The 72,089-nt window shown below is 41.5% G+C and overlaps 1 protein-coding gene across 1 annotated transcript; it reads right to left on the bottom strand.

Moving 5' to 3' along the window:
* Nucleotides 1-18,037: 18,037 nt before the first annotated feature.
* LOC149273801 (connector enhancer of kinase suppressor of ras 1-like) lies at nucleotides 18,038-53,681 on the bottom strand. Its single transcript, XM_089505994.1, has 20 exons — nucleotides 53,630-53,681; nucleotides 53,125-53,282; nucleotides 51,509-51,711; nucleotides 51,025-51,109; nucleotides 50,084-50,125; nucleotides 49,747-49,866; nucleotides 49,541-49,600; nucleotides 47,656-47,724; nucleotides 47,046-47,237; nucleotides 45,323-45,378; nucleotides 45,097-45,209; nucleotides 43,945-44,117; nucleotides 43,140-43,219; nucleotides 42,977-43,048; nucleotides 42,691-42,758; nucleotides 42,517-42,578; nucleotides 42,262-42,421; nucleotides 41,402-41,574; nucleotides 41,093-41,190; nucleotides 18,038-18,116 (listed from the first exon to the last, which is right to left on the bottom strand). The coding sequence occupies exons 1-20, from the start codon at nucleotides 53,679-53,681 to the stop codon at nucleotides 18,038-18,040; spliced, it is 2,115 nt and encodes a 704-aa protein (XP_089362120.1).
* Nucleotides 53,682-72,089: the final 18,408 nt, after the last annotated feature.

The following is a 72,089-nucleotide window of genomic DNA, read 5'->3' as shown; positions in this document are numbered from 1 at the left end:
ATAACAAGCTTCCTTTGCTAGGACCCCAGGTGTTCTGTTATCTTTTGATACGGAAAAAGCATTTGACCGCCTACATTGGCAATTCTTAACATTGGTTCTTTCTAAATTTCCTTTTCACCCCCCCTGATTCGTTCGATAATGGCATTATATTCCTCTGCCTCGGTCTCCTATTCAGGCTTTATCTCTTCCCCCTTTTTGATTTCCATTGGGACGCGCCAGGGCTGTCCGCTCTCTCCACTTCTCTACACCATAGCATTGGAGCCCCTAGCTCAACGTATTCGTTCCGATCGTCAGATTACAGGCTTTCCTTCTAAACACGGTGCAGATACTACTTTGGGGCTATTTGCTGACGATATTTTGGCTTCCATCACAAACCCTTCCACCTCGCTACCGTCGCTGCTCCAGCAATTCCAGCAATATGCTGAAATCTCTTATCACAAGATCAATGTGCATAAAACTCAAGCGATGTCTCTTAACTTACCTAACCAAATGTCCACCTCACTCCAAACATTTTATGCTTTTGATTGGAGGAAAGATTATCTTTCCTATCTCGGTATTAAGTTGCCTCGCAATCTCACTAAAATACATGACTTTAATGTTCGTTCTCTCTGGAAGCAAATTCTCAATGACATTCAGAGGTGGCGTTCCTTTGATCTTTCATGGCTTGGCCGCATCTCTTCTATAAAAATGATGGTCTTGCCGAGGTTGCTGTACACCTTTTAGAGCAGTTCCGACCAGTATTCCCTGTTCATTTTTATTACATATACAGAAGACACTCACCAATTGCAACGTTAAGGGTAGATCACGCATTTCTAGAAGTGCCTTTTATTCTCCCAGGTTCAAAGGAGGCTTAGGAGCCCCTGATATTCTAACTTACCATCGGGCCACTATCCTCTCTCAAACACTTTTGTTTCATTATCGCGGCGATCTTCCTCAATGGGTCAAACAGGAAAATCTCCAGGTCACACCATATTCGATCCCCCAATTATTATGGCTTCCACCACGACACCGACCTACACTGCCTACTCTACCTCCCACCACGCTTTGTGCATTTCAAATATGGGGTGCATTAGCTAAACACAGACCTCCCTTATTTCAAGTCACTAAAGCCACTCCACTTAGTTCTTTGGAACTTCTCGTTCCGGACCTGCGATTGAATCGCTGGGGCAGCGGACTTTCCCTACGGGTGGGGGGATCTTTTTAATAAAGGCTCACTCCGTTCGTTTTCTGAAATCAGCTCTGCCTATGTACTACCTACCTCTGAATTTTACAAATTCTTACAACTTAGACATCTGTTGCAGTCAGGATCCTCCTCTTCTACAATTAACATTTTCTCTGATGACCCTATAGTTCGTATGTGCAGCAAACCTTCTTCTTTTAAGGGAATGATTTCGCACTTATATTTCCCTGCTACAGCATCATTGGGACAATAAACTTCCTCATATGCTGGCATGGGAACGAGATTTATAATCCTCCTTTGAACTTGAGACATGGCTTGACTCAGAGGAATCCATGAGAGGTGTTTCACATTGTTTAAACCATATTGAGCTACAAAAGAAATTGGCCTGTCGATGGTATCTCACCCCACAACGATTGGCACATATGTTCCCCTCTATGTTGGAAGGGATGTTTGGAGGTTGGTTCTATGCTTCATGTATGGTGGTCGTGTCCTCTAATATATGAACTGTGGGGGAAGGTATTTCATTTGCATATTCCTCTCCCCCGTACCCCGCAATTAGCGCTACTCCATATGTTCCCAGATGATACCCCCTCGGCCACCCGGAAGTTAGTTATTCATTTTTTCTTAACTGTGAAGTTACTGATTGCTCGTAATTGAAAATCGTCCGTGATTCCTCGCCTCCCTGACATTCTCCTTCATCTTGAACGTACGCATATTTTTGAAAAGCTATCTTTTCAAAATGATCAAATGCTCCCTATGTTTACAAAGATTTGAGCTCCCTGGTCCCAACTTCGGCTCTCGCCACTATGGCACGCTTGACGTGTTGAGGGGTATTGGTATGTCGCGTCCGGTCTCTTGCTTTCCCTTATTGTATACTATTGCATTGGGTTACTCAATATCTGTATACTGCCACTGATCCTGGCTGCTTCTGATATGCTATTGTGTCTGACCTGATCCATGTGAGTTGTTTTATGATTGTTTTGATTACACTTTGCCTTATTCCCGATGACGTCTTTCACCGTTTACACTTTCCAGTGCTGTGATGCTCTCTCCACATTGTGGGGCTCTCAGGGCTGTTTTGTCTTAAGTGGATTGTTGTTGATTTCCTATATATTAGATGTCGCTGTGATTCATTTTATTTTGACCATTTTTGTACTTCCACTTCTACCTATTGTACTATTGTACTATTTTTCATGCACACTTTGCTGTGAAAGTATGTTCTCCTAATGTTACACAATGTATTGGAAGCGTCTAAAATGTTGAAAATACAATTAAAAAACTTTAAATTTAAAAAAAATAATTAGTGCCTAACTCCAGTGCCTATTTAAGAGACTCTGAAACATACAGCCATTGCCTTCTGATGGTCGTGCCTATCCTGGTAGTGCCTATCTCACTACGCGTTCCGTTTGTTCTCCTGTTACTTACCTCGGCTTATCCCACGACGTTCCTGTTCTCTGGCATCCTGATATTTGCTTATCCCACAAAGTTTCTGTTCTTTGGTATCCTGACCTCGGCTTATCCCACAACGTTCCTGTTCTCTGGTATCCTGACCTCCGGCTTCCTGACCTCGGCTCTCTGGACTATCCCTTTCCAGTCCTACCTGACTTCAGTATGTCCTTCCTACGCTGTGTCGTGACAATATATACTGTTACAGGCCTCAGTAGACGTTAAGGTTAATGACTGTTACAGGTCTTAGTAGAAGTTAAGGTTAAGGATTTAACTACGCAGTACTAGATTTTTTTATGTTTTAAGATTAGAATGTTTTTGCTATTCTGTAAAAATGATCAACAGTTTGGCCTTGGTGATTTTTCTTTCCTGATTCTCTTCTGAGTTTTTTGTGACCGTTAGTACTCTTTTTGAGGTAGCGATACGCAGGTCTAGTTACAAAATCTAATATATATGTAGACCTTTGTTTATACTCTAAGGCAGACCGAGAGACTGAAGCTAGATTTTATATTGAGACTGACTGGTACGTTTATTTTTATTTTTTATGCATATAAGCTTTAACAGGCATTCTTTGTTATACTCTGTTTTAATTTTGGATTCCTGTAATTTTTATTATTTTTAAATAAATAATTACTATTTTGAATTCTCAGTCCTTTGTTATAATTGTGCTCACGATTTCATCTATTGAATGTGAGACCTATCCACATGTATAAAATTGAAATTTGGTAACTTATCACTTAGGGTGGAGAATAACCTCTTTTTAAGACATTACATGGGAGGAAAGGTCTGAACCTATCACAATATATATATATATATATATATATATATCGGAGGCAGGATCTAAAATGTGTGTGTGTGTGTATATATATTATATATATATCGGTAGCTGTGCTGTCCTCTGGACTGTATTTATTTAATGTCCACCATATTGTCACTTCTTCCATCACCATGTTGTTTATATGTATTGTTGTTTTGCTGCCACCTGCTGGCCAGAATTCGTATGCTGCACGCCTCTGTTCTTGTTAATAAAGTTGGGCGTGTTTTCAGGAGCCTGGGTCCATGTCACTTCCTGCAACCCTGATGTGAGGGATCTGCTTTCTGTGTGACTGGACATTCATCTCTCGGGCACGTAAGGCATCAGTTTTTTGACCAGCAGATAGCTTTAGGAAAGATATTAACAGACAACACCAAGGTTTCAGTATCATTGTTTGTGTTTGACTTGGGTCAAATAAACCCACATTGATTCAAATCTCCGTGTCTACGTGTATCCGTCTAACCTGAGCTTTTGCCGGTCCTGTCTGCTCCACTGCTTGGACACGAAGGTAGGAAAGTCACACAGCCACTACCAGTTACACCTTCATTCGCCTTCATGTGGGGACAGAACAGTCAAAAAACTGCCTTAGTGACCAGTACCACACTCAGGAATCTCCCTAGCAACAGGCTCACGTGCAGCAAATCTGCCCAGCCACTGAACATGTCTGGACAAGCCTAGGGGAATCAACGTGCATCTGCAGTATCTACTCCCTCGCCTGGAAGTCCTCCACAACTCCAAAACCCCAGCAATTCACTCAAAACACCTTAGGAAGCTTATCAGGTGCCCTATAGGAACCGTGCAGCGATTTTCAGCCCCCAATTCAAAAGTTTATTTTCTTAAAGAGATAGCGCACCTTAAATCAAAATGGCCGAAAAGGACCTTGCTGAGTTCCCCAGTGATAAAACAAAGCAAATGCAACCTGATAATGGTAATTATGAAGAGCAGGAAGCAGAGCCCACGCTTCCAGCAGATCAAGACGCACGACCGAAACGCTCTCTTAAACCGACGATAAAGGTCATTGAAAACTATCACACCATGAAAGATGAGCTATGTGATAACCTGGAAGAGCAATGGGAACGGGTTTCCTCCCTCATGTCAGGACTTAAATCCTCCTCAGGTGGTGCTGCCAGGTTACAAGTCGCCATTGGACGGCTGAACACAGCTTATGAAAGATACAAGGGACTATCTACAAGGTATATAACCTTTCTAAAAGACTCTAATATCGATGAAGCCTCATCAGAACTGAGCAAGGCAGAATCATTAGACAGAGAAAGAGACGCCATGGTGCAGGATGTTAAAGATAAAGCGGAACTCCATATCTCTCATATGCAGGAAACTAGATCACACAGATCAAATTCATCTAAACATTCCTCTCGGTCATCGCGCTCTAGAAGCTCAGCCATGAGTGACAGAATACTAGAGGCCCGCATAAATGCAGAACAATCCAAGGCGAGACGTACCTTCATTGAGAAAACAGCTCTTGCAAAGGCAGAAGCAGAGGCCAAGAGAGCTGGGGCAGAAGCAGAGGCCAAGAGGGTAGAAGCAGAAGCAGAGGCTCGGATAAAGATTTTTGAATCAGAGATGGATGAGGAAATTGCGTTAGCCGAAGTAAGAATACTTGAGCAAGCATTGAGCCAAGGTCTTGATCCAGTCTGCTCACTACCACAGGAAATGGACGATCCAGTTGATCGCACCAGTGACTATGTGCTGAAACAGTTACCCGTGTCACCCCCTATTTCCAGTACTGTACAAGCCGACAACACTGAAACCTCTCTCCACCAAATGTATCGGTTTGTCTTAGTCTGTCAATTCTTGTCTTGTCATATCCCTTGAATTTATGTATTGTATTAAGCGCTGCGTAAACTGTTGGCGCTATATAAATAAAGGATAATAATAATAATAAATAATAATAACCTCCGAACCAGCTTTACCTACGGTGCTAGTGCCACCCACAGCACCCGAGCAAGCTAATAACCGTCACCCGGATGTGCCCACTCAAGGACAGTTATTACAGCAAGATCAGGTGTTTTCTGGCCTACCTCCACAGCTCAAGCAGCAGTCATCAGAATCTACAGAGGCTAAACCACAGCTCAACCCTGCAGCAACATCATTTTACCCGGTAGCATCTCACCCTTTCACGCCAAGCAGCCCATACGCCCCAGGGGCATCACAAGTTGTCATGGCAACAAGCAGTGAGAAATCAGATATGTCTGAGTTCGCTAGGTTTATGGTGAGCAGAGAGCTAATCAACACCAGTCTTTCAAAGTTCGATGACCGTGCAGAGAGCTATAGAGCCTGGAAAGCAACCTTCAAAGCCGCCATTGCCAACCTCAACCTAACCGTAGAGCAAGAACTTGACCTCATGATCAGATGGTTGGGCCCAGGCTCTACAAATCGTATCAAGAGCCTCAGAACTGTCTATGTGGGACAAGCAGAAGCAGGTCTCGCTGCCGCCTGGCAGAGACTTGAACGTACCTTTGGTAGTGCAGAAGCGATAGAGAAGGCCCTATTCCAGAGACTGCAAAACATCCCAAAGATCAATCTCAAGGAAGTCCATAAGCTTCAGGACTTAAGTGATCTGCTCATGGAACTGGAGCTAGCCAAAAAAGACCCTCGTTTGACTGGGCTGTGCTACTTGGATACAGCGCATGGAGTGAACCCAATTGTTGTGAAGCTACCATACAGTCTGCAAGAGAAGTGGGCAGCGTCAGTCTCAAGGTACAAAAGAGCGCATGATGTCACCTTTCCCCCATTTATTCATTTCTGTAAGTTCATCGATGAACAGTCCCAAATGAGGAATGATCCCAGCCTTGACTTCCTGGAGTCCAACACTATAGCCTCAGCGACGTCATCATCAAGGTATGAAAGTGTCATGCATAAACACAGAGACTTTAAGAGCAGCGTGAGCGTTAGAAAGACTAACCTACCATCACCTGCAGTACCCATGGGAAAACAGTACACTACCTCATTAGGAGACAAGTCCTTCAATCGTGAATGTCCCATTCATAAAAAACCACACTCATTGAACAAATGCAGAGGGTTTAGATCCAAAACCATACAGGAGCGCAAGAAAGTCCTCACCGAGCTTGGGGTATGTTTCAGATGCTGCGCTTCAGTGGAGCACATGGCTAAGGACTGTAAATCTGCCATCAAGTGTGAAGAGTGTCATAGCGAAAGACATACCTCAGCTATGCATCCAACCCCACTCGCCAGAGACTCACCGGCTGCAGTCGCCATTAGTCCCGCTCCAAGTCATGGCGGGGAGCCCCAGAATCACGCCAACACCACCACAGCTGTTTCCTGCTCATGCTTGGAAGTATGTGGGGAGAGTCAGAGAGAGAAATGTTGTGCCCGACTATGCCTAATCAAGGTTTACCCAGATGGACAACCAGAAAAGGCAGTAAGAATGTATGCCATCATCGACGACCAAAGTAACCGGTCCCTAGCGGGACCTAAATTCTTTGAAGCGTTTGGAATCAAAGGACCATCAGAACCCTACACCTTAAACACCTGCTCGGGCCGCATAGAGACTAGCGGCAGAAGGGCACAAGGATTCATTGCTTCTCCTATCAATGGGGATACCGAAATACCCCTACCGACGCTGATCGAATGCGACCAAATACCCAACCATAGGGATGAGATTCCTACCCCAGAAGCTGCATTTCACCAACCACACCTAAGGCACATAGCCAGCCTTATCCCACCTATGGACATCAACGCCGAGATTCTACTCCTGCTCGGCAGAGACAATCTAAGGGTACACAAGGTACGTCAACAATGTAATGGTCCCGACTATGCGCCATACGCCCAGAGACTGGACTTGGGATGGGTAGTCATAGGGAACGTATGCTTAGATCAACCAGGAATTGACTCCTTCAAGACTTACGTGCGTGTAGATGGACGCGCAACTAGCATTAAGCCGTGTCCTCATCACTATGAAGTTAAAGAGAAGTCTCCAGACCTCATACAGCAACCTGACATCATTTCTCCCTTCTTTGCCGACGACTTGGGGAGATCAGTTTTCCACACAACCAAGAACGACGATAAAGTAGCCTTGTCAGTAGAGGACAGAGAATTTGTCAAGATAATGGACAGCGAGTCCTTTAAAGACGAAACCAATCACTGGGTTTCTCCATTACCCTTCCGAGCTACCAGGCTAAGACTCCCTAACAATCTGGAACAAGCTCTGTCTAGATTTAACTCTCTTCAGCGTACCATGAACAGCAAGCCTGAAATGAGAAAACACATTGTCGCCTTTATGGATAAAATATTCCGTAACAACCACGCAGAAATAGCTCCATCCTTAAGGAAGAACGAAGAGTGCTGGTACTTGCCTTCATTCGGAGTGTATCATCCACGGAAACCTAATCAAATTAGGGTCGTTTTTGATTCAAGCGCCAAACATCAAGGTGTATCTCTAAAGCGCTGCGTAAATTGTTGGCGCTATATAAATAAAAGATAATAATAATAATAATGATGTTCTTCTCACAGGTCCCAATCTGACAAATAACTTAGTAGGAGTGCTGATGAGGTTCAGGAAAGAGCCTGTTGCCATCACTGCCGACATTGAACAGATGTTCCACTGTTTCGTAGTCAGAGAGGATCACCGTAATTTCCTCAGGTTTCTGTGGTACAAGGACAACGACACCAACGCAAAGATGGTGGAGTATCGAATGAGGGTGCATGTATTTGGAAACAGCCCTTCACCTGCAGTAGCAACTTACGGCCTTCGGAGAACTGCGTTAGAAGGAGAGTCCGAGTATGGTGCAGACGCGAGAGACTTTGTAGAAAAGGACTTCTACGTAGATGACGGACTCAAATCACTACCGACTGAAGAAGCGGCTATCAGTCTGCTCAAGAGGACTCAAAAAATGTTGTACCAAGCTAAACTTAGACTACACAAAATTGCTTCAAACAGCCTGGCCGTAATGAGAGCCTTCGAGTCAGGTGATCATGCACCTGGATTCAAGGACATTAACCTGGGACTGGACAGTCCACCTGTGCAGAGGAGCTTGGGCCTCAGGTGGGATCTCTCGGCCGACTCCTTCGGTTTTCAAATAAGTTGTACAGACAAGCCATTCACAAAACGTGGTGTCCTATCAGTGGTGAACAGCCTATTTGATCCGCTGGGATTTGTAGCGCCCATCACCATACAAGGTAGATCCCTACTGAGACAGCTTTCTGAAACCGTCAAGGATTGGGATACCCCACTTCCTTCTGATAAAGAGCAAAAATGGGAAGCCTGGAAACAATGTTTGTGTGCCTTGGATGAGATCCACATCCCGAGATGCTATGTCAAAACCTCATCTACCTCTAGCATAAAGAAAGAACTCCACGTGTTCTCAGACGCCTCCACGGAAGCCATAGCAGCGGTTGCCTATCTGAAGGTGACAGAACCCAACAATCAAAGCCACATTGGATTCGTCTTTGGTAAGGCTAAATTGGCTCCCAAGCCTGATCATACTATTCCCAGACTTGAACTCTGTGGGACTGTGTTAGCAGTGGAGATTGCAGACTTCATACAACAAGAACTGGGTGTCGACATAGAAGAGGTCCAGTATTACACGGACAGTAAGGTCGTTTTAGGTTACATTTATAATCGGACTAAACGATTTTATGTGTACGTCAGTAACCGCATAGAGAGAATCAGGAGGTCTTCAAAACCTGAACAATGGCACTATGTGCCATCCAACTTTAATCCAGAAGACCACGCCACTAGGCCGATGTCTATAGGTTCCTTTATTAACTCTTCTTGGCTTACAGGTCCGGAGTTTCTGTTGAGACAGAGGGACGAATGTGTACAGGAAGTTTTCAGCATCCAGGATCCGGATAATGATCCAGAAATCCGCGCTGAAGTTAGTGCATTAGTTACTGGAATAAAGCAAACCTCCAGCCTCGGTTGTCAGCGCTTCAAGCGTTTCTCCCGTTGGATGAGACTCGTTAGAACTATCGCTCGGTTAGTGCACATTGCGAGATGTTATCACAGTACTCAAGGAGATAAAGATTGTCATGGTTGGCATGTCTGTCATAAACCCCTCTCTGCTGAAGATATCTCTCATAGTGAGTCCCTCATAATACGCCATGTCCAGCAGGAAGAATTCAACGTAGAATGGAAGTGCTTGTACAACAAACAGCGGATTCCAATAAAAGGCCCTCTTGCCAATTTAAATCCAGTTATGGACGGTTCTGGCTTGCTGAGAGTCGGTGGTCGTTTGAATCAAGCCCACCTAGGAGTTGCAGAACAAAATCCTCTCATCATTCCCAGCAAACATCATATCACTGTCTTGCTGATCCGACACCATCACGAAAAGGCTGAACACCAAGGCAGACAAATCTCTGAGGGCAGGTTACGGTCTGCAGGCCTTTGGATTATAGGTATGAAAAAACGTGTGGCCCAAATACTGCACGACTGTGTGCACTGTCGTAAAGCAAGAGGAAAACAACTACACCAACAAATGGCTGACTTACCTGTGAATAGACTATGTACAGAGCCACCATTCACCTACGTTGGGCCATGGATGGTGTCTGCACGCAGGACCCGCGGCGGTCACGCAAACAGTAAACGTTGGGCTGTACTATTCACTTGCATGAGTGTGCGGGCCGTTCACATAGAGGTAATAGAATCCATGGACACATCCAGCCTTATTAATGCCTTAAGACGGTTCTTCGCAATCAGAGGACCAGCGAAACAGTTGAGGTCTGACCACGGAAGCAACTTCATCGGAGCAAGTAAAGAACTGAACATCGATACCAAGCCCATTCAAGATCAGTTAGCAGAGAAAGGTTGCACTTGGATTTTCAATCCTCCTCATAGTTCCCACATGGGGGGCTCCTGGGAGAGGATGATCGGGATCTCACGCAGCATCTTGAATTCCATGTTAATGGATGTAAACTCTTCAAGGCTCACACATGAGACCCTAGTCACCCTTCTCGCTGAAGTTTCAGCCATAATCAATTCAAGACCACTTGTGCCAGTGTCTATGGATCCTGAAACACCAACTATACTGACTCCGGCTATTCTCCTTACCCAAAAAACGGAGAATACGCTAATACCTAGTAAAGAATTTACCCATGCGAACATCTACCAGAAACAATGGAAACGTGTACAATACCTAGCGGATTACTTCTGGAACAGGTGGCGAAAGGAGTATCTTGTGATTCTTCAAGGAAGAAGAAAATGGCAACACCACAAACCAAACTTGAAAGAAGGAGACCTCGTGTTGATGAAGGAGCAACAAACCGAACGGATTCACTGGCCTATGGGACTTATTACAAAGGTTTTTCCTAGCAAAGATGGCAGGGTCCGGAAGGTGGAATTGAATATCTTCAGAAAGGGTGAGCATAAGACGTTTGCAAGGCCAATTAACGAACTTATTCTGATACTACCCATCGAGAACATCCCTGCAGGATAAACAGAACTGAACTTGAATTTTGTGGATCTTCTCCATTCCAAGTTTGAAACAGGACTATCTTGTAATGTTTTATTCTAACATGTTTGTTACAGGTTTGTTCCATATATTTTTTGGACATTAGTCATAGTGAAATTCCCTCGGGAATTTCAGACGGGGAGTGTGCTGTCCTCTGGACTGTATTTATTTAACCCCTTCGCGACCTTTGCCGGTTCAGGGCCGTCATAACAAGAAGGTCACTAAATGACCTTTGACGGTCCTGAACCGTCAAAAAATTAAATAAGCTTAGAAAGTGATCAAGGATCACTTTCTTCGCTTAAACAGCCTTGCTGCAATGCCTCGATGTCGAGGCATTCAGCAAGGCCGAGATCGGCATCGGGGGCCATGTCTGGCCCCTCCCCGGGGCGTCAACAGCCGCCATACATTGTATGTGTTTTAAAAGCGTTTAGGAGGCGATCAACGATCGCCTCCTAAACTTAAATGGTGTCGCTGGAATGCCTCGATCAGGAGGCATCCAGCGACACCAAACACTTACCTCTGGGTGGGCTGTGACCGCTCCGGAGAGCGGTCACAGCTGCCGCTGCCGGTGATCTTCGCCATCAAGCAAGATGGCGGCGGCCCGGGAAATAAAACAATAAAGACGAAAAAGTTCGCTAGAGGGTCTCCAGACCCTCTAGAGAACTGGCTCCACTTGCTGGTTGAATACAGGTACTGCATTCAACCATGCAAGTCAATGGAGCCCAGCTTTCTAATCACTATGTGATTAGTAAAATATTCAAAAAAAAATAAAAATAAATAAAAAATGGAAAAAAAAAATAAAAAAATGTGCTAACATTTAAAAATAATTATGCAGTGATGTCACTAGATGAACCATCCAGTACCAGCAAAATGTGTAAAAAAAAAATATAAAAAAAGTATTAAAAAAATAAAATAAAATTAAAAAATAAAGTTTATTATTTTGAGCAAGTGCTAAAATTTCTAAAAAATCTCAACAAAGAGTTAAAATAAAAGCACTTCAAATACCCAAGGGGTGTCTAATATATAAAAAAAATGGCTGATGGGGTAAATTGGAGTGGCCTAGCTCAAAGATAGGGCATAGGTACAGACTGACCAAAATGGAGAAAAAAAGCGCACTTCCCAAATGTGGCATTTTAAATCTGAAACAACCCGACAAACCCATGCATGTCGGGTATCACTGCACTCAGGAGATGTTCCTGAACACACATTGGGGTGTTGTTTGACAGTGGCATATACCAGGACCTGTATATCTATAACTAAAGTACAATTTGTGTGAAAAAAAATAAAAAAAAATTACTATTACAAAGTTTGACAAAATGTAGTTGTATAATTGGTGCATGGAAAGGGTTAAAATAACAGCATTTGGAATACCCTGGGGTGTCTAGTTTTCAAAAATATATGGTTTGAATGGGTTAAATTGAGTTAACCGGCTTCAAAGATATTCCAAAGAGGAGAGGGAGGCACAATGACCAAATGACCACCTGAATTATGCATGCCCCAAAAGTAGCCTTTTACCAGCCAAACAATCTGACAAACCCATGCATGTGGGGTATCGCTGTACTCAGGAGATGTTGCTGAACACATATTGGGGTGTTGTTTGAAAGTGACATATACCAGCACCTGTATATCTATAACTAAAGTACAATTTGTGTGGAAAAAAAAATAAAAAAAATTACTATGACAAAGTTTGACAAAGTGTAGTTGTATAATTGGTGCATGGAAAGGGTTAAAATAACAGCATTTGGAATACCCTGGGGTGTCTAGTTTTCAAAAATATATGGTTTGAATGGGTTAAATTGAGTTAACCGGCTTCAAAGATGTTCCAAAGAGGAGATGGAGGCAGACTGACCAGATTTGTTAAAAAAGATTTGGAAATCATAAAACGCTGCTTGTACTTATTGCCCTATAACTTACAAAAAACAGCAAAAAAACATAAAAACATTGGGTATTTCTAAACTCAGGACAAGTAGTAGAATCTATTTAGCTAGTTTTTTTACTTGCTTTTTTAGGTGAGTAAAAGATTTTTCAAGTAAAAGTCATAAAATGTGTTTTTTTTTCAATTTTTCACCATGTTTTTTTAATTTTTTTATAGTAAATAAGATGATACGATCAAAATAATGGTATCTGAAGAAAGCCCATCTTGTCCTGAAAAAAACAATATATAACTTATGTGGGTACACTAAATGGGTGAGGAGAACATTACAGCTGAACACAAGCACCACAAAAGTGTCAAAACAGCCTCGGTCCCACAGGGTACAAAACGAAAAATGAGCCCGGTCCTTAAGGGGTTAATGTCCACCATATTGTCACTTCTTCCATCACCATGTTGTTTATATGTATTGTTGTTTTGCTGCCACCTGCTGGCCAGAATTCGTATGCTGCACGCCTCTGTTCTTGTTAATAAAGTTGGGCGTGTTTTCAGGAGCCTGGGTCCATGTCACTTCCTGCAACCCTGATGTGAGGGATCTGCTTTCTGTGTGACTGGACATTCATCTCTCGGGCACGTAAGGCATCAGTTTTTTGACCAGCAGATAGCTTTAGGAAAGATATTAACAGACAACACCAAGGTTTCAGTATCATTGTTTGTGTTTGACTTGGGTCAAATAAACCCACATTGATTCAAATCTCCGTGTCTACGTGTATCCGTCTAACCTGAGCTTTTGCCGGTCCTGTCTGCTCCACTGCTTGGACACGAAGGTAGGAAAGTCACACAGCCACTACCAGTTACACCTTCATTCGCCTTCATGTGGGGACAGAACAGTAGCAGGGTCTAATATAAATATCTATCAGCAGCAGGGTCTAATATTCACATATATATATATATATATAGTGGCAGCAGGATCTAATATTTATATACCGTATTTGCTCGATTATAAGACGACCCCCCAAAATCAAAATATTAATTTAGGAGAAAAACAAAAAGCCTGAATACTACCCTATAGGAAAAGTTTTACTAGTAAATATTAATTCCTGTAAACTATTTTTTCATATTTAATAAAAGCTATGATTGAGAAAAATATATTTTTTTTTATTTCTTTTTATTTGCCAACCTGCCCCCCCCCCGTTATGCACATCTGCCCCCAGGCTTGCCACTCTGCCCTCAGAAATGCCTTATACCCCCCTATTTGCCACTCTGTCCCATGATATGCCTTTTAACCCCCTATATGCCCCTCTGCCCCATGATATGCCTTATACCCCTATATGCCACTCTGGCATATAGGGGGTTAAAAGGCATATCATGGGGCTGAGTGGCATATAGGGGGTTAAAATGTATTTCTGGAGGTATATATATATATATATATATATATAACTGCTAACAGCAATCACACTCATATCAAGCCAAGGCAGACAGTACATGCTGGAACCTAGGGATGATAGTAGTGGGATTACAACCTCCCTATGCCATGCTACCACCACCACCCCCCTTACACATCCATGCTATCACACACTCATTCACAAACATTTAAATACTCATTCATTCCATTAATCACACATACTTCACACATTAATCACAAAAACCCTCCCCCACCCCCTTACCTGAACTGCAGATCTCTCACTCGAAGACTTCTGCAGGGGCCCGGCTGTGCGAGCAACTTCTCTGGCACCGCCCCCAGAGGAAGGAGGGGGGAGGTAGAGTTATGTGAGGACTGTGCTAGCTTCCTGTTCTCCTGCTACTAGTAGCAGAGACGCTGCTCGCGACCAAAGCTCGGTAAGCAGCATGGCCCCAGCAGAATTTTTTTGGAGGTCTGATTAGAAGACGACCTCGATTATAAGACGAGGGGTATTTTTCAGAGCATTTGCTCTGGAAAAAAACGCGTCTTATAATCGAGGAAATACGGTATATATATATATATATATATATATCGGAAGCAGGGTCTAATATTTACATATATATTGGCAGCAGGGTTCCATATTAATATATATCAGCAGCAGGGGCTAATATTAAAGAAACTGCAAGTTCAGCTGTTATCTTGAAATCATATTTCACTCACGGTCTTTACTTCAAAGAGATAAGTAGATAATATTTAGTAAAAAATGCATGTCTAACGCATATATATAATTATATACCTGTTTGTTTGATCTCATGCGCTTCTGACAGGCACTGTTGGGTACCTGAGGTGCGTAAGGAGGAGGAGCCCAATATGCAGGGGTGACTGGAAATGTCCAATAACACTAGGTCAGCTGAGGTCAGTTGCAGGCAGAGATTCAATAAGCAACGTCAGTAAGCAATCCAAGGTCAAGTTCAGGCAGCAACAGAGAAGGTAGAAATAAGGTAACTAGATCACAACAGGAGCACAGAACTGAGAGTACACTGTAGTGCACAGAACATCCCAGAATATCTGAGTGCCGCCATGATGGTGTTCAGGGGTTTTATAGGGATCTTAGACGTGACATCATACGTCACGTCTGCAGATCCACCCACTTTACAACACCTACTAACGTTAAGTGAGGGAGCTGGTGCTGGAAGCACCACCCCTAATATAAGAATCTCCTCTTTCCCGGCCACTCTGCCTCTCCCCCCACAGTGGGCGTAGGAGCAGCATACTGAAGCGCCGCCTCCTCCTCGGCGTTCCTGCTACCCCGACCCCCAGGAACCCCGCTCCCCAAGAGGACACCAGGAGGGGCGCTCAGGACGATCCGCTTTCCTTCACCACCCCCGTCGGAGGTTGGCATCAGAAGCATGCTGTTGCCGTGAGGTACGTGCCTGAAAGCTTCATAGTGTGACCCTGAATGGCAGAAATAAAATGTGACCACCCTAGCCTTGGCATTGTACATTATAACTTAGTGTTATTTTAAAGTCATATAGTGGATTGGATCACTAATTCCACCTGGATCAGAAGTTTTCACTTAATACTTCTCTACCAAATGTATCACGTACAAACACCATAAATATATAGGAACAAATTACAGAAAAAAACTCTCCTTTACTCAACTATATAAACATAGCAAATCACTACAAAGGAAATGTCCAGTACTTATTTGCCTTTTGGTACTCAAACGGGGTGGTAGATAAATGGAACAGACTTCCAGCAGAAGAGGTAGAAGGTAAAACAGTAAATGAATGTAAACATGCATGGGACAGGCACAAATCTATACTGAATCTCAGATGAGACCAAGGACTTGAGTCTTTACATCTGTGAGAATGGGCCAACTAGATGGGCTAAAAAGTTTTTATATGATGTCAAGTTCTATGTTTTATTCCATGAGGTGATTAGCAGCTCAACAACATTACAGAAAGCGGCCCATGTATAAGATAAGTGATTGTGTCCTGTGGTCCACTTTGCCAACGGCATGTCACATTCATAGTTGGCACTAAAAGGGTTAAATAATCTGGAAATCAGCTATGAGTTTTAAAGCCTCCAGGTAAAAGCTAGAGTTGAGAGACAGTTGGGTGAAGCTTGGGTTCATATTCCACAAGTAGTTATGCTGCTGCTTTTGTGTGTTGTAGTGGTAATATAAATATATTTCAGGTCCTTGTACAGCCTTCCCAAGGAACACTTTCATCCCAGTGGATCCAAAATAACAGCTATTAAGTTTAAACTGTGGAAGAGATATTTTAGAGTGAGGACTATTACACAATGTTAAGAGCTGGATGCATTAATGGCAACAAAAGACATTCATAATCCCATTCATATTAAAACCAATCCCGTCTGATTGTTTTTTTAACATGTTTTTGGATATAGCTGGAAATAATCTGTTTTCTTTAACATTAACATCCTAATTAGTCTTAATATTACACTGAGACAAAGCCTGTTACATTATGTATATTTCAATATTTCTGGATGCAAATAACCTATCCCATAAAATGCTCCACATGAACATTACTATGAACAACGTTACTATATGAACAATACTAGTAAATTCTTGGCAAGTACTTTGTGCTGAGAAAATTAAAACATTAAAGATGTGATATTTATTTAGTAAACATACCACCTATTAAAGATTTGTAACTTGTAGTGTCATTTATTTTGATAATAAAGCAGACATTCCGTGAAATTGATTTGCATGCTATTTTTATTAGATTTCAGCACATATTCATATAATAACAGGACAGCAACAAAAACTGTAGCATACCTAGCAGAAGATGTATAGCTTATAAATCACTCCCAAACCAAAATTGACAACCACCCACTAATGAATAAGTTAGAAAGGAAGAATTTGAACTAAGTAGTGATCTATCACAAAGGGTATAAAAAAATAACAAAAGCGTAGTTGTTGATGACCCATGTAAGCAAAAGCTGATGTGATACCAACAGACTGTCTAGAGGTTAATATATATATTGCCCCAGGTTTTATTTATTTCAAGCAGTCAACTAGGGGATTGGGCTGGAGGATGGTCTTCTCAGTGTAGCAGGTCTTATCACAATGATCTCTTCTGTTGTAGTGGTAGTTTTTGTGGTCGTGCTGGTAGAGCCATTTGAGGGGGTTGTGAATGTCTCAGTGATGGTTTTAGTTTCTACAGGTTTGCTGTTATAAAGTTCAGGCTGGAAGCGCTGCAAGTTGGCCACCACGGTTTCATTGCCTGAATGCTGAGGAAGTGGATTCTCTGTAAATGTGATTATCTCACCATCCTCAACCATGATTAAAATGGAGGAAAGTGAGACAGAGTTGTTGGTTTTAGTTATGATGGTGCTGGGAGTAATTACCTGCACCTCAATGTAAACATTAGTAGTCTTATTGATTTCCAGATTTGTCACCTCAAAGCTGTCCATTTTCTCGGTTGATGTTGTTACACTCACTATACTGCTGCTTCTCAAAGTTGTTACTGTAATATTTTGCTCAGGCTGTGGTTTAGTTGGTGTAGTGGTTGGAGTATCCGGGGTAGTAGTATTTGGGGTGGTAGTAGCTGAGGTAGTAGTTGTTGTTGTGGTGGTGGTGGTGGTAGTAGTCGGGGTAGTAGTAGTTGGGGTGGTAGTAGTAGTTGTAGGGGTGGTAGTGGTAGTAGTTGGGGTGGTAGTGGTAGTAGTAGTTGGGGTGGTCGTGGTAGTAGTAGTTGTTGGAGTGGTAGTAGTAGTTGTTGGGGTGGTAGTGGTAGTAGTAGTTGTTGGGGTGGTAGTGGTAGTTGTTGGGGTGATAGTAGTGGTTGTTGGAGTAGTAGTAGTTGGGGTGGTAGTAGTGGTTGTTGGAGTAGTAGTAGTTGGGGTGGTGGTAGTGGTTGTTGGAGTAGTACTAGTTGTTGATGTGGTGGTGGGTGTGGTTGTCATTGGGGAAATGGTGGGAATCACAGATGTTTCTGTAAATAAGGGATCTGAAAGAGAAACATAGCAATTAATTTATGTGATACATTAGCAAAATAATGCATTTGTGATTCAAGCATTGTTAATAATCAATAGATGCACACTTAAAAACAGATAAACTAATGTACTAAATATAATAAATACATTCTTTGTCTCAGGCTCTACTATAAAGAAAGCCTGGCTAAAAGGTTTCAGGACTTTTGGAGATTTGTTTCTATAAAGTAAATTAAGCTGTTACATGATACATAAAGCAACATTTAAAAAGGGGGTGGGGTACCAAAACATGTTGAAAAGGAAAAGATACGTTCATATTCACCATGCAAAATGTGCAAGCTATAGTCCAAAAATGTATGATTTTAAAGTATTCTGTATTTCTTCTTCTGTTGGAAAATCTGGCTTTTGCGTGTTGTACCCTTCTGACATGAACAAATTTGCATGCCAAAGGCCCATAACAACATACGTCCCAATCGGGATTGGCAATCTGCCATTTACACAACCCAGTCTCCTTCTGTAGGAGGGATAGATTCTCATTTTGGCCCAAAATCCTCCTATCCCTCTTTCCCTCCCTGATGTCCCTCTTTTCTATTATCTTAAAATGTTTTGTGCGTATGAGTCTATACCAGGGTTTTACTTCCATGAATGTTATAATACAGTCTATAGAGAAAGTGGAAAATACTGTATGTTTATCAGTTAAATTGTGGAAATAAAATACAATATTCTTCTTATAAATACATTATTGTACACAAATAACTACCAGAGGTCACAAATTCATGTAAAAAGTACTCTTGTGCATATACCATATTTGCCCGAATATAGGCCTGCACTTTTTTCCCCCACTTTAAGTCTTTAAAGTGGGGGTGCAGCCTATAAGTGGGGTATAGCACAGGGATGCACAATTCTGGGACATGCAGTTCCGGGCGCTGGGCAGGTGTTTTTTCTTTTTCATTTAGCCCTGCTGCAGGCAAGCAGCAGGATTAGGATCCAGATCCCTCGCAGCACTGCAGGGGACCTGGATCCTCCTCTCCGGCAGCTGTGGACGTCTGCACGATGCACGTAGACAACCTCGAGCCAATACGCTATGTTAGGGTTCACTGGCGTGAAGCCCCAATTATTCTGCCTGTGCTGGATGTTTGCTAGTATAATTATGATTAGTTATGACCAGTTTCAATAAACTTCTCATTTTACCCAGACAATACAACAGCTCATGTGTATCATGTGTTTATAATACATGATACATCAGAATAATTGCAAACATTTCCTCTAATAGGCTCCCAAATGACACTGAATTCGAACATACCTGTGCAAAAGACATCAATCCTCACGGACCCTGTAAACTTGTAGATAAAGAAATTCCCAGGACAAGCTTTCACAGGAATACTTGCACCAGTCACACAACCTGTTAATGAGTTGATTGTGAGAGGAACCATCTTCACTCCTTCTCCAACAGCTGGATGGCCTCCATTCAGAGAGAGAGGTTCAAGGGACCCACATTTCAGTGTGCCAACACATCCTTCCTGCATTCTTAAACCGGCACTTCCAGTGTAACGGAACCAACCAAAGTTGTATCGGTCTGTGGCGAATACGCCGGTAGAGTCAACTGTGGATAATCTAGTTGTTCCATTCAGTGTCTGGTAGTTGGAACAAGGATCTGCACACTGAACAGTTCCTCCAACATTAAGGCAATCCTGGTCAAAGGGACAAACACTAGAAGTGCAGGCAATGGACCGGCTAGTACTACACAAGTGGATGCCATTCCTGTTTGTACAGGTGGATGAAGGGATACATTTGTTCAAGGTGCTATTAGCACATTCGTTGATATCCGTGCATACTTTATACCCTACTCTGTTATCCCAATAATATCCTGCAGGGCAGCAGCTCTCTGTACTGCAGGAGGAAATTGCAGTGCAGTTCACACCATTCCCAATATATCCAGAGGTGCAGCTGCATGTCACAAAGTCTCCTTTTGAGCTGCATACACCAGCTGTTGCATGGCAATCAGAGCATGACTTTGCATCTGTGTAAAAGAAAAAAACAAACAACTTTGAGATATATCTGAAAAAGGTGGGGTGCTAATTATTATCTTTTATTTATATAGCGTCACCAATTTACGCAGCACTTCTTAGAATACATATATTCAAGAGGTATGACACAGAAAAAGGTGAGAGATAGTGTGGGGTTGTATCAGTGATAGGGAACTTCTAGCAGCTAAGATGGTATGCTTCTCTGAAGAAGTGGGTTTTTAGATGTTTTTTAAATGTTGGGAGGGAGGGTGAAAGCTGGAGGTTCGGTAGAAGTAGGTTCCAGAGATAGGTTCCGGGAAGAGGCGATAAGTGAGGAGAAGAGCCTTAGCCCATGGGAAGAATGTACAGATTAAGTAGGGGAGTATTTGTTTATAAGTGCAGAGGTGTATGGAGGAGCAGTGTTATGAAGGACCTTATATGTTAGTACCAGGATTTTAACTTTAATTTTAAAGGTAATAGGGAGCCAGTGGAAGCATGCAAGAAGGGGTTTCATAATGCAGACTTCGGTGAGGTAACTTTCTGCAAATGAGATTTAAATATCCTTTGTGCAAGCAGGCTATTCGTGGAACGAAAGCTCACTAGGGTTTGATTTTCATTATGTAAAGTGTAGTTCCACAAGTTTGCTTACATACTAACATACTTTTGTTATTTTTTGATTGGGGGTTAGAGGGAAGGGTTTTTTCATTTATGGGAGGGGTATGATGTTTGGCCATCTAGTTTTGCATTTTTTCATCTTTTTAAATTTTTTATTATTATTATTATTATCCTTTAGGGGTCCGATGATAGTATTTTTGTTCTATTCTTTTAAGCATTAGGAGCACAGTACTGGTGATCAGCCTGCACAGGGGTATCATCAAAGATTCCAGGAGGGTCTCGATAGAAATATTTTAGATTAATCATTGCTTCTAGACGTGTCAGCAAGTTCAGCATTCTATATTAGTGTAAACGGCTCTGTAAACTTATGGCTGAAGGAATATAGGAAGAGGAGGGGCTTGTGAACAGGGATCAAGGATGGCTATAAAGGGTTGGATTTTACTGCCTTTATGCCAAAAAGGATTTATATCCCTCCCTTCACCCCATTTTTGTTGCCTATTTTGTTGTTTTTTTTCAAGTTTAGATCAGCACTAAAGGGGGGTCCCTGATGTCTGGCTTCAGTGTGGATTTTTGCTGTCTGTGGCTAACACTAGCTAAATGCAGAAGTCAATGTGGGCTGGGTCCCTGGTGAATGTCAAGCAGCGGTCTACTGTGCTGGGCATCTTATTGCTATGCCTATGCCTATGTCTGTGTCTCACTGACCTCATTTAATCATCAAGGTATCATCAGTTAGCAAGTTCATGCATGTTGTCACAAACACTTTAGCCTTTTATTGCCATGCCTAAGGGTTTTTGTTTTATATAGTTTAATGACCATATTGAAATTGCACATGTCAAGCAGTAGGGAGCAGGAGGAGGGAAAAGAGCAATTGTATAAGGAAGTGTGTGCTCAAACGGAGAAACAACCCTTACGAAAAAAATACTGCAGTTTTTCTTAAATAATACTGCAGTTTTTTGGATATGAAAAAACTGCAATACTGCACTTTTACTGCAATATTACTGCACATTTACTGCAATTTTACTGCATTTGTACTTCACTGTACTGCAGTAAAAAATTAATGCAATAAAGCTGCAGTACATTGAAGTACAACTGTAGGTTTGCAATATAAAAAAAAGTGCAGTAAATGTGCAGTAAAACTGCAGTACAGTGAAGTACAAATGCAGTAAATGTGCAGTAATACTGCAGTAAAAGTGCAGTATTGCAGTTTTTTCATGTCCAAAAAACTGCAGTATTACTTCAGAAAAACTGCAGTATTTTTTTGTAAGGGAAGATAAGGAAAAAAGAAGCATATGTAGTACATAGACAAATATTAAATGGCAGGTTACTGTATATTACAAAAATGTCCCTTATAGAAACAGTGTTGTGGGAAATTTTGCTATATGAAGCACACTTTTATTTTGCAAATATTAGCATTTACATTGACAGGGTATCGTTTCCTGGCCGTAGAAATCCAGCCTTAGGGTGGAAACTATGATTGTTCCTTCCAAAATAACTGTAATGTTCGAACCTTTTTTATCGACCAAGCATAAAATCCGAACACAGTAATTCTTATAAATGATTACTAATTGTTTTACTTATTGGTTACTAATTGTTTTATGTAGCAATCCACATTTATAATAATATTTTAGTGACAGGGGACGCAAAGAGTGTCACAGATGTAATGAGTACTCATATGTGGTAAGAGGTGACTGCCCCTATCCCTTTTATATTGTGCATCATTAACAACAATAATTAATATAGTACTCACATGACAGGAACGCTGTAAAATAAGGAGAAAAACAAAATTAGCTGCGTAATAGCAGGTTTATGAACTTTGCTACTGAACTTTTCAAGTGGGATAAAACATTTCACATCATCATCTTAACTGTGTATTATGATTGACCATCTACTAAATTTCTCCATGATGTGATAAGGACAACTCTGTTTATCGAGTAGGAGCAACGCATTGAAGATGGTCCTTCATAATGCATACTTAAAAGGAAACTCTCATCTTGATGACATTGACCATAACTAAATTTATTTATTAAAACTACTTCTTTGTAATTGGTTGAATTATTTTGTGGGTATTTGGTTTAAAGGTAAGGAGTGTTTTGTTTTAGTGACACATACAATTATACCAGTGACCTTACTTGTCATTTAATTTTGCATGTGAATATAATGTTCTGATCTGCAAAATGAAACATTTGGGAACTGACTACTGAGCTACTGAGTAGCTGTAAATCAGTTAGTTAAGTTATTTAATCTTTGCTTGATTCACATACAAATCATAGTATAGTGAATAAACTCCATACTGCAGGTCTATGAAATGCAGCACATTATTAAGAGTTATAAGCTGAACACAACAAACACCTATATTAACAACTTGCTCTAAAGACCTGGATTGCCCCGTGTGAAAAACTTTACATGTTGGACCCCCTATGTAAACTTTTTGTGCGTGATTTACAAAAGTTTTACAAAACAAGCATATGATTACTATATATATATATATATATATATATATATACACACACACAATATGTATGTATAGATACATATAAATATAATATAATTTTCAGTTTTTCAATTATAAAGATGGCTGAGAGAGTTAATCAATATAATACACTACTTGAAAGAATGAGCCTTTGTAAACTATATTAGCTTATACGCAATGTATAACAGTATGTACATCCTTTACAAAATTGTGGTTCATCAATGATATGCTTTCTTCTTCATAATTTGAATGATCTCGAAACACAGCTGTACATAACCTTATTCTTCATTTCTGGCTCCTATCACAAATCTATATGGCTTATAAGGAATAAATAAAAATATCAATTTATATATTTAATGCATGTATATGCATGTCTGCTCTTACAAATATACAATAAATTATTTTTAGGGTCTAAAATACAATGCCTAACATTTCAGTGCTAATTCTTCCTAATTTGCTCCTTCAAATCTGTTACAGCCCGTATTTGCATACTTACTTTGTGAGTTGGCTGTTCCTAAGCATAAGGCCAGGATAGAAACACAGAAGAATGTCTTCATCTTTGGATCTGATTTACAAGAAACCTAGGAAATAAAAATTTTAGATATAATTATCGGCTGCAATGGGATTGAATGAGATGTTCTTCATGTTTTAAGTACTACCTGTTACTTGCTCCCAAACCCCTGCTTTCGCCAGTAGCTTTCTTTCATGATCTTGAAATTAAACTTTTCTGGGTATAATGTATTAGAGACATGGGCCAATCACAGACGTGGAGGGTGGGTTTTTGAGACAATACAAGTATTACTGCAAGCAGACGTATTACGCAAAAAAAGAAAGTTCAGTCTTTTCAATTAAAAAAGTTGAACCCAGTTTATTTGTTTTGTAACATTCTTTGGTCTTTTATCTCCACTAACCATGAAATATCAGTTCACACCCGTTTCTCTTTATTAAGTAAGGTCACAGGTGGTTTGTACCTGTCAATAGCCAACTGCTTTGTAAGTTGGGTGTTTGCAGAAGGTCTGGCTTATTGTTTTTTAATCATGATCACAGGTACCATGTGCCAACTTACACATTTGGATCAGGTGTGTAACTAGAAGCCGCGTAACAGAAAGCGCTGGGGGCCTCCAACTTCAACAGCTGGTCTCTGCCTTCTTTGCCCCTTCCCTCCAAACATACACTCTGGCACACATATGTAAACACACTTACACAAATTACACGCACCTACTCATACTTACTAACACACATACACATTAATTCTAACACATATAATTTCACCCCACTTACACATATTTGCTCACACACAAATACTTACACATTAAAGCTCACACACAGAATTAAACATTGATACTCACAAACATACAAACACATATACATACATTCCACCTCTCTCCTGCCCCTGCTTACCTCTCACCGGTCCCATACTGTGCAGCAGCCTCGGTTTCACTGCGGGGTCATATGATGTAATGTGACTTCGATACATTCCTGTCTCCCCATGCCAGTTCAAAATTGTTTTACGAAAGGACACTTCCGACCTGGACCGCACCTCACTTTCTAAACAGTTTTGGATGGGTATGAGGAGAAAGTAACAAGGGGTCCCAGGTGTCGACCTGTTGTTATGCCAGGGATTTGGATACATGTCTTTAGATGCACTTTAATCACAGTAATCCATGCATAGCATATAGCTACATATTTAGTTATGGTTCCTTTGACCCTCCATCTGTTACTTGAATAACTGTGGTAATCATACCTGAGAACATGTGGGCTCTGGCTTCCCGGAGCCTACCCTTGCCGGACGGCGCCAAGTCTTCCCACTGATGTGGGCCTGAAGGATTCGGGTGTTTCTCCAGGCCAAACTCGGAGAGTTCCCAGTAATGGTGGCCCCCTTTTTACTTGGAACTTGTTAAAATACTGGCCGTTATGTTAAATACAGTTTTTTCCCCCACTTAAAGTCTTTAAAGTGGGGGTTGCACAATTCGTATTGCATGACGCCCCGGGCGCCGGGCTGGTGTTTATTTTTTCCCTTTTTCATTTAGCCCTGCTGCGGGCAAGCAGCAAGGTTAAGAACCAGGTCCCCCCACAGCGCTGGATCCTCCTCTCCAGCAGCCAGGGGCTTCTATGGTGGAGCACCGGCATTACATAACCTTCCGGTGCTCTACCATAGAAGCCCCGGTGGAGGTGCCGGCAGCGGAGGTTGTCCACGAGCATTGCGCAGATGTCCAAAGGCTGGCCCTGCTAGACACCAGGGAGTCTGGTGGTGTATTGGTTAGTCGGGGGGTATGTCATTTCTAGGGTGTACAGTGGCATATCAGGGGGCATAAAGCATATCTGGGGGGCAGAGGGGAATATCTATAAGTAAGGTACATTATGAATTAAGGGGGGGGGGATTAAAATGGCTATTGGTTTTCAACATTTCTGTTTGTATATAACTTATGCTGCCTAACTGCATAACAAATACCAAAGATGTTAAAATATATGTATTCCTGTTCATTAAGTGAAATATTGTTTTACAATTTCACTAATGTGTATTTTTTCATTAAAAATAAATTTTTCTTTAAAATAGCCCCAAACTTTTAGGGTGCAGCCTATAATCGGGTGCAGCCTATTATCGAGCCAATACGGTATTCTTAAGATGCTTGTATTGGAGCAGGCTTCATCACAGGCAAACTATATTTTTAAGCTGAGTCCGTTTTGGTTTGCTTATGATATTCTTTTATATAACTAACGTATTTGAATCACCTCGTTAGAAAGTTATTATTTATACAGATACTTTTGTCTAACTTGTTTGGCTAGTGCTCAATAGATGATATTTGCGATATTTTAATTGTAATGTCAGAGATTCACATGCTTTTCAAATGTATAGTTTCCTTCTCTAAATGAAATCTTTAACATGCTTGTCTTCAAGTCTTTTTTTAAATTGTTTACCCTTTTGTAAGAAAAAATAAAAGACACATTATCCACCATTCCTAAAGTCCAACTGAGCCACTTAGTGGTTTTTAAGGAATAATTTGACATTACAAATTGTGTTTCTGCTGACATTGATGGGAGTTTGTCATCCTTAATATACATATCATACATAAATGTGTGTTTGACAAAGTCCACTACAGTATGATCTTGCTGGAAAAATGCATACCCGCTTTCTTCTCTATTTGTTCACAGAATAGTATACTGATCGTTTTTAATATTTATGATGTCAGCACCCAATGCCATAGAGAATGAAGCTGAAATTTATCATTTACACACAAAAAATAATGTGGTTGACAGTCATTCTGTCCATTTAATTTGCCTGCTGTAATACAACAAAACGCCCCTCTTGGACACAGTCATATACCCTGTTTACACTTTCAGAACAATGCAAGTTGATTTTTGGTCTTTTCTCATAATTTTTATTCATGCACCATTTTAGAGATTCACCTTTTAGCTATTTCCAGAATATCTATATTTTTTACGGACAAGGTCTACATTACCACATAAAATACACTTTGTGAGGTACCACCAGAGATCTGTACAATTGCATAACCATGCTTCATTTTATGCTATGAACACCTCTAGAAACAAAAGAGAAGAGACATTTTTGAGTGGATGTATGACAGAAACACAATGTAGATGTGGTATTAGACAGATATGTCCACCAGCTGGTCCTATAATAAAACCAGTATATATCTGAGAGTTAGCCTATAAAATATTTTACCTCAGCCCATCTCTCCAGACAGCTTGCTTGGGTTGCCTGCTATCTCAGAAGTTACACAGTGGTATGTAAATCCCATTTAGACTGGATATTGTATTTATTTTTAACTTTTTGCATTGAACCATGTGTACCAAATGTATAATCTCTGGGACACTTGCCATTGAATTGTATACATATCAATATGTAATGCAATATTGCTAAAATTGTATCAACCTTTGCTTATGTCAGTTGGTATATATTGTGGGATTATGCTAAACTATTTGATGTTAACAAATGACATTTTAAACCCACAACCTTTGCATCATTCTCATATGTCAGGCAAACATTTTTTTATTTAAACATGCGTGCGTGTCCAGTCTGTACAAGATTGCACATTACTTTTTCAGTATTTTTCAGTATGCGGTTACAGTGGCTTAACTACACCCTTCCTATGCTCTCAAAACATCTGAAAAATGTTTTGACATATAGACACAAAGGGTCAGCTTTTGCTCCTTTGTTCTAAATTCAGAGAAAAAATGCTTTTCGCTCCTTGGGCCATTATGTGACGTAAGCAAATTACAGACACCCTGGTGTATGCGAGGATGCCTTTAATGGCATACCTCCAGGAACTATTACTTGCGAAAGGTTTCAAGAAAATTTTGCAGCAACCACAAAATACTTTTTTAAAAGTCCTATATTCAGTAGTTGTCACCATTCCTGTCACACCCAGAGTACATAGAACAGAATGCTAAGTTTGGTTTTAAATGAAATGATCACTAAAACAACAAAAAAAACACATTTGTCACGTAAGAATTACAAAATCAGTATGATTGAAAGTTCAAGACAGAAGATGTGATGCAGAATCCCAAATACATGACATGATACTTTTTACACTGTAGTTTTATGTCATAACTTGTCAACATTTTTTTTATTTACTGAAAAGAACAAATAAAACAATAAAGCTTTTGCAATGGTTTTGACTTATAGCACCTTGAGGTTTAGTCAGTAAAGAGGGGGTTTGCCTGAAAGTTCATGTTTCAACTTCAATAAATGTCATTAAGGCCCACCTTCTAAAGGGTGAGGTGGGCCAGTATAATGTGTTTAATTTGTGAGCTGACAAGAAATCTCACTGATTTAACCCCTTCAATCCCAGGGGTTTTGGTACCTCAAGTCCCAGAGCAATTTTGCAATTTTTGCGGTATGTCGGTTTAGCGATTATTCTCCTTTCCTGTGAATAGTGTACCCATGTAAACTATATATTGTTTTTTCAAGGAGAGATAGAGCTTTCTTTTGATACCATAGTTGGATGATTTTTTAGAATGAGAAATTTAGTAAAAACTATCGAAATTTTTTTTTAATTTTCCCTCTGAATCTACACAAAATTAGGTAAAGTGATGGAAAATACCCTCCAAGTTTATCAATTCAGGTGTCCTGATTTCAGAAATACCTAATTTATATAGATTTTCTTTTACACAAAAATGGTTATAGGTCCTCTTAGGGACCTCCTGAACATGCCAGTGATGTCACATTGACATCACTTAGCTCACATTATTATTTTTTTATTATTTATATTATTATTTTAATGATTTTTTAATATTATTTTTGAAATGACTAACCGTTTTTTTTTTTCTGTTTCAGGGTGGGAGGGGGGGTGAGAAACGCAGCATCTGTGCCTCATCGGAGGACAGGATATCCCCTGCAGGGATCGGGCAGTTTTAAATGTAACAGCTTTCCGGCTTTCATGACAGAAGCTGTTACATCAGGTTGGACAGCAGAAAGCCGGCGAAGTGGGGAGTCAAACGACAGCCTGATCTCCCGTGCAGCAGCAGGGATGTGTCCCTGACGCTGCAAGAAGGGCTGGATGTACCGGTACGTCCATAGGGGTTTCTTAAGAGGGGTTTTTTGGACGTCCCGGTACGTCCATAGGGGTTTCTTAAGAGGCCAGACACTCACTGGAGTTTGTACTTAATACGTCATGTATGTGGCCTAGGTATGCCAGAAAGAAGCAGAACATTGGAATAGAAAGCCCTGTTTGGCCCTGCCTGAAGGCAGTTCTGAATGAAGTTTATATATATTTATACGTGTGTATGTTGCAATTTTTGGCATCCCGAGAATTCATATAAGAAAAATATTTTTAAAGTATATTCCCATTTTGATATTTAAAATTTTCTAGTGTGTAACTTGGAATAGGAAATTGTTCAATCATGACTTCCTATTTCACAGGGGTATTAATGTATAAATGTTAAGTAACGAATAGGCCTAATTCCTTTAGCCATTCATCACAATGGGTAAGACCAAGCAATGCGATGTGCGACAAAACTTGAGAAATGACTTATATAAAATAAGAAATGTTATGAATCAACCTAAAAGTGTTTCTATTTTGTCTCAACACACTGTGAAGAGTATGGTTTCAGTGGACAAAAAATCTCCAAGGATCACAGCTTGAGAATTGCATAAGTTAGTTGCATCTTGGAGTCAGAAAGTCTCCAAAACTACAATCGGACATCACCTAAATCACCACAAGTTGTTTGACAGGGTTTCAAGAAAAAAGCCTCTACTCTCATCCAAAAAAAAACTCAAGCATCTTCTGTTGGTCAAATAATACTGGAACTTCAAAATGTATTGGGTTCTATAGTCAGATGAAAATAGAGCTTTTTGGCAATAAACACCAGAGGTGGCTTTGGCGCACACAGATAGGTAGCCATATAGAAAAGTGCTTCATGCTCATGGTTAAATATGGTGGTGGGTCTTTATTGTTTTGGGGCTATTATTTGGGGTTATCATCAACATCCATGATTGGATCTTCCAGCAGGACAATGATCCAAAACATACATCAAAATCAACACAGAACTGGTTTACTGACACACGGAGTCAAGTTCCTACAATGGCCAACCCAGTCCCCCTGACTTGAACCTGTAAGGTACCTAGGATGAATGGACCTCCCGGTGCAGAAATAGGTAGACAGGTGTCGATACATGATAAGAAGTGGAGAAGTACAAATCAAAGGCAAAGTCAACAGAAAGCAGGGTCAAAACAAAGGCAGAAGTTTGCCACATTAAATTGAAATCCATCCAAAGTTAAAAAACAGACCGGATCAGGAATAAGCTGAATTTACACATAGATTCGCAGAAATGCTACACCAATAAAGGCATAAATTATAAAGTTCAGGAGTATAAATTAAGTTCAGGAGTTGATATACGCCAGGGGGAGGAAAAGGGGGCTATCCAAAGTTACAAAAAGTTAGCTGAGCCTGCTCGTGAGCACTTTGCTGGAGAGGAGGTAGTGGGTGAGTGGAGTTACTACTAGCTAGCTCTTAAGATGCAGCAGTGTAGCACATATGGTTCAAAGCCAGGGAAGGTACTCGGCTAGTGCTGGAATTCCAGATGCAGTGGATACCTCAGACAGAGGAATAAGCTGGAAACCCTACACACAGAAAAAGGGAGAAGTTTGCATACAGCCCTGCTGAGTATTGTCCCTAGCAAACTAATCCAGAGGCAGAAGTTCTGACCTGTTGTCCTGGCCAGTTCTTTAGTCCTCAAAGTTGATGTGTTAGAAGCAGGAAAAAACGGGCAAGGATAAGGATCTGAGCAATTTTGACAAGGGCCAGCTTGTGATGGCCAGACAACTGGGTCACAGCATCTCTAAAACTGCAGCTCTTATGGGGTGTTTCTGGTCTGCAGGATGGCTGGGGGAGTATGCGTTGCTTACCGGGAGAACAAATGGCACCAGGATGCATCCATGGAGGCCCCACCTTGTAACTTACAGGACCTAAAGGATCTGCTGCTAATGTCGTCTTGGTGCCAGATACCACAGCACACATTCAGAGGTCTAGTGGAGTCCACGGGTCAGGGCTCTTTTGGCAGCAAAAGGGGGACCTACACAATATTAGGCAGATGGTCATAATGATATGGCTGATCAGTGTGTATATATCAGGCATGTCCAAACTTTTTCGAAGAGTGCCAGATTTGATGAAGTGAACATGTGCGAGGGCCGACCATTTTGCCTGACATTCTTTGAACCCTTAAAATTAAATGCAAATTAACTATTTTATGTAAAGTTTATTGAAAACGGCATACTTTTCATTTTGGGACTTGGATGACAAACTTAAACAGGTGTTAAATCACTCGGCCTTTAATATCAAAAAAACAGATCTATATTTGGGCAACTTATCTGTGGAGCCTCAGTCCGGAACGCGGGCCGCAATTGGCCCTTGGGCTGGACTTTGGACATGCCTGATATATATAGTTGTGGAAAAAAGAAAGTACACCTTCTTTGAATGCTAGATATTTATTTTTGTTGAATAAATCATGATACAGTGTAGTATGTCATGTGTTGGTGTTATATACACTGCATACACACCAGCATATCTGAACAACATTTTTACAAACTTTAAGTTCTGACAACCGGTTTAACAATGAATTTGGTGGGATTTGTGGTGTACTTATATTCATGGCACCTATGTTGTGTTCCAGTAATAAGCCTATAATAATCTATACAGATACAGTTTTCTATAGCTGTACAATTCAATCTGGTTTTGCAACAACGTATTGCAATACAGACAATGGTCAGCAGATGGAAATAGTCAACTTTGTAATACCAAATGTGTGAAATGTGGCATCACACACAAAATCTTATTATTATTATTATTATGTATTGTTTTTTACAGCACCATCAAATTCCGTAGCGCTGTACAATGGGTCGACAGGACATAACAAGTAGTATGTAACATAACAATTTGAGTTACGGAGACAACAGGTGAGGAGGGCCCTGCATTCTGGTTATAGCTCAAGGAGAACCACATGGAAACAGAGATGAACTGAAATGCACGTGCAAACCCTGCATTGTGGGTATAGATCAAATGCAGGGGCGTAACTAGAAACCATAGGGCCCTGGTAAGAACCCCCCCATGCCCCCTACTTCAACAGCTAGTCTGTGCCATCATTGTCCCCACACAACTGGTCTGTGCCTTCTTTGCCCCTTTCCAACATACAACATATGTAAACACACAAATTACACATACTTACTCATACTCACTAACACACACTTCATCTCACCCCACTTACACATCCATGCTCACACACACATGTACACATCCATGCTCACACACACACCAGTACAAGTACACATCCATGTTCACACACACACACACACACACACACACACACACAAGTACACATCCATGCTCACACACACACTATAAGGGCATTGGGTGCCGGATCAAGCAGGAGTCTCGTTGAGAACAGGCTCGGAGCATGGCCTTATACAGACTGAGGATGGATCCAGTTCAGGGCTGCTCTCCACTGTAGCTCTAGTTTTTCCTCTTGGGCGCCATCTATAGGTGTTCTGGGTACGAATAGGATATAAACTTGGGGTGACAAGCTTAGTACAGGCAGGAAACAGACTTGTAATAACTAGTTCTCGGTGACCAAGTTTGCGGGAAACTGGAAGCACAATGGCAGGGCACGACGCAGGAGCGAGGCAGAAACTACAAGAAACGTCGGACCTCTGTGATTGCCAACAAGGGTTTTGCCACCAAGTACTAAGTCATGTTTTGCAAAGGGGTCAAATCAATTTATAATTTATTTGAAATGCGTTATTCTGGATTTTTTTGTTGTTATTCCATCTCTCACTGTTCAAATAAACCGGTCAAATATCTCTATTACTGTTGACAACTCCACTATCCAACCAACAGACCAGGTTCCCTGCCTTGGTGTCACCCTTGACTCTGCTATCTCCTTCACCCCTCACATCCAGTCCCCCACCAAATCCTGCCTTCACCTGAAAAACATCTCCCAAACCCCCTCATTCTTCACACAAGAAAGAACCAAATTACTAATCCACTCCCTTGTGATATCCCGTCTGGATTATTGCAACTCCCTGCTAACCAGTCTCCCCCTCTCCCGCCTTTCAACGCTTCAATCCATCCTCAACACTGCAGCTAGATTATTTTTTCTCTGCCGCCGTTCCTCATCCACTGCTCCACTCATCCACTGCCAATCACTTCATTGGTTCCCCATACCCTTCAGAATCAAATTTAAACTTCTGACCCCTGACCTATAGAGCCCTCAACAACTCTGCGCCCCCTTATATCTCTATCCTCCTATCAAAATACACCCCTAACCGTCCTCTTCCCTTCTCTCACTACCTGCGGCTATCTTCTACTGTTGTTACCTCTTCCCACTCCCGTATTCAGGATTTCACCCACACCTCCTGTGGAATTCCCTTCCTCATTCCATCAGAATACCTGGTGCGCAACTTTCAAAACCTCGCTGAAAACCCACCTCTTCCGAGAAACATACAGCATTTCTTCCCAGTACCCTCAACCATCATCATAATCAAGCCATTTTAATAATCAACAGCTTCAACATATCATTGGAACCAGATCAACTCATCCCAATCCAAGCAGTCCTCTCCTATTGTCTCACTTCCCCCTAAACCACTGACTAGATTGCAAGCTCACAAGAGCAGGGCCCTCTTCCCCTTTGTACCAGTTTTTATTGTGTGTGATTCTAAATTGTTCTACTGACTGTAACAGCGCTGTGGAATCTGCTGTCGCTTTATAAATAAATGTAATGTAATCTAAACTGAGATATTTTGTTTTAAAAAATATATGGTTTATCTGGTCAATCTGCACCCATGTCCTATTTCAGACACCTTTGAACCCGGCCAATTCAATTCCAATAATCAAATGGTATTTCAAATGCTAGTATTTTAACTCTTTCAAAGCCAGGATTTTTTTTTATAATATACAGTGTTCATTTTGGACTTGCTGAGAAAAATAAACTAAATTTTTTTATATTTTGTTGGAACTGGGTGGTGACAATGTTACCACATTTTAAACCGTTATAAACTATTTTTATAATGTGTTTTACTAAACACGTTGTGATTAGTAAGCTATTTATCACATTAAGCCCCCCCTATATCTGTGCCCCCCATGTGCCTCCCCAATTGAAACACTGTCTATTTGTAATAGACGCGGAGGAGAGAGAAAGAGACGCTGAAAGGTCGCTGAGGAATAAGTTTTCAGCAACCGTTCAGCGCCTCTCGCTCTTCTCCGTGAGGCCTCTGCCTTGGTCGAGGTGCCGGCATTTCATGCTGAGCGCCGGTATATGACGTCATATTCCGGCGCTCAACAGTGAAGCCGCGCACACCGTGGCAGAACAAGGAGACAGAGGCCTAGCGATCCCACCGCTGGACTTCTACAAGGTAAGTGAACTTCCAAGGGGGGAGGGTAGAAAGCGAGGAGGGGGTAGATAGGGAGTGAGAAGAGGTAGATAGGGAGTGAGAAGAGGTAGATAGGGTAGATAGGGAGTGAGAAGAGGTAGACAGGGTAGATAGGGAGGGAGAGGGGGTAGATAGGGAGGGAGAGGGGGTAGATAGGGTAGATAGGGAGGGAGAGGGGCTAAATATGGAGAAGGGAGGGAGAGGGGATAAATAGGGAGAAGGGGTAAATAGGGAGAAGGGAGGGAGAAGGGGTAAATAGGGAGAAGGGAGGGTGGCAAGAATATTGAGATAAAGAGTCAGACTGGGAGAGAGAATGAATGGATTAATGTGTGGATGCATTAATGAATATATGTAAATAATTTGTGTGAAAGAATAAATGATTGTGTGAATCTAAGTGAATTAGTGAGTGACTGTAAAAATGTTTATGTTTATCATAGGTGTATTACTGATTTGTCAAAAAAGCAAAGATGGTATAAGCAGGGTGTTTAAGCACTGGGGACAAAGATGACACAGATAGCGTGTTTATGGGACAAAGATGACGCATGCTGGGCTGTTTGGCGACAAAGATGGCATGTCCTATGTATGTGTAATTTGGGTGCTGGTCAGGTTCTATGTGGGCAATGTGGACGCCAGGGTTGGCTTTGGGGTGTGCGACCTGCGATCTATGCCTGTAATTTTATCTATACCTTTAATGTAGAGTTTATATGTAATTTCCAATTGATATATAGCTGCAAAGCTGGGTTTTGTGTTATTCTGTTGATCTGTATCTGCTATGTTTCCATACATTATTTATGTTTACCTGCAAATATAGGATTTGTATGTCTTATTCAGTTGATCAATACCTGGAGTGGTGTTTCCATGTGTTGTTTATTTGATCTATACCTTCAGTGCTGAGTTTACATGTGATTTCTAGTTGATCTATGCCTGCAATGCTGGGTTTGTGTGTTCTGTTGGTTTGTACCTGCAATGCTATGTTTCCATACATTATTTATGTATACCTGCAAATACAAGGTTTTTTTTTATATTCAGTTGCATGTGCTGTTTCCATGTGCTGCTTATTTGATCTATACCTGAACTACAGGGTGTAAGTTAAAGAACGGTATGGTTTAGGGAATGAGGGGACAAAGGGACTCTGGGGATGATTACAGGGGAGAGGACCTCTCAATGTCACGGTGCAGTCAGAAGAAGGTAAGACTGCACTGACACTCACTGTCTTCCCCTGATCTGCAGTCAGTGTGGCAAATACATTTTTTTGGTGTGGTAGCGGAGGGAGTGATTGCATGAAATGGAGCATTGAGCGGGGCCAAAGGAAATGCTTGGGTAGGGTCCAATATTTTCACTATAAAATATATTGGCAACATGGTCTAATATTTATATATATATTGACAGCAGGGGCTTATATTTATATATATATCAGCAGCAGGGGCTAATATTTATATATATATCGGCAGCAGGGGCTAATATTAATATTTATTGGCAGCAGGGTCTAGTATTTATATTCATATTGGCAGCAGAGTCTAATATATATATATATATATATATATATATATATATTGCCAACAGGGGCTAATATTAAAACCCCTTCAATCCCAGGGGTTTTTGGTACCTCAAAGCCCAGAGCAATTTTGCCATTTTTGGGGTATGTCGGTTTAGCGATGATTCTCTTTTCCTGTGAATAGTGTACCCATATAAACTATATATTGTTTTTTCAAGGAGAGATAGAGCTTTTGTTTGATACCATGATTAGCTGAAAATGAGAATGAGAAATTTAGTAAAAACTAGCGAAGATTAGAAAATTAAACTAATTTTTTTTTACATTTTCCCTCTGAAGCCTCACAAAATTAGGTAAAGTGTTGGAAAATCCCCTCCAAGTTTATCAATTCAGGTGTCCTGATTTCAGAAATACCTAATTTATATAGATTTTCCAGACTTTCCCAGCACCAGGGAGCATACTATAAGGTGTACAATTTTGTATAATTTTTATGCCTATGGCTTAACGGGTTTGGGGGTTGTGAACGGGGGCAGAAGGGTTATACTAGCTAGATGTTATGCTAGGGCAGTGGGAAGTAAGGTTTTTAAATAATTTTTTATTATCTTTTTTTATATATTTTTTTTAATTTTAATTTTGTAAACATTTTTTTTATTTTTTATATATTATTTTTACACAGAAATGGTTAGAGGTCCTCCTAGGGACCTCCTGAACATGCCATGTCACAATGACATCACAGCTCACATTATAATTTTTTTTTGTATTATATATATTATTATTTTAATGATTTATTTAATATTATTTTTTAAAAGAATTAACTTTTTTTTTTTTCTGCTTTTCTCTTTCAGGACAGGAGGGGGAGTGAGAGAGATGGTTTCTCACTCCCCTCCCCACGATCCCCCTGCACCGATCACACTGTGATCTCTGCGATCGCAGCGTCTCTGTGCCTCATCGGAGGGCAGGGTATCCCCGCAGGGCATATCCTGTCCTCCGATGACCTTCCGGGTTACGTCAGCAGTGACGTAACCCGGAAGGGAATGCCCGATCGCGCGTTTGCAACTGCGCGATCGCGCGATCGGGCACTTTCAACCGTAACAGCTTACCGGCTTTCATGCCGGAAGCTGTTACGGGAGATCGGGCAGCAGAAAGCCGGCGATGCCGGCTTCTGCTGCCAGGGGGGAGTCCAGGCTGTCAAACGACAGCCTGGTCTCCCGTGCAGCGGCAGGGATGTGTCCCTGACGCTGCACGAAGGGCTGGACGTACCGGGACGTCCATAGGGGTTTCTTTGTGGGCGTTTTTTGGATGTCCCGGTACATCTATAGGGGATTGAAGGGGTTAAAGAATGAAAAAGAGATAAGTACATATTATGTAGTTACAAAATGCACATCTAACACACATTATATATATATATATATATATATATATATATATATATATATATAGTGTATATGTACCGTTTTATAATTGGCCCCCCATGTGCCCCCCTAAATATGAAAGCTGGAGACGCCACTGATATAGGGGTGTAAGGCATTTTTGGAGGCAGTGGCATATAGGGGGTTAAAAGGCATTTCTGGAGGCAGAGTGGCATATAGGGGGTTAAAAGGCATATCAGGGAGGCAGAGTGCCATATAGAGGGTATAAGGCATTTCTGGGGGCAGAGTGGCAAGCCTGGGGGCAGATATTCATAACAGGTTATAACAGGAATAACCTCATACCTCTACTTTATTAAATACCTTTATCTCAATATCCTTGTGGAGAAGGGGTCTCCAGAACCGTACTCAATACTGCAAGTGAGGTCTGACCAGAGATCTGCCTTCTTTCTGTTAGTAATACAACCTAGCACCCTGCTTGCTTTTTCTTAGGCTTTCTTGGGGTATAAGGCATTTCTGGGGGCAGAGTGGCAAGCCTGGGGGCAGATATTCATAACAGGTTGGCAAATAAAAGGAAATAAAAACAAAAAAAACATTTTCTCAATCATAGCTTTTATTAAATATGAAAAAATTGTTTACATGCATTAATAAAGAAATAAAAGTTTCTTACAAGAATATCAGGAAGAATAACGCGACCACGGTTTTGTTCCACTGAATAAAATTGAATTTTTTCATCTAAAAACGTTTGCAGTAGCAAATGTTTTGATTCCATTATGCCTAATGTATTTAATTTATTAGGGCCTTTTAACACTTTTGCTTTCTGGCATTTTAATACAAATAATGTTTATAGTTATTTGTACGGCAAATAGTGTGACTCGGGTGTTACGTAACTGACTGCGAGTTCCTCTGGGTCCTCGGGTTGGCAGCATCAGCGGAGAAGTGGGAGACCCCTCGACTCGGCACAGCAGTCTCAGCCGTTGCGGAGAAGGGGGAGACCCCGAGCCTCGGCACAGTAGCCTCAGCCGCCGTGGAGAAGGGGGAGACCCCCGCCTCGGCACAGCAGCCTCAGCGAGGAAGAGGGAGACCCTCCGCGAGAACGAGGAAGACCCCGCACCTCTACGCAGCAGCCTCAACCACTGCAGACTGACAACAGGTCTGGTTCCTCCGTCTGTACGCGATCCTCTTCATGCCACCTAGTGGCGCCAGCGGAAACTACCTCTCCTTTTACTGGGCGGTTACGATCACGCCAATCACCGGCCATGGACCGGAAAGTGACGTAACGGACTTTCAATCATTGGCGGGAAACTATTTTGGCACCAAATCTCATTGCCTATTTAAAGGACTCAGAATCCTTCTATCATTGCCTTCTGATGGTCGTGCTGATCCTGATAGTACCTACTCCTCAGTAAAGCGTTCCTGTTTGACAACCGTTATCGACCCGGCTTGTTCTTGTTCCTGGTGTTCTGATTCCAGCTTGCCCCACAACGTTCCTGATTTCTGATTCCTTGACATGAACTCGGCTTGTTTACGACTATCCTGTACTCAAACTCTCTGATCTCTGTCTGTTGGACTGTGCTCTTGCTGTTCTACCTGACAATGGTGTCTACCTATACGCTGAGGGTGACATCGGGTATGTATAAGATGTGCGTGTGGGTAAAAGAGCTCGACCGCGATATAAACTATATGGAGCTGGTCTCCAAATGTTTCCAGAGCTGCTTTTCAGTCCCTGGGTGTTCGTATGGTATAAGCATTTGATGTGAGTGAGTTTGCGTGTTAGTATGTTTTAGTCTGTGTGTATGCGGGTGCTACTTGTCTGAAGCGCGCCAAAGAAATACTGCAGTCACTAGTAACCCTAGGCTCACCGCTGAGTTTTATATCATGATCTTTTTGTTAAAACTTATGCTCCTTTGCAATACCCTCATTCCTCTACTTTATTAAATACCTTTATCTCAATATCCTTGTGGAGAAGGGGTCTCCTGAACCGTACTCAATACTGCAAGTGAGGTCTGACCAGAGATCTGCCTTCTTTCTGTTAGAAATACAACCTAGCACCCTGCTTGCTTTTTCTTAGGCTTTCTTGCCTTCATTAACCATTTAACTTATTCTAGCAGGAATGTTTAAGCTGCTGGAAGACCTTTCACAACATCTCTTATAAATATATTAAAAAGTATAGGTCCCACTACTGATTAACTACACCCTTCTGTCTCCTGTCACTGAACCATAACCTTATCCAGTTAACTGGTACAATTTATTTATGGGTCTTTTGTGAGGGACAGTATCAAATGCCTGAAATCTTGATATTCTACGTTTATTGCTCCTCCCTGGTCTATCATTTTAGTTACCCAGTCAATAAATTAAATTAGAGTAGTTTAACAATATTCCCCTGCACTAAACCAGTGCGCAAGGGAAGAGGTAGTTTGGATGTTAAACTGATTTTCCTACTACTGACTTATTGGTCCATAGTTACCAAGGTTTTGTGGGAAAAAGCCTATTAGGAGCAGCACTCTGTACTCTCCCTTCGTCAGAAGCCAGCACCACTGGCCCCCTGCCAAATGACAGCGTGTAACGGCGCTCGCTGCAAGCGCCAGGATAGTGTCACACTTTAGCAGGGTCTCTCCTGCCTGTGCTGGCTGATGGACTATGGAGCCTGTTTACTGATCACATTGTGGTCAGCACATACAGATCATGAGGAAAAGAAGGAGAAAAATAGTTTCTCTCAACACAAAATTAAAAATAAAATGAACATGTATATAAAACATACTAATATAAAAAAGGTGTTATGGAGCATGAAGTGTTATGTTAAGTTCCTATCTGGGCATCAGTGAAGGATTTAACTTTAGTGTTTCACCATTACTGAACATAGTCAGTGAATAGAGAACGCAAATTCTTAGAAAGAAAAATGTCTAAAAAAGTAAATAACACAAGTGAGACCAACATAAAAAGAGTAAATTGACTGGGATTACTATAAACTGTCCAGGCAAAAACCTTGTGTTAATGAAGATGCCTTGATAATGTAGTAAGCTGTGTATACACCCATAGGTACCTACACTTACAAAGAACCATGATATATACAGCTTTTTTATTTCACAATACTATGTGTCTACAGCTTGTATAAGGTAAGAGTACAAATTTATGTTACATAACCGAAAAATGCATTCTAACACAAATGAAAAATCTATCCCTGGTTAAAAGAGAGTGAGAGAGCCTAGATTAATATATTTGGTGTATTTGCTAAATGCTGACTTGACCCAATAACCACCACTATAGAAGTTTTATCCCTGGGCATTCACTTATGAACCTAAACAACTAATACTCATTTTCTCCAGGATATGTAACCACCTTAAGACTCCAGTGAATCCCACTGCAGTGCATGAAGCTTTTAATCAAGCTGCACAACTACCACTCCAAGCAGTCACTACAGACTAGAGAACTCAGTCATGGATTAACAGTTTTTTTTCTGGAATACCATCAAAGAAGTATACAAAGAACCAAAGGTACCAGGGCAAGCGAGAATTAAGAATCTGTTGTGAGGTCCTCCAGCTGTCGGAAAAAAGGAAGCCAATTCATTGTTCTCCAGTATGGTTGACAGTAATGGTGACCAGTATTAACATTTAAAAGGAGTGCACCGTTGTTGTTGTTATACAAATCAAAAGCATATGTATACCAAATTAACAATGCAGAGGTACTGGTGGAGGCTTAAACGATACAGGAAATAGTCTATGAACAAGTATAGAAAGAAAAGGGGGGGAAAAGAAAATGCTTTGATTTTGGGTATTTTAATGAGAGCATGTGCAGAGTCGTTTCTAAGACTCCTTTCAGAGCCTCAGATCTTTGCCAAATCCCCGATGTCTTCCTACACAGTATACACTGTCTGCAATTGTATACGACATATAACATTATCTACTTAAAAGTAGCCCACTAGCATTGAGTATATCATCACTGTTTTAACAACACTTCCTCCAAGGTAATACATACGCATAATATGCATCATGAATTTGTTTTCACATGTACAATTGCATACATACATCTAAAAAACATCAATCACTTGACTCACTCTCCTCCCTCCCTTGAGCCCCTTGTCCTCTCTCTTTATTCAGGTTGTTTATAAAATCCCCCAGTGATCCTCTAGCTCTAGGACCTCTCCACATAGTTTCATACAGCTGCTCATGATCAGCTTTCCACTGGCGAAATATAGAAGAGCTCAGATTTGCATTATCCAGGATCAGATTCAGTGCATCAAGTTCCAAGAGTTTGGCCTGCACAAGAAAAGCATACGTTAATACGTAAAGATTAACATAAATAAGCTAAAACTGCTAGACCCACCCTCTAAAATTTTTGTATAAGGCGCACTGCTGCTGCTGCCTGGCAGTAAGCAAACAGTGCTTGCACAGTGGTAGGCCGGGGATGTGTCCAGACTATTTTTTTCACACTGGCTGGTTAAAAGATGCATTGAAATGTCAAACTCACCTTGAGAGTGCTTTGCAGTACCCGTAATGTGTGAGCTTTATGGTTTATGTCTGGATTTTTGTTTCTACGGATAAAGGACTTTCGGTATTCATCTCGCGTTAGAGTGGTCTTTGTACCAATGAGTGATACTCCACCTTGCTGCAAACAGGATATCATGAGTTTTAATTCATCACCTGTGAAAACAAGAAGGTGAATTCCTAGGACTGTGCAAAAATACAAACAAATACAGCAACCATATATCTTTTATCAAGTCAAACGAGAGCAAAACAATGTAACTTTAAGATCTTGACACATGAGGGGGAAAAACTTCAAAAGTCAAATATTGCATTACATGGTATATGGTTCATATAGTAACAAGTGTGTCAAGTTGTTTGTACTATGATTTAATCACTTCCAAGCTTCCTTTTCTGCAGAGTGTTTTATATTAAACACCCTGCAGAGCTGCTGGACTCAATTGTTTTAGACCACCACTATCTAGGTGCACCCTGAAACCCGCAACAAGGGGAGAATGCACAAGGGGAGAACACAGAGGGTACACTCGCCCATGGCAGTTAAACTGGTTGTGTTGCTTGCTCTGTGGAGAACAGCATCTACCTGGTGACTGAACAAGCTAACCCTTATTCTAGGAGGCTGTTGGCACACTAAAGTGTGTCATTAATTAGGGAGTCCTGACAGATTACAAAATTATTCACACTGATGATAGATGTACCTCTCAACTGATTAATATGGGGTTGGGTATTACTAGTAAGGAAACCAAAAGATCAATGGTAACCTATCCTTCAAGTATGTTACATCACTGAAAATGTCTTGAGACATCTTTATTTTCAGCATTCATGCATTATGGAGAGACGTTCACTGACCATCTGAATCAGCCCCTTTTACATCTGTCCATGCTCCTGTTGATACATCCTCTGCTTGAGATGCGAAGGGTTTGTCAGTCTTTGCATTCTTAGTCGGCGACTGAGCCATTTGTTTCTTCCCCAGAGTCATAGGTGAAGGAGGGATTAGAGATTGATGTGGCTAAAAAAACAAAAACAAAAAAAAAAAAAACCTTTAAAAAATGAATATGGAAGACTAAAGAGACGAATGGTAAGTACTTGTTACCGCGTGCTCACCGATTCTTGTATTCTAGACTGATCATCATCCTGTTCTTCTGCCTCTGTCTCACTATAACATTCTGAAAGGAGAACTTTAGTAACTAAAAAGTAAAACAATAAAGCTTATCTATTCAATTCACTTCCCTTATTGTACTCCTCACCCCCCTCTTCTAAATAGGGTTTTATACATACTTTCCTCTTGTTTGGCACTTAGTGTAACTTTGTGTTTCTGAAGTGTTTTTATCAAACACGTCACCCACCTGCAATAACAGAGAGAAAATAAATTATATAGCGTTTTGTTTACTTAACACAGAAGTGTTTCAGAAAAATAGAGAAATAGTCAACAGCAAAAACATGGCTACATCGGTTAATAAACGGTGGATAAAGTTCCTTTACTTGGTCTAAAACATAGTGGGACCTGCCGATGGCATAATCATGTATCAACCAAATTTCGAAGAAAAAAAAAATAAAACCTTACTTATTCATGTCATCCAGACTGTCTGCAGCAAACACAAATGGTTTGTATGTGGCATGCCTTAGCTGGAACTCACTGAGGAGAGAAACACAAAAATAAGGAGTATTATTATAAGCATATCTTTCACTCAGTGCCCGTTATCTCAATAGCCTTCCTCCAGACTCACTACTTCTTTTTGGGCTTGGCCTCCCATGTGCTTTCGAGTTTATATGAGGAAACAGCAAGCAGTCCCAAAGCCTTCTCATCCTGTAATGAATAAATGAACGTATGAAGTGGGACGCATTCCCTCTAATTAAACAGAGTTTCTTTAACAGGTGCTTCAACTTCGATTATAATTATCAATTGACTATTGAACTAAGTACAATAAAAGTAGTTTGGTCATCTCTACTCCCTGTACAGGTTATGCCCACTGCTGCCCCCTGAACGCATTAAGGACAAAAGGTATTTTACACAATTTTACTCTTGAGGATCCAAGGGACTTAAGCATTTTTTGCTTTTTTTATTTTTTTAACGGTAATTTCCCACTCTCTCATTTATTGTACTAACGGAAACCATATATTGACTATACGGGACAGTTATGAAATATTCTCATTTCTATGTTAGAAGTTAGTGAGGACAAAAAAAAATAGAAAAAACCTGCACATTGTTTGCAGTTGATCTCTTCAAAATAATATGTGCAAATACAGAACAACATCTTATATAGTCAAGTCCCACATACCTAGATATGTACTATGCATTCTCTGACTGGGAGATGCAACACGGGGGGGGGGGGTGTGGATACTGATGGAATGGCAGTCTGTGCACATAGAGACAATGCACTCTTTCACCTAACACTAGCTAGCAAAGCACACAACACTAGGTACACTACTGACTACACAGCTATCATACAACAAAAAGAAAAAACCCTGTGGGAGTGCCCCTTTAAGTATAGGTTGACCTTGGGAAGACACTAAGATTATTATTCTACCCACCTGGGGAACATTGTACCAGTATAGACGTTCTCCTTTCAAGACACACCAGCAGCGTTTCCATTTTTGGGACATGAAACCAGCATTTTCTTTCCTCTTCCACAGCCAGCCATCACAATCTGGGACCCCCAAGTCCCGGCAGGACACACGTCGGCGACTCAGCTTTGTCACAACACCTTGGAACAGGAAGGAAAAAGGGAAACTGATCATACACGTCAGAGAGTGAACAGTAAATGTGGTGTATAAATGAGGAAGGTTAAGGACCTTTAAAGCAAGAATTATGTATTTAAGTGAATAGCTAAAAACCAGTCTGTCTGCACAATAGACATTGCAAGTAATCACCTTTCTGATAACGGGGAGATCCAGTTGATTTCTGCAACAATAAAAATGAAAAAAATCCAATGAAGTAGTATCTGCCCTTTTGCCCCTCCTATAAATGTTGTACAGAAATAAATGCACCGCAGGGAAAGAAGAAATTAGAGCTCAATGTTAAGGTGTCCATTCTGATATATGGACTAGTGCAGAAGTATTATATATAGATAATAAATAATTACATATATAATTTATAATATTACCAATTTAGTTTGGACCCCTTTGCCAATCTGCAATTTCTTCACAGTTTCAGGGCTTTTAGTATGACTGACTTCCACTGCTGGCTCTACACTCCTAGAATGACCTGTAATGGAAAGAAATATGAATTAACCATCAGTCTTAAAAACAGTAAAATAAACTGTTCCTACCTGTGAATATAATTAAACAATACTAATTGTAATGGTAAGTAATCCTTTCAGGATATGTTAATTTGAGAACACAATAATTTGATGGGACATTAGAACTATTTGGCCAATTTTTCCCGCTTTAAAGTCTCAAACCTTAAATAAGTCTTTGGTCTTGTCCTAGATTCAGTATAAGCATACGTCTTATCCCATGTACATTTAAATTCCCCATCTGTGTTAACTCCTACCACTTCTACTGAGAGGATGTTGCACTTATCTTCCATCCTCTCAGTTAAGTAAAACAATAAATAACTTACATTACAGCTAAGCATCTGAACCCACTAATTTTGAGATATGAAGTATTGTTATGTGTTGATAATAGAAACTGAGGGCCTCGGGAATAACCACACATAAAATAAGACACGCAGCTGTTTCTTACCTTCTCCAATGTTAAGTTCTTTTTGCAGAGAACCAGGATTTGTGCCACTGAGCAGATTACTGTCAGACACCGATTGCCTCAGGACTACAGGAGCTGGCGATGAAGAGGGGGAACTACCAGAAAGAGTGAAAGAGTCATTATGTTCCATTGAGAAAGCATGAATGCAAAAGCAATGTATAGCAGGGTAATTGTGTGAAGATAATATAAAATTTACTATATGCTTTACCTAGCTGTTGGTGAAGTAACTGAACCACTTCGTGGACGTGAGGAGTGTTGGGAATTCTAAGAACAAGAAGGCAGCATTAAAAAATGATGTATAGGGAACATGAGTAAGTGATTGTGGTGGCTAAGTGGAGACAGAACAATAATGTAAAATGATTAAATAATAGGACACACACAAAATGCATCTTTTGCTTGCTTGATTTAATTTGTATTGTTTGAAAAGTAAATTTTGCACACACAAAGCACAGACAAGAAACAAAAATAGTTGCTATATTGCAGGGCTTGCAATCAGGGCCAGCCCTGCCATGGAGCAGAGTGGGGCAATTGCCCCAGGCGGCACTTTTGAAGAGGCGGCATGTTGCCGCCCCAAGCGCCTTTTTTTTTTTTTGAAGCGGAGGAGAGAGAGGGGCGCTTATCAAGTTTTCAGTACCCACTCGGAGCCCTTCTCCTCTGCGAGCCCTCTAGCTCGGTCTCGGTGCCGGCTTGTAATGCCGAGTGCCGGAATATGACGTCAGTGAAGCAGCGTGCACCGCGGCAGAGCAGGGAGACTCTCGCCGCAGGACTGCTCGAAGGTAAGTGAAGTACAAAGGGGGGGATATGGTAGATAATGAGGCGGTACTATGTCTTGGGCTGGCCCTGCTTGCAATCCAACTAGGTTGACGCAGAAAGACTTACACATGCTGGCGGAGCAGTAGTAGGCAGTGCTGGCTAAAACTTTAGAAAAAAATGAAACATTAGCGATGTTTAGTTGAAGTACAGATCCAGAAGATATGGTGCATGGAGACTATAAGAAGGAAGACAAACAATAAGGAGCACAAAAAGACAATGCAAACAGATCTGCAAAAGGAAAAGAGGGAAAGGCCTGATTTTTGCAAAATTCAAAGCAGTGGATTTAGTTTTTTTAGGGGACAATACAATTCATCTGTTATTTGTAAGTTATTTTATTATTATTATTACCAGTATAGTCATTTTCACAGTGTATGTTAATTGTGCAATGCAAATCAGTGAAACTAGTGTCATGTTAAAGATAATGTATGATGAATCCATGAAAGTCCCTAATAAACTACAAACAAAGCTGGGTGTAAGAACGTCTAGAGGTAAAAATTGTATGTCTCTAAGGAGAATGGATGTGTATTTATATAAGTCTAAAGTTATTTGGCACAGTCAATTTGATTGTTTTATGTCAATTTGCTTCCTTTCAATCTGGGTGCCGAGCAATACATGTATAGTAAGATTGGAAATGATTTTGATATAAGCCAAGACCTGGGTTAATAAGTGGCCAATAGAAATAGAGCAGAAGGGGGGATGAACAATGCCAAGATAGGTGTCAGTAACGTAACGCCTAACGATGCATGTTTACTCACAGTTAAATATTGGGTTTCCACAATGGAGTGTAATGTAACGTCTTGCTCCTTTTCAGTAGGGGAATCAGACAGATTTGTACAGATGGGCTGTGGATGGCTGGAGGAAGGCTGGCTGGATATAATGTGTAGCTGAAGATGATCACACACAGAGGTTTGCGTTTCTGGCAAGGAGGAAGAACCAAGGAGCGCTCGACTGACTGTAGAAATGTTTACTGGAATTGTGTTTCCACCACTAGGTGTTTGTAGTAGGTTAGAAACCTCAAAATCTGTGGGTGTAGAGGGTGTACTCCTTGTTGTAAATGAGGAAAAGCCTCTAATTTTTATATTAAGACTGGTGGATCTGTGTTTTGTTGGTGAAGTTGCCACTGTGTCTCCATATGACAAAGTGTGGCCTGTGTATGTTTGCTGAGGAGTGGCATCAGTGTGAATTTTCTTGGAGGCTGTGGTAACTGGTGATTGCAAGGGAGACTGGACAGATACTTTTTTTAGGACAAGAGTCACACAATCTGAATTTTCCACTAGTTTCTGTGCTAAGTTTTGTCGAGTCCAGCCAACCTAAGCAAAAAAACACACAACATTAGCATGACAACAGAGGCTGTCGTAAACACAGAAACCACAAAATCTACTTGACCTTGAAGGTCAAAGTCTCACTACTAAACGCAGACCGAAGGAGGTAACCAGATACATTAACGGAACTGTATGCTAAAGGCTGTTTCCATCCATATAGCTCTATATTATATGTCCCCCCAAAAATATAACTATACATTTTTTTAAATACTACAGGTCCGAGTCTGGGCATGGATGTGTGATGTTGCCCTCATGACCTGCTATAATTAAAAATGCAATGCAGTGGTGTTATCTATATCAGAATTATGTCAGAGCATTAATAATTCTCTAACGAGCAAGAGAACTAAAATGAGACGTGATGCCCACCTTCTATTCTCACCATAGAATTCACTCAGTCAATACTTACCACTATCTGATCGTTCACTTTAATTATTTCATCTCCTGAAAGGATTTTGTCACAGCGCCCAGCCGGGGACTGGAATGAAACGGGGGGGGGGGGAGGGGGAGAACATACATAAAGAACAAGTTTGTGCTCAATTTATAGGAGTGGGGGGGTTGCAGGGGTGTGTTAGGGTTCAGAGTAAGTGCAGGTGGATGAAGAAGAAAAAAATGAATACAAAAAAAATGAGAATAGAGCCAGGAGAGCAGACAAGAGAAGGAAGAATGCTAGTACTACTTTAAGCTTTAAAAGAAGATCAGCCAGCAGTACTTCAATGAGTCCACATAACAAGGACGTCAAGTGGTCACTAAAAAAAATTATGGATGGTGCACTGTTCTTTTTAGAATTAAGGTTTACGGGCAACAAACCCAGCTGCCCCTCACACAAGAACTGAGAGGTTTCTGAATAGTACATTCATGGATGAAGGATAAATTGAGTACGTTTGATGACATAGAAGGCAGATAAGAACCAGACTGAATCCCTATCAGTCCTTGGTCTGGTCCCATAGTGAGGATAGCTTTATGCCTATCACATGCACATTTAGATTCCCTCACTTTAATTGTAGACTATGACCTCTTGTTCCAGCATTCCTCTTCCTTTCTAAGCTTCCCTCCTGTGCTTCGTTAAATCCCTTTAAGTGTGTAAATGGTTCTATTTTAGCCCCTCTCTCTTCTTTCCAAGCTATACACATTATGTTTATAGTATAGTAGGCCTCTTCTGAACTCTCTTCAATGTGCAGATATCTTTCTGCAGATGGGTTTTCCAGAACTGTACACAATACTCTAGGTAATGTCTGATCAGATCTGTCCCATCAGATCTCCCTCTTTCTTCTAATAAAGCCTCTCGCTATACAACCCAGCACTCTCCAGCACCTTTAAGTCAGCATACCTTTTTGTAATATCACCAAGATATGACAAAAAGTACACGTCCCAAAATTGATCACTGAGGTACCCCACTAGTAAAAAGTCCTTCCACCGAATATATAACATTAAGTAAATCCTTCTACCTCCTGTCACTCAGCCATTTTGACATCCAAACCCAAAGACTACAATATATAACCATTATACAATAAGAGAATGATGTTCCTCTATCTAGTCACAGAAAAACATCCTCATGCTGAAGGTTACACCAACCTGTCTAATGTACATATTATCTAAAGGAACATTTCCTGGTGAAAAAAATATTCTGAAAGGCTGTACTTTAAAGAAGGTTTCTGACTCTCTGAAATACGAAGAAAAATCCCAGCATTGGGATTATAGAATAGAGTGCTTATTCTTTAACAAAGATGATGGGAAACCACCCAAATTCATGTTGCAAGGGAACTCCAAATGAATGCTGAAGATGTTGCACAACACTTTCAATTTTGCAATCTCTTCACATGACCCTTTCAAGTATTTGCAACGTCAAACGATGACTGTTCTGGTGAAGTTTTCTTTTGCATGTGCAGTGTCATACAATATTAATGATTTAACTAGTTACATCAATGACCTACACAGCTCAGGTCCAACAATGTCTACCAATGAAGCAAGATAAAACTTGTGATTCAGAGAAAAACCAATGGAGCCCAGATTCCCCAACCCCTTGCTCTTACAGACATGCAGTAAAAGAACAGGCTGTTTCTCACCCAAAAACATATTTAAGTCAAAATAGCTACTGGTAGTATTGGGTAGTGGTAGAAGAAAGATAATTTTTTAGTTTATATAGAGGGTGGACAAGACAAATTAAAAACCACAGGCAGCGGAGTTGGGTCATAAAGTCTGGGCACAAATTAAAAAGAATTAGTATGAAATTAGTAGCATCTAGCTGGGCAAGTGTTTATAGTTATGGGTAGTTTTCAAGATGCATGAGTTACCTCTGCTTCTGTCTCACAAATAAAATGTTGTCCAGATGACGTGGATTTAATGTCAATGCCCTGTAGAGCAAAACAGGTTTATATCAAACACCATTAAAACACAAATTTGGCTACTGCTAACTCACACTGCCATACTCCTTTTCACACCCAGTATTACACCCATGCCAAACAGATTCCCAGTCACCTTTTGGCTTGCCCATTCCTACCAGTTTGTAGTCTGGTGTCTCAGGGTGTATTTGTACAAGTTCAAGAGTTGCAGTCTGGTTAAGAAGGCTATCAGGACTAAAGCTTAGAATGCTCCTGCATATTCCACAAATATTCTGACACTGTAATTAGAAAATAGATACATATGATCTCCAAAAATAACATTTTACAGGAAATACAATATAACTTAATTAGTCTAGCAAGAGAAAGGGAAGATAACTTGACACAAAGCATATTTTTCAGGTACTGGTACAGCACTGGAACACAAATGATATTGTAATGTTTGAAAATAATTTTAAGAAGACGTTTACAAGACAGCAACAGATGCTAGGAACTCACAATCAGCAAAATCCTGTTCTCGATCCTCGGGTTAGACCAGTCCTGTAAGAAAGATGTACAAATATATATATAATGAGTAGATTACTTTGCGCCTCAATATTAGTAACTGAAACAGACAGTTGGATACAATGTCCCCTAAAAGGTTACTGTTTATTATACTGTGTATATAAGTATACAGAATGTGGGCATGCCTTTTTTTACTCGCATAACCCCTAAACAAATGTTAACCCATATTCTTTTCATTCCAATGTTATTAAGTGCTTAATAAGGTAATGTAAAATATTTTTTTTCCCGAGAGAAGGGGATTACTTGAGGAAAAGTGTGCCTTTTCAGCCTCAGCTGCATGAAATGGGTAACAGACTAGAACGACAAACATTCTAGCTCTCTATACCTCAAGGAAAATTCTCGTTTTCGTTTGTCTCTTCAACCCCGTGGTAGCAGAATTAGGAGTAGCTTCTTGTTTAGAACCCAGGCTGTATTGTAAGTATGTTGCGTGTAACTGCTTTAAACTTGAACTTGTTTTGCTGAAAATGTTTTTTGTAACCAGATCCTGAAGTGTAAAAATAAACTACCATTGCGAAACACACAGAGTTCCAAACAGTATTTTGGCACACGGATATTAAAGGCCAGCACAGTTGTAATCATGGACTAGTTTAATTAGCCTTGACCAGAGGACAAAACACACATCACATAGTTAAAACACCACTAAGCAGGAATATCAAACTCAACTTTTAATAAGATGCAGCATCATAGACACACAACTATTCTGCCTTCTTCCAGGTACCTCTATCTTATGGAAAAACCCTTTGTACATGCAGGTTTTCTCAATATGCCACCAGAGACAGTTTTAGAGATTAAAGTCACAGATCTACACCTATGTCTAAAGGATCAACACTTGATGAAATCTTTGTGGTCCACCACAGACTTGCTTGCATACAAACCTCATGCAAGTTATCAGCTAGTTCCATGCACAAAGCAATTATATCTCGACTCGCAGAGTAATCATTCAGCTGTGCAAACAGATATCTGTGGGTTAAAAAACAGTGTATTTAAATATAGACAAGCATGCTGATGGCAGCCACATAAAGATAAGACGGGCAAATATAATTTAAGGGGTTTTTACTGTAAAAAAAAAAAATGTGTATTTAATTTGACAGAAATGTGAACATAAGAATGCACAAGCCTTGAAGATGTGCTGGGCTAGGTTCTATATTGAATTTTAAGACCACTTGGTCTGCTTTTGTCATACAATTACTTATTTCATTTTGAAGAATACTTGATGTTTCTACACTAGGACTAGCGTCTAAAAGATATTTCCTTCCTTGTTAATATACAAAATATGTATTATCAATAATCTACAGAAAATATTAAAAAATATTGTAAAATGCAGCTATCGAAAGTTGCAGAATTTGTACAGTGAACAACCTGTTGAGCCAGGAGAAAAGGCTCCGTGCTGCTGACACAATGTCAATGATGCAGACCAGCTGTTTTGGAGTAGGGGAGATTGCAGTGGATGGGGAGTGCATGGAGGTCTTTCTGAGGCCAAGGATGTGTGAACACAACGACTGAGACACGCAACATAACTTCTCAGTCAGACTACGCAGGTTTTCCGAGTGCAGCTCATAGTGCTGGAGAGAGACAAAAATGAGGCATATGAACAAACAGGCTAAGAAATCAAGAGAGAAGACTGTTTAAGATATCTGTGTGTAGAATGCAGTAGAAACTGCCAGAATGCGTATGGAGCATACAGGTAGCATAAGGATAATGGTCAGACGTGGAAAAGGGACAGAGAAGGACATTTTTCAAAATAACTAGTTAACATGGATGTATTCAGCCAAAGGCATCTTCTGCAAGCCATTGAGCTGGATAACTAGGGATAGAGACTCAATGCATAGAGGAGGGCCTGATGAATCTATCCATGCATTTGTAATGGGTGGAAACATGAATTTAAATGAGATTATAATACATCAATATGCCTTGAAATGTGTATAATGACTGAAGTGCCCTTTTAACTAATATGTTTTTACTTTGCCTCTAACCAATCAAAAATATCTCAAGCAGTATTTGCTTCCTGTGGTATTGTCAACGACATATTTGCAAAAGAGCATCTCAGAGTCAGACTACTGTTTACTTGAAAGTACCCTCAAAAGGAAGATTCCTGTGCACATGGAGATTTATAGAGAATTAAAGTGGAGTACAAGTAAGTAGTGGTTTCTGAGATCTATAAAACAAAGCAGCATCACTAATATTTTCAGGAAAAAAAAGTGGTTTAAAAACAGATATGATAGGTCTTTTAGGCAAAAAAAAAGCCCTGTTGAATATTAATAAATTGAATGCCCCATGTGATATGATGGTGTCATTGTACATCTTTTCATTAATTGATCTACTTTTTTGGTTACATTTCTGAAAATGTTTCCCTTAAAACTTAACACATTGGCACTACGACAGATGAATTTTGCCCTTGTGGTACATTTATACATAATTTTATTCTTATGAGACTTTTATTTTATTTTTTTTTAAATTGAGAATGCAGTATAACAATTCTGTATGTAACCTTGTTATGGTATATACTAATTGTTATGCCCTGTCCACCCTTTGTACAGTGCTGCAGAATATATATTATATAATGCTATATAAGACAATAAATAATTGTTCAGCATGTATTCAGTAAAAATGGCTAGGATTTGGCTTCATTTATTTAGAGAACAGTTAAATCCAGATGTCTCCATTGGATAGCTCATACAATGTGTGGTCTCATCAACTATGATAAAACGTTTTTCATACTGCTACCTTTGCTAATAGCAGTCTCTCTAGACACACCTATAACAACTCATTTTGGGAGGTATACACAATGTTTCTAATGTCACACAATTCTCCCGCGCAAGATTATACACCAGTCTTTAATGATGATTAATGGTGATTAAAACACAACCAAACGCGAGGCCTTAAATCAGAAGCAAGAAAACAGAGGTTGGGAAATAAACTACAAGGCACTTTTCTCTCTCTTTCTCTCTAGTATCATCCCGAAATTCCTCTCTTACCAGGGCACACAGCTGCTCCACAGCCTCCAGAATAAGTTCCTGATGCCCAATGCTCCTCACCCCCAGGGCATCTAGGCGTTGGGGGGAAAGACTGAGCAAATCATGCCCAGTCACATCCCACTCCTGAAATGGATATTGCTGGAGTGAGGTGTCCAAGCCTGGGAAAAAAAACGAGGCGAAAGATCATGTCAGCTGGGAGCGATTTTATCTCTGGGGTCCTGTCATGGCGTCCCTGAAACTGGTCACCCCTTCTTTTTTTGACACGGTCACGAATATACACTATTTCACAAGCCCATCTCAAGGTCATTCTCCTCGGTTTCTACATACCCTGTTTTTAAACGCTTCCCTGCAAATATTGCCTTGTCCCCATTTTCCTGTCACCACGGTCTCTACCCTTGTCCCCTTTAATAGGTTTTAGTCACCGCCCACTTTGAAATGTTACAGGTGACCCGAAAGTTTAACAAAATATCCCATCCGCTGCTGCTCTCCGCTCTGTCGCTCTCACCCCTCAGGTAGCCACATACGGTCTCCCGACTCCAGTTGGTCACAGGCTCCATCAAGGCACTTCCTGGATGTTCACCTGAGTGACGTTACACAGGTAAGTCGCAGGAAGGAAGTTGCGGCCAGGCTCCGCCTGTCAACACGCTGCATTTGTCGGTCTGGGCATGAAAGATTTCTGTGGTTCATTCCCTCCCCTCTCCAGTATACTTTTAAGCATACGAGATTGCTAAACATGTGTAGCATATAACCCTGAAACGTTTATTTTGTTTCCATACGTCATTCGTTGTAGTCACCATATGGGCCAATTTTGGACAGCCCCAGCCACTTTCCTAATACAATATTGTCACTATTATTTTTAATTTCTCAGCAGGACTGACTGGTGCTGCGTGGTGAGTGTGTGAGTGAGGTATTTCGTTGTTTTTTTTTATTTGGGTGTTACATTGTTTGTATATTTAAAGTTGTATTTACATCTTTCATATCATTCATTTACATAAGAAAATTATCTTTGGTGTTATTTGTCAGGACAGGAAATTGTTGGAAGCTCTGTATCCCAAATTATAATACAGCTTTAAGCTTTTCTTGGTAAAACTTGATCTATATGAATATGTTTTGTGTGTAATAAATATATATTTATATATATATTATACACGTATACCTAGGAGAACTGTAGAACTAGAGCATGGACGATAATAAATGGGCTAAGAAAAATAATAAATATTATTTAGTACATTTTAGTTATAAAATCCCAGCAGATTTTACAGTGTACCATTCAAATTAAAAATGCAATCAGTCAACAAAACATATACCTGTGCTGAAAAAGGGGAGCCTGCCTTGCATGCCAATAAGCTATATTATATTGTCATTAAATTATTAGGGCCAAAACAGTTTAGCATCCACAGTTCCTAACTAAAAATGATGTAAGAAGGTAGGAATCATCCTGCACATTTATTAAATTGTGAGTGCATTTACAAAATGTGTGGTGGGTAATATATTAGTAGCAGAGGCGTATATAGGGTATGGCAGCCATGGCACGTGCCATGGGCGCCATCCCAAGGGGGGCGCCGGTGAGCGGCTTTTAAATGCCGCTCACCGCCATTTTTTTTTTTTTTTTATGCGGTTAAAAAGTGGTGAGGGAGGGGGGTTAAAAAGTGGTGAGGGGGGGGGGTTAAAAAGTGGTGAGGGGGGGGTTAAAAAGTGGTGAGGGGGGGGTTAAAAAGTGGTGAGGGGGGGGGTTAAAAAGTGGTGAGGGAGGGGGGTTAAAAAGTGGTGAGAGAGGGAGGGAGGGGGGTTAAAAAGTGGTGAGGGAGGGGGGGGGGGGAGGGGGGTAAAAAGTGGTAAGGGAGGGGGTGGGTTAAAAAGTGATGAGGGAGGGGGGTAGATATAAGTAAAGAGTGTGCATTAATGTGTGGATGCATTGAGTGAATGAGAGAGAGCATGAGTTAATGTGTGGATGAGTTGTCTGAAGGAGGGCGAGCATGAGTTAATATGTGAATGTATTGTCTGAATGAGGGAGAGCATGAGTTAATGTGTGGATGAGTTCTCTGAATTAAAGTGTGAATTAGTGAGTGACTGTAAAAGTGTTTGTGTATCATAGATGTATAATTGTGGAAGGGCAAAGATGGCACTAGCAGGAGGTTTGAGCCTTGGGGACCAACATGGCACAGGCAGGGTGTATATGGGACAAAGATGGCACTGGCCGGACTGTTTGGGGACAAAGTTGACTTGTGGTGGGCTATTTGGGGACAAAGATGGCAAATCTTATGTGTGTAATCTGGGTGCTGGTCAGGTTCTATGTCGGCAGTGTGGACGCCAGGGCTGGCTTTGCGGTGTGCAACCTGTGATCTATGCCTGTAATTTAGGGGGTTTTAAATATACCTTTAATGCTGTGTTTTTATGTGAATTCCAATTGATCTTTACCTGCAAAGCTGGGTTTTTGTGTTATGCTGTAGATCCATATCTGCTATGCTATGTTTCCATACATTATTTATGTGTACCTGCAAATACAGGGTTAATATGTCTTATTCAGTTGATCTATACCTGCGATGCTACGTTTCATATATTATTATTGTATACCTGCAAATACAGGACTTGTATGTCTGATTCTGTTTATTTGATATATACCTTCAGTGCTGAGATCACAAGTGAATTTCAATTGATCTGGGTTTGCGTGTTGATCTATACCCGCTATCGGCAGCAGGGACTAATATATATATATATATATATATATATATATATATATATATATATATATATATATATATATATATATATATATATAGGCAGCAGGGGCTAGTAAATGGGTTTTTATTTGGACAGGGGCGCAATTTCAGTGCTTGCCATAGGCGCTATTTTCAGTAGATACGCCTCTGATTAGTAGTATTTCAGTTGTTCAAAGATGTATGTGTCATCTTGTGAAGTTTCATGTGGTTTCATGTTTGTTTCTGGTTTCCTTCTGCCAGGTTGACTTTAAAATAAATAAATAAAACATTTCACCTATTCTCTCCGTTACCTCATTAGAACCACGCCATTTTCCTAGGAACCTACTTTCAACAAAAGGGACAAGAACAAGCACTATATCACCAAGCTTAAATGTGAAAACTCAAGCACTCCTGTTGTAATTATGCCTCTGAGTTTCCTGGGCTTTCTTCACGTGTTCCTGTACTAATGGTACGTCATCGTATATAGAAGGAACTTAGATGATCTGTTCTTTGTCTGTAAGGGTGATGAAGAATCTTTGTCTTTTTCAAGTTTTTGATTGTTCAGATGGCTTGATTATGATGGTTTCTGAGAGTATTAGGAAGAAAGGTTTAAACTTTTCAGAAAAGGTGAGTTTTCAGAGAGCTTTTGAAAGTTGCATACAAGGTAGAAAGTCTGATGGAATGGGAAAGGGAATTCCACAGGAGGGGTGCAGCATGGTTGAAATCCTTAATACAGGAATGGCAAGAAGTAATGACAATAGAAGAGAGCCACAAGTCATGAGAGGAACAAAGAGGGTGGTGAGGGGTGTATTCGGATAGGAGGGTAGAGATATAAGGGGGCAAAGGTCAGGGTCAGAAGTATAAATTTGATTCTGAAGGGTATGGGGAGCCAATGAAATGATTGGCACAGAGGAGCGGCAGATGAGGAACAGAGAAACAATAATCTAGCTGCAGTGTTGGGGATGGATTGGCGTGGTAAAGGCGGGCAAGGGGGAGACCAGTTGGTAGGGCGTTGCAATACTCCAGATGAGATATCACAAGCGAGTGGATTAGTCAAGCGTGATACCAAGCCTGAGAACTTGGTCTGTCTGTTGAATAGTGGAGTTGTCAACAATAATAGAAATGTCAGGAATTGTGGACGGACGGTGAGGCGAGTTAGAAGAGAGGGTCAAAGTTCAGGAGCAGAAATATAGATGAGGGTGTCATCTGCAAATAGGTGGTACTGGAAGCCAAAGGAAGATATGAATTGTCAGAGGGAGGAGGGGTAGAGGGAGAACAGTACAGGCCCAAGAACTGAACCCTGAGGGACACCAATGGATAGGGGTATTGTAGGGGAGCAAGTTCCAGTGAGTAAGACAATAAACATATGGTCAAAAAGGTAGGATTTAAACCAGGAAAAGGTGTTTCATTGATGCCATGAGCATGGAGGGTTTCTACGAGCAGGGGTGGTCAACCGTGTCAAAGGCTGCAAGAGTCCAAGAGAATAACTAGTGAGAATTGGCCCTTAGTTTAAGGAGTTCATAAAAGTCAACACACCCGGCTGAGAAAAAACTGTTCAGACATAACAGTGTATCAACAACAGGCAGATAAGTTAAAAGAGATTCTTTAAAACAGTATATAAAGAAAGTAAAATAAGAAATACTATACAGACTGTGGCCAACATACCCTGAGAATCTTTATTAAAGTAGAACGATAACACACAGGAACAACAACAAAAAAATTCCTATTATTTTTTATTATAATAATCAATCAATAAAAGGTATTAAAAACACGGGACCACTTTAGGTTGATAAGCTAAAATGTTTGCTTCCTGCTAATCCAATGATAGTTTTTAGAGGGCCTCCAACTTGACATGAAAACTTACTAAAAGTTACACCAGTAAAATGAAGAAAATAGTAAGAGAGGGTCATTGTTTAACACAAAAACCTGTTTTTTTATGGCTGTAAAATGTGCTTAGCCTGTAAACCCTCTAAACACAAAGATACCCTGTAACTGTAATTACCTCCTATGCCAATGGTAAACAATATAAAACTGAACATTTGTTGTCATCTATATGTTGGCGTGCCCCTGTGAGTAACAATATATAGGAAAGACATTGAAAAAGAGATTGGAGGAACATCAGAGGAAATCTTTAAAAAAAAAGAATAACCCAACATTGAGTGTCAAAGCATTTTTTGGAATATCACAATCAAGATAAAAAAAATAAATTTTGTGGTAAAAAGTAAAAAAGGAATAACATTAAAGAAATGGGCAAAAGATATATGAAGTGGTTATTCAATCAACACCCTAAAACCTAAGGGGTTAAATGCTGATTTTGATCTCTTTAATTTCCTATAATTCTTTTATTTTCTCTATGATTTTGAATATCTTTTTAATGCTTATATACATTATAGTCAAACATAATGAGATTATGTAAATATGTTTGTTTGCTATACATATATAAATATTTACTTACCTTGTTTTCATTGTTTATATATTTTCTTTTTTAATATTTGAACTTTAAAATGAGACAACACAGAATTAAAAAGATCTCTTGCCAGTTGTTTTTGATTATACAAAAAGGACAGATGGGAGGTACCTGCGAAGATATGTGATGATGCAGTCACGTTCTGTAATGAAAACCTGGAAATATTTGAATCAAGATGGCATGATGCCTATGACTAAGTGCCATCTTTGGGTGCGAAAAGCTTTCACCTATGGGGTGATTGATCCCTCACTGAGAGAAGCTAAAAATGAGGTAAATAAATTCATATATTCCTAAACATCACTTTGTCTGAATATTATTATATTATTTGACCCAAATCTTATCATTTGATTTTAAAGTCCTTATAACGTGAGCGTTTAAATTAACTTTTCCCTTTAAAAGGGGAATCTGCAAAAGGTAAACTTCCACTAAGTCTTTGCCTTCAAAAATCACAATTTTATTGTTATCTGTGGAGGCCCACAGATCTATAGAATGAGAAAAATATAATCCCTGGACAACCTCACGAGTTGCCCCTGATACCACACCTAATATAAAAATCCCTTATTTGACGGTAACTAAACATAACTGTGGGAAATTTGAACAGAGGCACTTCTTTACTAGAAAAATTGTAAACACATGATAAGCATCTTCCACTAGACTTGTACACGACGAGCAAAATTGATTTGGACTAAATTTTCGTTTTTGGCTTGTTCTTTTTCGGGCAGTGAATTTTGTTTCCTGGCCGTTCAGCTTGGCCAAAATCCGGGGGGCCTTTTTTTGATTCGGGTTATTCTCAAAGGGAAGATTCCTGACACCATCTGCTCTCACCTTTCAATATATGTATTTTTTAAGGGTAAGGACAGTCAAAGAGATGCAGTAGAAGCAGTAGTAGTAGGGCACTGGGCAGGCACACACTGGCAGATCATAGGCACATGCAGCCCCATGGAGCAGGACTTAATTTCCACAATATTGTAGAAATTTAAAAACGTTTCCCTCAGAGTAAAGAGTCAAAAATGTGCAGCAGCAGTTCTAGTGTAGGGCACTAGGCACCGGCAGATGATAGAAACATGCAGCCCTGTGGAGCAGGACTAAAAAGGTGCAGTAGTAGAGCACTGGGCCTGGGCAAGCAGAGACACTAGCATTGCTGAGTTTCCACAATATCATATAGTTTCACCATATCTGAGGTGCTACTTTGACTTTAGGGAGCTTGGGTGGTGCTAGTACCCATCAAGGTGTCAAGTGCCACTGCCCAAATGGTGAGTCTAGTGCAGCTCCTTTGCATGGGTGCAAGGCATTGGGAATGGGACATATGGCCAGCACTACTGCTGCTGGGAATTCCCATGTCCAAATTCTGCATTTCTGTGCATTGTGCTGCATCTTATGTACCCTACGGACAAGCGTGTCTCTCCAACTTTTAAGGACCAACTTGCCCTTAACCTTTAGGTCACAGAGGGTGGCCAGCATGTACTCTGGGTTGTCCATGATGGCTTGCATGCAACCTTTCAACTCTATCAGCCTACATCTTGCATCTTGCACCTTATTTTGTTCCAGCAAGCCATGCATATGTTGTTCAAGGTAAGTAAGTAAGGGGATAACCTGGCCCAAAGTGGCAGTGTTCTGGCCGCGTTCACATCCCTTAATGACTTAAGGACTGCCACCACCTGCCCCATTAATGGCCATTCCCCTCTGCCCAAAGGGCTGGACACCCCAGTGCTCTGCTATGAAGACATCGAGTGAAGAGACCACTGCTGCTATAGGATTTGCTCCATCATGTCCAAGGTGGAGTTTCAGTGGCCTGCCTGTGGTCCAATCCACTATAACAGCATCTTCCAACGTGATGTCAAAATGTCTGCTGATTTTTGCTGCTGATCCAACACTTCAGAATGGAGTAGGAAGGATCTATAACCCTTCTGCTTCAATTCTGCGCGCCTCTGCCTACACTCTACTGTTGTAGGTGTTGATTCACCCCAGGATTGATGAAATGTCCTGTCACTTTACCCTTGCTCACTACCTTATGTCACAACTTACACTGCACCCATCTCCCACAGTTTCAAAATGCACCCACACACTTTACTATGATGTTGCCCACCAGACGAGATAGCAGTATTAGTGATTGTGGTATTGTATTTGTGATTGTGATGATGGTAGTGCTGCCAGTGCAAGGCATAGGTGTGCTGCTGCTTCTGCACAGCGAAAGGAGGAACACATTCAGCGCTACGGAATTTGATGGCGCTATATAAAACAATAAATAATAATTCAACAGAGAAACTGGAAGATGTGTCGCTTGACTCCTCCAAGTTTGACTCATTATCTAAATCCAGGTCATTGTCGTTCTCGTGATCATCATCAAAGATGACCTATCAATCATTGATATGTACCTTCCTATACATAGTTCCTCCACTTTACCTCATCCTTTAATAGTGCTAAAATGGCTTGTAATGGCAGTGGCTACACGTGGCTTTGAATGGACAAATCATGACAAATTGTCTGCAGTTTTGCAGTTCAGTTTCGTCCGAGTTGGCCCTCGTTATTGTTCGTTCATACGAACACATAAAACAGGCAATTTTCATTAAAAATAAAGTTTGTACCAAAACGAATGCAGAAATCTATCTCCCGTGTTGCATTGCATAGGTTCAGTGAACAGGGGCAGGTTTTCAAACATATTCCTGGAATCTTGTCCCTTTTTCCATTTCTGAAATGATGGGCACCATTTTCCCAGTCTTACCAGTTTTTCTGTCATTCTGCAATTTTGTCTTCCACTTTTGCTCTTGAGATGATTCCAGCACATCAGCAGCAACCATATATCTTTCCACAAGGACAAGTTGTCAGCAGTGTGGAGGTTTCCTTGGATGATCCATCTTCGAAAAGATGAAAGTAGACTCCTTATGAAACAATCCATCACCAAGTGTTCCACCGCCTGCACAGCTGTATTAACTGGGTAGTAGCCATTTGCTTGCCAAGTGAATCAGGTCATACATCTGTGACTGCGGTGCTTTAACTTGTTGGAATGCCCAAGCATGGAACCTGCGCTACAGTAACACCCTTCAAGTCAGTATTTCTGATTTCAAATTGGCATAATCATTAGCATTGTTTGGTTCCAGATCATAATATGCTTTCTGGGGCCAGCAGACAAGCCCATCGTTTGGGTGTTCAGTGCTCTCAGCAGTCTTTTCAAATGCGAAGGTAAGCTTCCACATCATCAGACTCTGGAGCAAATTGCTTGCTTTGATCCTACCATTACTTTGAGGATTCTGTAGCCAGGGCCAGACAGGGAATAAAAACCAAACCTGGAAATACCATATTTCATGGTGCCCTTACTCTGCCTCCTTGATATTCTTTTTAACCCAATATAAGCCACTCTGCCTCCCTGATATTCTTTTTAACCCCCTATATGACACTCTGCCTCCAGAAAGCCCTTATACCCCCCCATATGCCACTCTTACCCTCCCCTGACTTACCAGTGCTTCCATAGACTTCTCCCCATGCTGCAAATTCCTTGGTGTGTAGTGGGGGCAGCCAGCGAAGGTTTGTGTGATGCGCGCAGACAACCTTCGCTGCTGCCGGCACTTCCGCCGGGGCTTCTATGAATGAGCATCGGAAGGTCCGTCATAGAAGCTCAGCAGCAGCGGAGGTCATCTGCGTGCATCGCACAGACCGCCACCGGTTGCTGGAGAGGAGGATCCAGGTCCCCTGCATCGCTGCGGGGATCTGGATCTTAGTCTTGTAGTCAGACCTCTATTTGATGTCTGATTAGAAGGCGACCTTGAATATAAAACGATGGTTATTTTTCAGAGCATTTGAAAAAAAACTTGTTTTATAACCGAGCAAATACGGTATATTTTAAGAACAAATTAGTCACAAAAAGATGCATATGAAAACACAGTTCTTAATATCCTTGTTACCCATGACATCATGCAATCAGTTGGGACCATTTAGAAGTACGCCGGTATAGTCCAAATAATGCTAAATATTTTATGTGTGAAATTAACACTTTTCAAGTCTACTTAACTAAATCACTGGAAAAAACAGAGAAATTGGAGCTAAAATGTGCAAAATGGTTGTTAAACAATCTGCAACACAGTGCATATTATTCCTTAGAGGTGAAGAAGTGCAAAACACTTGTTAACCAATAATTAATTTTGCAACAGTAAATAATAACACTTCAGAATATTTTTCTAAGCTGTATTGCAACTGCAAAAACATTTATAGGTCAAAATATGCAAATATATTTGGCATGTCTTAAAACAGGACTGCCTCATAAACAGATTAATTGAATATCACTTTCAAACCCAGCATTGTGTGTATAGATCAAATGAGAAAAATAGAGATCGAGTGAGTAACACATGCAAGCCCAGAATGTTGTGTTTAGATCAAATGAGAACCACATGGAAAGATAGAGATCAACTGAACATAACACACAAACCCTGCATTGCAAGTATATATCAAATGAGACATTTACAGATTAACTGAAGTGCCTATGACATTTTTAATACATATCCAAACATGATCTACAATTTAATAATATTTTTATGTATGTGTAAGCATATAGTGCTTAGAGAGTATGTGTAATTAATCTGCATGTAATTATGTGTAAGTGTATGGAGTTGGAATGGTTTTGTACAGCACTCTTGGTAAATTTAAGCAATGAAGGCTGTGAATTAGTTTTTTCCCCAATATATTTTATTTTTAAATTATTCAATGTATAAAAGCATATCAAACAAGAGTTTAGAGATACAATATATAGCAGGCATAAAACAATATTAATACATCCCCAAGAGGGGGTTGAGCTATATATGGAAAAGAACAACAAAACATAGAAATACTGCCTTACAGTGGATATAAAAAAGTCTACACACCCCTGTTAAAATTCTTGTGATGTTAAAGAATGAGACAAAGATAAATCATGTCGGAACTTTTTCCACCTTTAATATGACCTATAACGTGAACAATTCAATTGCAAAACAAACTGAAATCTTTGAGAGGGAATTTTTTTTTATGCTCACAATAACCTGGTTGCATAAGTATGCACACCCTCTTATAACTGGGGCTGGGGCGGTGTTCAGAATTAACCAATCACATTCAAACTCATGGTAAATAGAAGTCATTACACCCCTGCCATAATTTAAAGTGACTGATTAATCACAAATAAAGTTCAGCTGTTCTAGTAGGATTTACCTGACATTTACTTAGTTGTATCTCAGAACAGAAGCCATGGTCCGCAGAGAGCTTCCAATGCATCAGATGGATATCATTGTTGAAAGATATCGGTCAGGAGAAGGGTACAAAAGAATTTCCAAAGCATTAGATATACAATGGAACACAGTGAAGACATTATCAAGCAGAGACAAAATGGCACAACAGAGACATTACCAAGAACTGGATGTCCCTCCAAAATTGATGAAAAGACGAGAAGAATACTGGCCCGGGAGGCTTACAAGAGGCCTACTGCAACATTAAAGAAACTGCAGGAATTTCTGGCAAGTTCTAGCTGTGAGCTACATGTGACAACAATTTTCCGTATTCTTCATATGAGTGGTGTAGGGTGGCAAGACAGAAGCCTTTTCTTACAAAGAAAAACATCCAAGCCTGGCTGAAGTTTGTAAAAACAAACATCAAGTCCCCCAAAAGCACCTGGAAAAATGTGTTATGGTCTGATGAAACCAAGGTTTTACCTTTTGGTATTATGGCCAAAAGGTTAATTTGGTGCAAAAACAACACTGCACATCACCCAAAGTGTCACAGTCCCGGGTCCCAGCAAGCATGGGCAGGCTAATGCCCGTGCACGACGGGTATCGGGGACTGGTGTAGCTTCTCCGGGTCCCGGTTGGCACGGTCAAGCTAATGTCAGTGCGTGACGGGCACCACGCGCTGTGTCTCGCGCCTCCGAGGTCGGTGATCGGGTGACCGTTCGCCGAGGTCGGAGAGGCGAGGGTTTCACCGGGGGTCGGTCTACCCCGCGGCAGCAGGCTGCTCGCCAAGGTGGAGACCCCCAGAGACAAGTACTTACCCGATCTCGGCGCATCCATGGTTCCCTTGTAGAAGAGGGGGGCGTAGTAGGTGGCCACATATTCTTTTATTTATCTGCCTTCCCCAACACCGCCCCTCCCCCTTCAAAACTTGTAGAAACAACACATGTAAACCAATGCACAACAAAGAATTTTGCACAGCTCTTAACCTCGCCTAGATCCTTGCCTATAGAACCAAATAGACAAACCATCTTACTCTAATGTCTTAATCCATTCTATGAATCCCCCTCTCCAGGACCTTCCCTGTCATACAGTTTCTCGTGATAAGCAATTTAGCTGCTAACAAGTAGACTTGTGCATTCGTCTTCGAGCGAACATGAAAACGAACACGAAGAGTGCGTTTTCGTGTTCATTCTGAAGACACGTTGAAGAGAAGACAGTGCCGGTAAAACGTAGGCGAAGACGAAGACTCACACGCGAAGAATCTTCGCCTTCATCTACTAATCTCCCCGGGCCCTTCCCCATCTAGCCTACCTTGACTGAAGCGGAAATCCGCAGGTTCGTCGTCAGGGGTTACAGGGCAGTGCGAGTGAGCCTATTGGTCACCTGCAGAGTCTTCCTCTGGCATCAGACCCTGTAGGTGACCAATAGGCTCACTCGCACGGCCTTTTTAACTCTGATTTCCTCTCCCGTTAACCCCTGCCATGCTGCGTTGGATAACGGGAGCAGAAATCCGTAGGGTAAAGGGCCGTGCAAGCGACCAATGGGCTCACTCGCACGGCCCCTTATGTTACCTCCTCCGTTGTCCCGCGGGTAGGGGAGCTGAGACGCAGCCCGCGCGTCCAGCCCCCTGCTCGTTCCGTTGGCGGGAGCCGCCGCCAGGTCCGTTCGGCAGATAGACACGCGTCCCCGCAGAGATCACTGGATCCTGACGGGGCGCGCGCCTCGACGTCAGGAGTGCCGTTCGCGCATGCGCGAACGGCTAACTCATAAATATTCATGTCGCTTCTTAAAGCGACATTTATCTTTTTTCCTCCTCCCCCTAATTAGGTGGGTAGGAGGATCCTGAGATTGAGAGGGATATTTAAACCCTCAGTATGCACTTCACCTTTGCCTGTGATAGTGCCTAATAGCCTTCACTAGCGTTCCTGAATTTGCTTGTTATTTATTGGTTCTGACTCTGGCTAATTTTTGACCTTTGCTGTTTGCTGCCTGCCCTGACCTTTGCTTGTGACCCCGACTACTCTTCTGCCTGACCCCTGAATTTATTATTTTTATTTATTATTTTTGTTCCTGATTATTTGTACTACGCTACGCTCCTGTGTCCGTTCTACACTTCGGTGTTCCGTTGCTGGGCGCCTTCCCAAATTCTGCAGCGAGGATCCTCTGCTGTATTGCAGTCGTGACAGTTATCACAGGCCAGGCATGGATCCCGCAGATTTGGCAAGGATGTCCAATCGCCAAGACAGACAGGATCAAGTCCTGGCGGCTCATGCATCACAACTACAGTCTTTGGAACGTAAACTGGATGATGTTGCTGACCTCCTCAGATCCATGGCTACCAACCTGTCTCCTCCCGTCGGCCAAGGTGCATCATCTGATTCATCTTCACCAGCACCTGGATTCGGTACGCCGGTCAAAGCACCCAAGATGCCTTTGCCAGATAAATTTTCCGGAGACCCCCAGGAATGTAGGGGTTTTTTGAATCAGTGCACTCTACACTTCCGAGCTCATCCTCACACCTTTGCTTCTCATAATAACAGAGTGACTTTTATTATCAACCTTTTAAAAGGAGAAGCATTAGCATGGGCATCACCTCTGTTGGAACAGAATTCACCCATTCTGGAAGATGCTGACGCTTTTATTGCTTCGTTCAGGGCAGTGTTTGATGCTCCCGGGAGACGAGAGGCGGCGGAATCCAATTTGCTGGAGATTCAACAGGGAAGTAGAACGGTGGCCCAGTATGCAGTAGAATTTCGCACGTTAGCATATGAGACTGACTGGAATATCAGTGCTCTGAAATCTGCCTTTCGTAGGGGTCTAAATGAGTCTTTAAAAGATGCTCTTACCTATCGTGACATACCTCATGATTTGGAAAATCTGATTGCATTATGTCTGCGTCTAGAAGCCAGAGGTCAAGAAAGAAGATTCGAGCGAGACAGAGAACGCGACAGAAGGCCACGTCAGTTTAGACCTCCCGTTCGTCCCATTTTTCAGACCCCTACAGAACCTGCTGCTGCTGCTGCTGATGAACCTATGGAAATAGGCCCTGTACTTCATCTTACAGCTGAGGAGAAACAGCGCCGCAGAACTTTGGGGTTGTGTTTGTATTGTGGCAAAAAAGGACATTTGATTTCTACATGCCCCAGGAGGTCGGGAAACGCCAGAACTTAGTGAAGATAGGAGGTGCTTCACTAAGTGCTACTGTTGCTACACCTCCTCAGACTCAGAGACTTTTTGTTCCCATCGTGCTACAGTGGCCAGGCCACCAAGTGGCCACCCAAGCTTTCATCGATTCAGGGGCCGCTGAGAACTTTATAGACAGAACCTGGGCTCTGGAAAATAATGTTCCGTTACAGCCAAAATCTCTGAAGACTTCTATCGCTGCTCTAGACGGGTCTCCATTAGGTACTGGGATTGTGTCACTCCAAACGGAAGTTATTGGTGCCGTAGTCGGTATTCTCCACGCTGAAGAAATACAATTTGATGTTTTGTCCAGCCCACATATACCCATCATATTAGGAATGTCTTGGCTTCAACAACATAATCCCAGCATTGACTGGAGAGAAGGACAGATTCGGGCTTGGAGTAAAGAATGTTTGGAGAACTGCCGCAAGACTCCCACCAAGTTGAATTTAATTCTAGAAGTTCCTGCTACAGATCCTCGTCAATTGGTACCTTCTCAGTACTGGGATTATTTAGATGTGTTTTCTAAACGAAAAGCAGAGACTTTGCCTCCCCACCGCGCATATGATTGTATAATAAAATTGTTACCTGGCACCAACCCACCCAAGGGACACACATATCCCTTATCTCAACCGGAGAATCAGGCTTTGGCTCAATATATAGATGAAAGTCTAAAAAAGGGGTTCATCAGACCTTCAGCATCCCCGGCGGGAGCAGGCTTCTTCTTTATTTCTAAAAAAGACGGTTCATTACGCCCCTGCATCGACTATCGTGGGTTAAATAAAATAACCATTAAGAACAAGTATCCTCTGCCGCTCATTACAGAACTGTATGATCAACTGAGGGATGCCACCATTTTTACTAAACTTGATCTTCGTGGGGCATACAACTTGGTTCGGATTCAAGAAGGTGATGAGTGGATGACGGCTTTCAATACCAGATACGGACATTACGAATACCTTGTGATGCCTTTTGGGCTATGTAATGCCCCAGCGGTATTCCAGAGCTTTGTAAATGACATTTTCCGTGACATGTTGCTATCCCACGTTATGGTGTATCTCGACGATATTTTGATTTACTCTAAGAATCTGGTGGAGCATCGGCAACATGTTAACCAAGTATTACAAAGGTTACGAGAACACTCATTATTTGCTAAGGCCGAGAAATGTGAATTTGAATGTGACGAGGTGAAGTTTTTGGGCTATATCTTATCTGCTGGGCAACTGGAAATGGATCCTGACAAATTGGCAGCCATCAAAGACTGGAAGGAACCCTCTGATATTAAGGGTATACAGCGATTCGTAGGTTTTGCCAATTACTATCGTCGTTTCATTCGAAATTTTTCTCAGATCATCGCTCCTATAATTGCTCTCACTCGGAAGGGGGCTAATCCAAAAGTTTGGACCCCGGAAGCTAAAGGAGCCTTTGAGAAACTGAAGCTGGCTTTTACTTCAGCACCTATTTTACAACGGCCTGATCCTGATTTGCCCTTTATTTTGGAGGTTGATGCATCAGAAACTGGAGCGGGAGCCATACTGTCCCAGCGAAATCAAATTTCCAATCGCCTTCACCCGTGTTCGTATTTTTCTAAGACTTTCTCTACCACCGAACAAAATTATGATATCGGAAACCGTGAACTATTGGCTATTAAATTGGCCTTAGAGGAATGGCGACATCTGCTTGAAGGGACTGCGGTTCCTGTTACGATTCTGACTGATCATAAGAATCTTGTATATATCGAGAAAGCTAAAAGACTCAATCCTCGACAAGCTCGGTGGGCCTTGTTCTTTACTCGCTTTAATTTTTCTATTTCGTTTCGTCCGGGCTCCAAGAACACTAAAGCTGACGCACTGTCAAGGAAGCATGAGGCACCTGATCGAGAGACTCCTGTTGAACCTATCATACCGTCTACGAAGATAATTGCCACCATCCATAGTACACTTTTGTGGCATATTTCTAAGTCACAAACGCCTCGGCCTATAGGACATATAACCCCTCCTGGTAGACTCTATGTTCAACCACGGTTTCGTAATGCTGTTCTCTCCTGGGGTCATGCCTCACCTGTAGCTGGTCATCGGGGAACTCGTAATGTCAAATTTCTTCTCCAGAGACATTTCTGGTGGCCTACTATGTCTCGGGACATATCGGACTATGTACAAGCTTGTAACGTTTGTGGTCACAATAAAACACCACGCACCAGACCTGCTGGATTATTATGTCCGTGTAAGGCACTTACCTGGCAGACGCGGGGAAGTTCCTCTCCATCCTCCCGGCAGAAACGCCGGCACCGTTCCCTGCTACATGAAGCAGCCGCTCGCACGCGCGGCCGCTTCATGAATATTTATGCGGCTGACCGCCGCCTGGATTCCGCTGCGTCGCTATGGCGACGGTGGGCAGGGTTACGTCAGGGACGCCGGGGAACGCCCCCCCGGGCTATTTAAACTTCTCAAACCTATCCACCAGTGCTCAGTTGTACTGGTGCTTCCGTACCTATTGAGCCCCTCGTATTTTCCCTGTATCTTGTTACTATTGCTGGTATCCTGACCCTGGTCTGCTCAACGGCTATCGTGAACTTCTGGAATCCTGACCCTGGCTATTCTTACGACTTGTGTATCTCTGGCATCCTGACCTCGGCTTTCCATTCGGCTCCTGTGTATTTCTGGTATCCTGACCCTGGCTTTCCTAACGACTCTGAGAACCTCCGGTATCCTGACCCTGGTCTGCTTAACGGCGCTGTCCTGATCACCCGTGCTTACAGCAACACCGCCAAGTGCCCTGTTATCCACCTCAGGCCCCTTGTGCGTGTCCTGTACTGAGCAAGCGTGTTCCTTTCCTGCATCCCGGATTCCTTCTGGTAAGACGATCCTTACAGAACAACTGAGCCCAAAAACATGGAATCCGCAGGAATTGCTGACGCACTCTCGGCTCTCACGGGACAAATTGCCTCCCTTACTCGTTCTCTCAAAGACCTCCAAACTAGCCACGCACACATGCAGCGTCAACTTCAGGAACTCCAGACAAATCTACCTGCCTCCGGGGGATCCCCTTCGGGAACAGCTCCGCCCCCGGTGATGGAGGAAATCGGTGCTACGGCTCCTGAACCTAAGGTGCCTTTACCTGAACGTTTCTCTGGGGACAGAACGCGTTATCGCACATTCATGACATCCTGCCAGATCCTGTTCTCACTACAACCTAGAACGTACGCCTCTGACCATGTTAAAGTACGAACTGTGATCTCCCTGCTCTCTGGTGAACCCCAACTGTGGGCCCATCATTTGCTTCACACTAATAACTCCGTCCTGAACTCCTGGGCTGATTTCAGTCATGCTATGGATACCTTGTTTGATGACCCGTTTCGTTCCACCTCTGCACAAGCAGCCTTACGTGCGTTACACCAAGGCAAAAGGCCTGTGGAGGAATACGTCACAGAATTCCGGAGCCTGGCTTTTGAAAGTACATGGAACGAACCAGCACTTCTGGACCAATTCCGTCTGGGTTTATCCGAGAGCTTAAAGGATGAACTGGCCCGTGTGGGTATCCCCAATTCATTAGAGGATTTAATATATCTGACTATCCAGCTTGACCACAGGTTTCGGGAAAGACGCCTGGAACGCGCTGCTTCAGCCGTTCCTGCCCCAAGACGCCACTTCCCTCCTGTGGCTCATACTGCTCCTACGGCTCCTACCCTTCCTCCTCTCCAGTTACCAGCGATCATGCCCCCTCCGGAAGAACCGATGCAGATCGGATTGGCACGCGGCCCACTATCCGAAGCTGAGAAAACCCGTCGTCGGAGAAACAATCTGTGCCTATACTGTGGTGAACCCGGTCATCTGATCCACTCCTGTCCTCGACGCCCTCCTAAGGGTAAGCCCACACATACTACAGTTTGCTTGAGTTCCTTTCCTAGAGACGGGTCTCCTCACCTTTCCATTCCTTTGTTTCTGCAGTGGACCAGTAATTCTACTACCGTGTCTGCCATCATTGACTCCGGTGCCAGTAGCTGCTTTATGGATCAAGACTTTGCCAAGCAATTGCACATACCAACATTGACCAAAGCAGCTCCAATACATATCCAAGTGGTAGATGGCACTCCGCTATCCTCTGGACCCATCACCCAAGAAACACCACGACTCCAGGTACTACTGGGAAATAATCATATGGAACATCTGAACTTTGACTTGATCCCATCACCTATGTTCCCAATTATTCTCGGACTATCCTGGCTGAGGCTTCATAATCCTACGATAAACTGGGCCACAGGCACCCTCTCTTTCCAATCTTTTTTTTGTCGCACTCGTTGTCTCTCCAATCGCCAATCACTCCTGCTACTCCCTGACGATTCATCCTCTTCTCCGGTCCTACGTCTCCCCAAGCAATATGCAGAATTCAGCGACGTGTTCGATAAGAAGGGAGCCGACTCTCTTCCTCCCCAAAGGACTTATGATTGTCCTGTCGATCTTCTCCCAGGAGCTCCCATTCCCTTTGGCAGAATATTTCCATTGTCGGAACCTGAACTACGTTACCTCAAAGACTATATCCAAGAAAATTTAGCCAAGGGTTTTATTCGTCCGTCTACCTCCCCCGCCGGTGCAGGAATCTTCTTTGTAGAAAAAAAAGATGGCAGTTTACGCCCTTGCATCGACTATCGTGAATTAAACAAAATCACTATAAAGAACAGATATCCGTTGCCCCTTATTCCTGAACTTCTGGACCGACTGAAAGATGCACACATCTTCACTAAAATTGATCTCCGGGGGGCTTACAATCTAGTTCGCATACGGGAGGGAGACGAGTGGAAGACCGCCTTTCGAAGTCGCTATGGACACTTTGAGTACCTCGTAATGCCTTTCGGTTTATGTAACGCTCCCGCGACTTTTCAACATTTCCTAAATGACGTGTTCCGGGACTACCTTGACATCTTCCTGGTAGTCTATTTGGATGACATCCTCATTTTCTCATCAACCTTGTCTGAACATCGGTACCAGGTTAAACTGGTCCTCAAACGCCTACGCTCACATCATCTCTATGCTAAACTAGAGAAATGCCAATTCGAATCCTCCCGAGTAGAATTCCTGGGGTTCATTATCACGCCGGGGAGTCTACAAATGGATCCTAAGAAAGTGTCAGCAATATTGGAATGGCCGATACCCTCTGATAAAAAAGCGATCCAACGCTTCATCGGCTTCGCGAATTACTATCGCAAATTCATTCGAAATTTCTCTCATGTCATCGCACCCATCACGAGACTTACTCGCCAGTCCTCTCATTTCGCATGGTCACCTGACGCTCAGAAGGCATTTGACATCTTGAAACGGTATTTTACCACGGCTCCTATTCTCATCCAACCTAACGTTGCTGAACCCTTTTATGTGGAGGTAGACGCTTCGGATGTAGCCGTAGGGGCAATCTTATCTCAGAGACATGGAGAAA

This window comes from Sceloporus occidentalis, unplaced genomic scaffold (genome assembly GCF_023333645.1).
Source record: "Sceloporus occidentalis isolate IW3139 unplaced genomic scaffold, rSceOcc1.0.p SCAF_359, whole genome shotgun sequence".
Classification (NCBI taxonomy): Eukaryota; Metazoa; Chordata; class Lepidosauria; order Squamata; family Phrynosomatidae; genus Sceloporus; species Sceloporus occidentalis.
Note: the sequence above shows the minus strand (reverse complement) of the source record. Positions and strands in the feature narration are given on the sequence as shown.

Excerpts from the sequence above, each read along its gene's own strand:
- LOC149273801 (XM_089505994.1), bottom strand. The coding sequence starts at position 53,681 with ATGGAGCCTGTGACCAACTGGAGTCGGGAGACCGTATGTGGCTACCTG. Across the intron at positions 47,725-49,540 it reads TTTGTGAGACAGAAGCAGAG|TCCCCGGCTGGGCGCTGTGA; the intron begins GTAACTCATGCA and ends GTTTCATTCCAG. Across the intron at positions 43,049-43,139 it reads GCCAAGCCCAAAAAGAAGTA|TGAGTTCCAGCTAAGGCATG; the intron begins GTGAGTCTGGAG and ends TTCTCTCCTCAG.